General features: G+C 42.2%; 1 protein-coding gene across 1 annotated transcript; it reads left to right on the plus strand.

Moving 5' to 3' along the window:
• Positions 1-31,080: 31,080 nt before the first annotated feature.
• On the plus strand, positions 31,081-35,340 carry FZD7 (frizzled class receptor 7). The gene has a single exon (XM_053948161.1). The coding sequence runs from the start codon at positions 31,706-31,708 to the stop codon at positions 33,425-33,427; it is 1,722 nt and encodes a 573-aa protein (XP_053804136.1). The 5' UTR covers positions 31,081-31,705; the 3' UTR covers positions 33,428-35,340.
• The last annotated feature ends 36,749 nt before the right edge of the window (positions 35,341-72,089 follow it).

Below are 72,089 nucleotides of genomic sequence, written 5' to 3' on the forward strand. Positions count from 1 at the left end.
TAGCCCAGCCTCAGCTATTAGACGCAATTATGACACCAACATAAACCCCAAAAGGGCCTGCATTTAATGGAAGACATTATAGATTTTACCTTTGCAAATCTCTATGAAGAAAAGCATGGGATAAATGTAAGTATAAATTGAAATATAACTTTATATTTATGCCTTATGCAGCACTATATTACTTGCCTAATAGGTATGTTTACATAATACATATTGAATATCATACAATCATAAATATTAGAGATAGAGCCAACTAACGTATAGAAATTGCTTTTCTCTTGCAAGGAAGTGAATTATTATCAGGTGAAATGCAAGGGTTCTTTTTACTAGTTTATATCCTTCTGGAATGTGGATTTTAGTCTAAAAAGTGATGGCAGGATCTGTTCTGAGGGTGTAAGGCTACTTTGCTCCTCATACTTTATTCTGTGTAAGCATCCAAAAGGAAACCATCTGGTCTGAAAGATGGCTATGCTATCAATTATCTGTGAGGATGTATTTTCAAGGGAAATTATATCCTTTCAAGGTTTGGCTAGTTTGTTTAGACAACTTTACCAGTGGAGAATGTGCTTTTAGGTGCCTTAAGTGTGTAAAATTTCAAGTCTGAATATTTGTGAAATAACAAAGTTTAAAAGGTCAAACAGGAAACTGAAAGGCAAGCTGGCTGTAGTCTGTACTATCAATGGTGTACATTGTTCTGCCAGAAATCACTAACTGGGAGGTATTCAAACCCCTAGATAAGTATAGAAAGAATGCCACAGAGAAAGACGTGTCCCCTGTTAAGTTCCTGAAGTGCAGAAGCCCAGAGGGTAGATGGGGAGACTAACAAAGGAAAAGTAGAAATAAGGATTCTGCTCCTACATGCACTGCTGGGAACTGCTCAAGGAGTTCAAGTGCCAGTTCAACCTCTGGGTGCAGTAGCCCAGAGACAGTCCTCCCGAAAACATGGCCAACCTTGGTTCCTTGGCTCCAGCATCCACAGTCACAGTTCAATGATGTCAGGAAAAAGAGTATTGCATCCTCAATATTGACTGCTGATGTCTCATCTCTCCTATCTTCTTTTGAAAGACTGAGAAGCTGAGGGCCTCAGCACAAGCACAGCTGGCTCAGCTGGGCCAGGTAACAGAAAAACTGAAAGTTTGATATCAAGAGTCAACTTTGCATGTTCTCCAGGGCACTATATCTGCCTGTTGGAAATTCCCCATTAATCTCAGTATACCACAGGTGAATATAGTGGTGACTATCTGCATTTCTTAGTATAATAAATAAGGCCTCTTGGCCTGAAGGTAGAAGGACAAGTGTTCAGCTGAAATGAAATAACCAGTTCTTGAGATGTGCTTCTGATCTCTCACAGCTTCTGCCAGGTAAAGTCCATTTCTCAGTTTGCATTTGAATCTCCCATTTAATATTTAACTACTTGATTTTATATTGCTATAAAACAATGATGTTGAAGTAGTTGACTGAATAGACAGTTGTGGCATTCTTTTCAAATATGTAGAATAATTTTTTTCAAACTTTTAGTAATTCTGATCTCTTTTTTGGTTGTTTGGTTTGTGGGGGTTTTTGTCATCATGCAGTACAGTCTTCAAAACACTGCTAGCCAAATATTTCTACTGAAATAAACAACCTGGTTTTTAGCAAATACCTGCATTTTCACACTCTACACATCTATGGCACTCCATGAAAACTAACTGACACTACGGCCATCTTGTTCAATACCAACTGGGATTAGTCAGCTGTAGCTCTGCTCCTCCAAAGAAGAGTGAAAATGAAGAGTAAATACCAGTTTTGAGCACTTAATAGAGACAGGAAATTATTAACTACCTCTAATTAGTGATACATGTTTATACCTGGAGCTACTAGCTACAGCTGCTTCTCATTCTTTTGTCCTGGAAGAATTGTACTGCTGCCATCACCTCGGAACACTCCTGAGCAGGAGAACTGCAGCTTGATAAACCCTTTTAAACTGCCTGATATCTACTGGGAGTTTTGGTTGAGACCTTGCTGCAGCAAATACACATCTCTGGGTACTAACGTCAACCATTCACTCCACCAGGATTTGCAAGCACAAGGTTCAGGTTCTACCTGAAGATCTCTTCCTCTGAACACAGTCACTTACTTATCTCAGAATTATTCCCAGAATATGGAAGTACATGTGGTTTTAGGGGTCTGGACCAAAACCACTGCAGCCATCTAACTTAAGATGCTGATCTAACATGAATTTACTCTTCAAGCCTAAATTGTTCAAAGACTTGCAGAGGTTTATCTTTGTGTGAGCAACTTTATGCTGGATCAGGTACCTTTGGTTCATGCCACTCTTCCTTTACATGAATAAGACATCATATTTCCAGAATAAATCAGGGAAACATATATCACCAGTTCATTTGGGTGGCATGGCTTATTTGGATCAAACATGTACTCTAACCTATGGAGTGACCAAACCACCAGCAGTAAAACCCACCATACTCCCACCTTCCAACCTAGTAATGTCCTAAGACATTGTTTCCAAAGACTGAGGTGATTATTTTCCATGCTCACACAGAGCCTGTCCTGTGAGTTTTACTGCCATTCCACCATGGATTTTATGCCATAAGCTATTGCTACCAGCAGCCATCAAACACAGGTCTGTCTGGGTGATCAGCTTGAATGTGTTCCATCCCTTGCCTCAATTCTCCATTTGTTAACTGTGTGCAACATCTCTCAAGTCTTCAACTCTCAAGTCTTCAACTTTCAACTCTCAAGTTTTCATCTCTCAACTCTTCAACCAGTATATCAGATCTGGAGTGTACAGGCCCCAGCACTGACCTTCACAACTTGATGAGATGCAGCATGCACAGTAGGCAGGAGCTACAGTACTTTACTCCTGGTCTGACACCAGCTCATAAGATCACCTTGGGAAAGCCATGCCACCCCTCTCGCCTGAGTTTTCCCAGCTGTTAGATATGGATAATAATGTTCTTTGAAGTCTGTCCAAATCCTTTGATAAAGGACAAAGATTTTAAAACATTATTCTTGACTGTACAGTCTTCAGGATATGAATTGCATCTTTGGCATGGGAAATCCTCTAACATACCACAAGTGCTAACACTGCCCCAAAGAGAAAACAACAAACTCTGCACTGGCTTATCACTACAGGCACTGGAAAAATACACATTGGTTGCTGATACACTTTTGGATTTTGGCAAGTCTATGTGTTATTTCTGAACACAATCGCAAATTGCTTTGAGTTCAAAGAACTGTTCAGTGCTGCTCAGGGTTATCTAGGAGGCAAGTCAACCTCCGGCTGTATCACCCTGTGTCTTTGGGAATATTCCTCTGGCTTGAACTGAAGCTGAGTGGATTGTGAAGACATACAGCTGGGTTTCTGGGCATCCTCTTGTACTATATATGCTCCAGTCAATGTATTTTACTTACCAAGAGAGTTTTAATTTTCTTATTTAGAAGAATGAATTGTGGTAATGGGTGTCTACATTGGCAATGTGCAATCTTTTTGTTTGTCTGTTTTCTTCCCTTTGCTGAAAGGTCATATAATATTTGTACTAAGCAGTAATGACCAAAGGAGCATACACAGCTCTAATTCAGAACAGAGAGGGTCCTTCTTATGTCACTGCTGTCAACTTAGGACAAAAACTGCGATGAATAGGAAAAAATAAATAAATCTTTTGTTTTCAAAGCTAAATAGCCAAAAATGCAGCTAGAAAAGTTCCATAAAGGTTTAGCTTTCAGCAACACATAGCGGAAACAAAGCTCATTCCTTCTCTTGCTGTGCCCCCTGACCTCAGAGTTTTATATGTCACTGCCTAGAAGAACTCTAGTCACGGCAGCCTCTGTGCATGGCTTTCCCAGGACTTTAAGGGTTTTCCTTGGGGGATGCTTGAGTGGGGGAAAAAAGGGTTTTAGCACCAGCCTTCGATTTAAAATAGCAGGGGGAGTTTACTGATTAATATTCATGAGAAGGGAACAGTCTGCTTTTTGTTACTGCAGTCGTTTCCCATGCAAGGTGGGTTGAGAGGGAGGAATACATTAAGGAACCATATCCTACTGTCACAAGTACCACCACCTTTAGAGATACAGAAAATCAGGAGTCTGAGCAGAGCTCAGATGGTAAACATTTAACAGGGAAAGGACTTGCCTCCTCTTTCTGCCTGTATATATTAAACTCATTCTTTCATTTTAACAAGGGAACTGTGTTTTCCTGCTCTCTCAACCCCCACCCCTGCCCCTCACTTAAATTCTGGGACTAAGTGGATAGTTCACAACATGCTATAAATCCCCTCCACCAGTAACCCAACTGAATGTATTTCCTTGTTTGGTTGTTTTCTAAAGTCATCGCTAGTCCTTCTCCAGTGGGAGATGTTCATTCTATTCACCAAGGTACAAGGAAGAGCAGGACTTATACCCTTGCACTTATACCAGAAAATTTCTGGAATAAGCCAGCTGAAACCCATGATTCTCACACTCATCTAAAACTGGCATATGAAAAAAGGACAAATGAAGCAAAGTTTTTCAAACACAGGTGCTAATTTGTGGTGCCTCTGAATTGTGGGCATTCAGCTCAAAATGCTGCTTTTCGTGTGCCAAAGCACAGAGCATGGTCTTCGCCTTGACATCCTCAGTTCTTCTGCTGTCAACTCCATCAGCATCTGGGTTCAGGCATCCCAGAACCAAGAATGATTTCTGGAAAGTACAGTGAAGGGTTCAAAGACTCTTCTGTGAGGATAAGCAAAGACTTCTTCTTTTATGTGCAATCACAGGAAAAATACACCAGCTCATTTGGCAAAGTCTGCTATTATTTAATAACTCCTTATAGATAGGAGATTGTGCTACACCTCCAGTTCTAACATCAAAAGTGGATTTGCACAGGAGTTGACAGACCTCTTTGACAATAAATTTGTATCTGTGCTCGTGACCCTATAATAGCAAGGAAGTAGCAAAGTAGCTGAGCATTACCATTTGACATTTTCTCTTGCACTGAGTGAAACAAACTATCCTGGCACAGCCACACTTCAGCTGATGCAAGCAGCACCAGACTGAGCACCAGAGCAGCAAACATGGGAATTCCTGGGACCTTGCAGACAAGAATGAGCCCTGTGAGCTCATACACTTGAAAATGAGCTGATCATGAACAGACTATGGCAGTGCACAACTTAAATAACGTCTGGTTAACAAGACAGCATCATCACCCTGACTGTAACCTTCTCTTCTTACCTCCACAGAACAAAAGAGCATTAGTGGATCAAAATGGCAATGCATGTGGCCTCTCTCACGGAGGGCAGCAAGGGCCGCACTCTGAGAGCCAGGTTAGCTCTGCCACCAGCTGCTGGCAGGGTCTGGTGTTAAGGCTGGATTCAGATGAACTGTGATCCCAGATCAACCTCACTGTTTTGACAGATGTCCTTAGACTAAGTGCAGTTAAATGGATCAGTACAGTCAATTTCACCTGGGGGAAGGATGGGGTAATGAAGAAGAGAAGAGTAGAGAGAAACTACCAGTTTCACCACAACAGCTGTCCTTGTCCCAAAGGCCCTGTCCCAGTACAATATCCCTCTATTTCTTCAGCATCCAGCTAGAAAATTTTGCCAGTGGAAACATGTCAGCTTTGCAATTTTGTTAAGATAAAACCATGGGATAGCTGTACAAATAGAAGTAGTTTTGCCTGTACAGTATCTCTTCCCTGGGAACTAAAACATTTCACATTGGCAAAGGATATCTACTGTCTTGAGTAGCAAAACTTCAGTAACACAGATAAAGCAGATAATGAGGCCCAGAGTTTCTCACTGAAGCCAGAGAAGTGAGGTTAAGATTTGGTTTAAGAGTGGCATGACGCATGAGAAGACATTGCATGGAGATGGAAATTTGATAACAGCCAAGAGGAGTTATTATCACCATGACAGTCAAGGCTAAGAAGAAAGGAACTTTCTGAACATGGCTGGGGAAAGGAGGGTCTCCCTGACCTTGGCTGCAGCGCACTCGCAGCCCAAGCAGTGCACGCCTCACTGGAGCTCTTGCTTTGAAGAACTGTGCCTGACTTCAAGGTGATTGTGAATGCAGAGCATGACCCATTTTAAACAGGTAGGCCAAGAAAACCTCCATCTCTCTGCCTTTAGGGACCTGTTTCAGAATACAGAGGACTTACCTTGAAAATGTTTTCCATACTGTTTGATGTTGTGGAACAGTCAGTGGGAATACTGACAGCATTAGATGCCTGGGTGGCTTATTGATTTGTTCTAGTTTTATTAAATCAGCTAAAGTTCATTCAGAAGTCTCCATTCCCCACATACAAATAGTTATTTTGAATGCTGTCTTGAGAGGAGTAAATGGGGGAAAAAAATAAGGGAACTTTAAAGTTGAAAAATTTATCTAAAGAAATCTGTGATGTGAAAATGGACTTCATAAAAAGTATATATTATTTATATCAACAGCATAGTCTTCTGGGTTCAATACCTCTAGCTACTTAAATTCTGCAAACAGCTGAGTTGGTGTGTGCATGATATTTCTAATAACAAGCGCATATAAATGTGTGTGTCTGTGTTCAGAGGGAGAGACTCCTGAAGAGATTAAGAATGATTCCACCACAGAAATTTTCCTTTTGTCAACCAAGTAACTAAAGAAGAGCTTAGATCACTGCCCTATTTTTGTAAGAAAATTGAGAATTGCGTTTTCTTGGTAACCTATACCCATGAAGTAATGACAGACAAATTAAATGGCTGAGGTCACGCAAGACCAGTCCAGACCTTTCCCCTTCCCCCAACACTAAGATGAGAGCCCCAGGCAATTTCCAAGAAATTTTACAAATTGAAGTTGGAGCTGTGAAAATGGCCAATGCTCAGCAACTGAGAGAAGGACCCCAGGATTTCACAGGGACAGGATGTGAATAGCTCAGGTCTGGCTGAAGGAGCACAGGGGAAAAAGAGGCACAGTGCTGGTGTTGTCAGAGCCCGAGTGCTCCTCCAGTGCAGGTGAGACAAAAGTATCCTAAGTATCTCCTTGGATCGAATTCCAGATTTATCCATTCTGATGTAATCCACAGAAAACTTTCAAACGAGTGACATCTGCCAGAACAGGTAAAAGACCTGAATTTGATCCGTCTCTTTGCTACTGTGCTGAAACAGAAATTAATTTCTAATGTTACTAACCCAAATAAGACTGTACTGTTGTTATGGTCTGATTGAGACATCAGGAGAGCTTTGGAGACTCTTTTTTCTCAAAAAACCCCTTCTACACTACCTCTGGTTTCTAAGAAAAACACCACAGATTTAATCTGTTAGAACTATTCTTCTGTCAGAAAGTAGTGATATTAAAACAGCTTATTTCCCTTCAGCAGATAATTTAAAGGCACAAATATGTTAAAATTTATAATTCTTCCTGTCTAATTCTGGATATATTTTAAGATGCATTTGTGTTTGAACGAGATCTTTGAAAAAGATCATTAATTGAAGCTGTCTGGCCCTGTCATCCTGCCCTCCCATTCTCCACCCAATGAATCAGTAAATTGTAACAAGAGAATCTGGCTAAACAAGTTCCTAATTCAAACGCCATCTTATGGACAAAGAAGTCTTTGAAAATAGTATCCATCATCTGGCTCCTTGCGATGGAGTGGAAAGTTGTTTTTATACTGTTCACAGAATTCATCTCTCCTTCAGCACCATCAAATGCTGAGTGTGGTGCAGTATGAGAGAGTGGAGTCCAGGGAGAGGAGAGGGAAGGGGGAGGCCTCTGTCAGAGGAGCCCAGGGCAAGCAATTTCCTGCCAATTAACACACAGCTAGTGATAATATTTCTTCCAAGAATAGAGTTTCAGATAAGGAGAAATTTTATACTGGTTGATTCCAGGTTACTGATAGAGCTTCCTTTCCTAAGGTCCAGTTGTCTTCTCTATGGAATGACTGGCTCCAGTGCGAGCAGCCCGGGGTCTCGGAGCACGCACAGGCCAGGCTGGCTTTGATCACAGGAATGAGGTGATTGGCAGAAGAGTCCCTTTCCCAACAGGAGAGATCTCAACAGCAGCCTCTGAAGATGAGCACACAACTTGTCATGGCTGTTTTTGTGCGGGTGTCACTAAGCTGTAGCTCTCCCTGTGAGCCCTGACTGCATGCATAAGCAGAGTTGCAAAGTTCACTGTGCAGCACTACAAAACTAAATTAATTAATCTGTGTAAAATGATTCAGAGTCAAGCACTGTACTGTCCATGATGATAAACTAACCAAACAAAATACTCCTGACTAGTAATCTATAAAACTGATTTCAAATGTGATCATTAATGTTCTTATAAAGAAACCTACTCTTGGCAAGGTGGCAATTTTATATTTTCTTCTTTTCCTTTTCAGCTGTTGGAGTACCTGAGAGCAAAAAGAAATCAGAATTAAAGACATTTGTTCTAAGTATAAATGAGCAGGGCATTTTGTGTGAGGAGACCAGACCCTTTTCCTTTACTCTCCTGCATCTTGTAGCTTCTTTGAGGAGGCTGGTGGGAAGAGGTTAAAGGTTACCTAGAGCTGCCAGTGAGAGTGAAAAATGGTGGATAGTGCCCCTGTTCTTGACTGTGAGTTCCTTTATTTTCTTTTGTCATGGCAATACCTTCCCAGGAAGGCCTGAATGTTGCAAATTAGTGTACCAACTTATCTTTATAATTACCTCTTCAGGTGCAATACTGAGCCAGCTGCTTGCATGAACAAAAGAAACTGCTCAGTAGTGTCTGTGTATTGGTATCTGCCACAAACTTTTTTTTTGGCTTATCAAGTATCTGGCTCATTATTAAACAAAAACACTTACAGAATTTTACCCCTTTTTCTGGGGAAGTAAAGCTCTTTCTCTGAATACTTCAGCCTGATACAAATTATTCTAGGAAGAAATCTCAACTTATACCAGTATATCTGAAAGTGACACAATTAGGAGAATATCTGATAAAATCGAATATGTGAGCTGAGTTTGAAGAAGCAAAAATTGGGTGCCGCTACAAAGAGAGAGACGGGGCTTGGGGAGGGTGAATTCTGCCAGAGCTGTGTGAACAAGAGCTGTAGGCTTTATTTCCCACCACATGCTTCTTGGGCACAAAGGAAAACTCCCTCTGATGGGAAAATATTATGATTTTGGTGACCATGCATGAGAGAAGTCTCAGGAAAAACATTCAATTCTTGTGCCTGTTCAGAAAAGAAACCTTGGAAACTTGAAACAAATTCCCAGGAATGCTGTTGTCTGTTGTGCTCAGGCTGCCTCTAAGTACACAAGTCTTCCTGGGAAAGAGGGTGCTGCCATGGAAGACTCCTTCCAGGTGAAAAAAGCTGTGGTGTTCTGCAAGAACTGTCACCAACAAAGAATTGCAGAAACTCAAAGGACAAGACAAAGAGATAATAGACCATTGTTCAGCACTCTGTATGTAATCATAGACACCACAACTTAAAGAGGATACTGAACCCATCCTGACAGATGGTGGTCCAGCCTCTAGCCAGGACAGGGAGATTAGGTTAACCCAAATAAGCTGGCCTAAACAAGCTGGTAAATCAGGAGGGCACATGAACCAAGGCATGAGATGTGATTCAAATCATATGGTGGTGGAAAAATCTCTTACTGACTATCATCAAAGCCAACTGAACTCTTATTAACAATATAAATACACACAGACAAATATATATATATATTTACATGGAACTTGTGGCCAGACAAGATCTTTATCAAGCTATACTGAAGTATGCCGTGTGAGTTGCAGTGAGGTGAAAGAGCTCAGTGCAATGGACCAAAGGGGCTGTCTTGGGTGCATGACTAAGTAAAATCTGAATGGCTGGATATCTGGATCTAGCTAGAAATGTTGACTCCTTAAAAACTAGCCCTCAAGGGTTTGTTTGGGTTTTTTTGGTTTTTTTTGGTTTTTTTTTGTGAATCTGGCCAGTGTACAAATTGTCATTTTCAAGACCGACTGGAAAATCCTGTCACTAAGGAACTATTCTCAGGAAAAAAAAAAAAAAAACCAAACAAAAAACTTGCAATGTTATGTCAAAACACACCAACCAACCAACCAACCAACCAACCAACCAACCAACCAACCAAAACAGCTTTTAGGTAACAGAAAAATGGAAAAATCTTTTCCTGTATTTTATTTATACTCCAGTGTCTATGTTAGTATGGTGGTCTAGAGCAGCAAATGCAAATCCCCTGTGCATCCCCAGTTAGTAGGAACTGTTTTACTTTGCAGAGTAGTTTTGATGTGCACCAGCCCAACTGCTCATGGAGAATGCTAAGCCAGAGCTGGTTTAGATGCACAACTGGATAAGCTCCAGTCCATAATGGAAACCTGGGAGTCTGAGTCAATGCAGGGTTCTTTGGAAAGCTCAAAACACATCCTTGGTGGGAACATTTGGTTCAAGCAACCAGACTACCTCGTCCAAAGAAAAACTCCCAAACTGCCAACAGGTCAGATGTAGGGCTTTTGGGACCAAGTAGCTTCAGTGTACTGATCCACCTGTGTTGCAGTAAATAACTTTAGACACAGCCTGACTGACTCAAAAGATGCCAAGTGTTTACTATTCCCTAATGAACAGTTCCAGAGCTGTGATTCCAGCTCACAGCAAATTACTATAGCCAAAGTATAATAAATAAATCAGTATTTATATGAAGTCATGAGGAAAAGTGCAGCAGATTAGATACGCATTAGAGATTAATTTCCAAACTATAGATTGAACAAAGAACTGATGTGATACAAAAGTTTTCAGTTAAACAAACCCATGAGGTTCTGGTCATACTATGAAAACAGATAATGCATTCTTATTGGCTTTTCATGTTTAGCCAATCCTGAATAAATTTACTAAAGTTAGAGTTTTGCTGTGTATTTTCTATTTGATTGATAGTGGAACACTATCATTTTGCCATGAAATGAGAAGGAAAAGGTGAAATTCAAAGTGATTTTAACAGCTGATTTCAAAATCAGTTTGGAGAGGTCTTTGATGGGTTCTGGTGCTGTGGCACCTGAGGTAATTCAGAGAGCTGATCAGTTCATTCAAGTCAACAAAATGGTTGTTTTTCCTCCCTCTCATAACTTAGAAAAATGTCACTTGTCAATGTCAGGCTTTACATGTAAAAAGTAAAACACTGCACCAGAGACAGAACTATTCTTCTAGAAGGCAGAGAATTTTCTTCCAACTATTGCTATATAAATGGGATAATAAAGACATCCCAGAAAATTCAGTTAGCTTCAGTTATTATTTAATACAAAATACTGCAAATATTTCTTCAGCTATTATGTAGCTCTTCATCATACCCTACTATTTTGTGTGTTTACACAGTTCAAGTGTATGTGTTCACACCACATGAACGGATCTGATGCCCACACCGGGAATTTTCTTTCCTTTTTTGCATATCGGATTGTTCCAGTTGCTAAAAGCTACAGTCTGCTGAAGATGACCTATATTTACTGCATTATTATACTGTATATTGCTTTTAGAAGACTGGGACATTGCATACTATAGCAGAGGTATGTACATGTTTATATTACAGATTTCAGCAGCTTATTTTCAGTAACAGAAGGCAATAGAATGGCAGCCAGGTTAGAGACCTGTTATAAACATGTTACCTGAAGAGTAACAAACTAATACTCTTTCAGTCCCAGGGAGCTAGGGATGATCCTATTAAGCTACGTACACATTTACATGAGACTGTTTGTCTTGATACTAAAGAGCCTCTTTCTCTTTGGTGCAGAAAAGCTGTATGTCCAGATGATTTCAACAAGAACAACAAGGGCTTTGCATGTCATGGACTCAGCCAGTGACCAGCAGTGTGAAGATGTAAAAATGGACTCTGGAGAACATAATGCAATTTTTACATAGCTGTCCCTACAAAATGTAAGGATGTCATTAAGGCAGGTAAATTCTTGATACCAATTTTACATAAAGAATTTGAATTTTGCTTTGTTCCAATTCCACATGCTTCTGTAAGAGGCTGGGCTCTAGCTAAGTACTTTGATTTTCTGATTGGAAGGTGATTTCCAATGAACTGATGGTCCTCCATCTTTTCCTTCCCACAGATATCTCTGCCCTTCTTACAAAGGGGAAAAGCTGAGAAACAAAAGGCCCTATTTCCATTGTCTTAAAGCAGCATGTTCGTGATCTGAGAGTAGCCATCTGCAGGGATGAAAGGGAGGTTGAGTGAATGAATCACATACAGAACAAAGCCAGCCAAAACTCCACTAGAAAGTAATGTTTACACCTGAACAGAGCTGCACAGAGAGAGGAAGGAACACACTGAAGGCAGAATCTCTCTCCAGCTTGATCACTAATTAATCTAATACTTGGAATATGATTTTCTCTGTCCCAGGGAGACCTAAGGTGGTACATTCCTCAGAGCCATTGGAAGGGCCTGGGTCAGGGACCTATTTGGCAGCACTCTGGCAAGAAGGACAAGCTAGGGCATGCCAGCTCTCCCCACCCCAGCTCTGGGCAGCAGCCACAAAGCCAGGCCCTCCCCTTCTGAATGACCCACAGATATTCATTCAAGTTGCGTTTTCTGAAAGCCCCAGCTATGATCTGAATGTCAAATGTAGAAGAGTAGTGACTTCCAGATGCATTTGAACAAGGAAATTCTTCTTTGACATATTTCCAGGCTGGTTTTTTAATTTGGGTGGGTGATATGCCACCACTTATCTGAGGGGACATGAAATAAGAGCAGGGCATTCCAGCCCTGAGAAGGTATTCACCCGTCCTAGTTAGCAGCTAGGACTTTGGGGAGCCTGTAGGAATGCCCTGCCTCCAGGCAGCCGAGTTGCAGTGCAGGGCTGCAGGCTGATTGCAGAACATCAGGCTGGAAATGTTGATATTTTTTGTCATTGTTGTTTGATTTGCAATTTCAGCAGCCACACCACAGCCCAATGAGATTCCTTTAGTGCCTTCTGACCGAGTAGCCAAAAGCCCAACCCTGGAGCCCAAGACAGGTGACAGGTTTTTTTGGTGGTTTTTTGGTTTTGTGGTTTTTTGTTTTGTTTTTTTTTTTTTTTGGTTTTTTTTTTTTTTTTTTGGTGGGGTTTTTGGGTGTTTTTTGTTGTTGTTGTTGTTGTTTGTTTTGATTTGATTCAATTTTTTTTATCACATCCTTCTCATTTAGGGAAGTTTCAATGCTGGGATGCTGGGTGGTTGGCCTGATCCAATCTCCCAGCTACTTGGAACTGATCAGATTCAGTAAGAGAATTCAGAGTCACAGATACTGTAAAGCCAGAATGAATGCAAATAAATGAAACTTCTACATACGAATTTGCCACTAAGCAAACACAATGACTTAAAATGAGACTATAAACTGGGAAAAAAGAGAATATGGGGTGGGAAAAGTATATCAGAGGTTGATCCTGTGAAGACCTTTACACTAATTACTTTTGACAAACACTGAGAATGAAAGGCTGCATCAATATGCTAACATTACTCACAGCAAAGTGTGGTTTTAGACTGCCACACCATTCATCTTCTGCCTGATCTCTCTGCATCTTGCAGACATCCAGCAAACACATTAGAGCACGGCTAACACGTCTGGGTTTAATTGGACATGCTCTCTTCTGCCCACAGATTTTGTCTGGAAGGAAGAGAGACTCTGAGGACCTTCTTTACACTTATGTGGGACTTCTGCAGGTCCAGTGCCCAGCTGGAACCGCTACATGGTAGCAACCCTAGGTTACTCAGTGTCCAAAAACCACAGACATTTCCACAGCGTCTGCACAGATCAGCTGTGGAGACCCCGCAAGCGACTCCAACACTTCCTGTAAGTGTCAGAGGGGCTTGTGATGCAAGTTGGAATCAGCTGTGAAGACAGGGCAGAGTAAATTCAATGTTTCCCAAACCAGTGGGCTTGTGGTGCACGTGCAGACCATCTGTGCAATGCACAGATGATCTTCTGGCACTATCTTATTATGTTTTTCCTTGACAATGTCTTTGCCAGCATTCTGCAGGAAGACATACAGCAGTTCTGGACTAGAAAAAGAGCCCAAAGAAAAAGATCTGATATGAACCCTGGCCACAATTTCTGCTGTAATTAGGAATACATTTCTAAGCTTGGGTCCTAACAGCTACAATGCTAATATATATGGACCCAGAAGTGCCAGAAGCTTCAGGCTAGAGATCCCATGCTGGTACCATGAAAGCTAGCTTGGTATGAAGGCTGCAAAAAATATCCTTCTGGGAATCCGTTTGGGAGGGGTAGGGGATGTTCAGCTGCTGGGTATGAACAGAAAGAAAAGGTTACCAAGTTTTACTTTTGTTAGAAAGTAAAATGCGGCAGAATCTGATTTTTGGTGGACATCAGGGTGAAAAGGAAGATGCAACTAAACCTTTCTAGCCTCTTTCTTCCATCTGAAATAACTCAAAAAACTACTTAGAGAGAGAAAAAACTACAGGACTTTTAATCATCACCAGCAGGTCTTTAACCTCACAGGAAACAGAAAAGGAAGGACACATTGTAAAATATCCAGACAGACTAAAGGTCATTCTTCTTTCCCTTGGGATGAAACATTGCATCTCGCCTTAAGGACAAATATGCATCTACTATATACACAGTGTCACACAGAACATCCACATCTCTTCACTGGCACTTGATAGTGGCACAGAAAGTTTACATTTGAAAATAGAGATAGGCACAGCAGCAGTGAGCAAGCAAGCAAGCAACAAAATAGGAAAAAAACCAAGACAGCTCTTCACAGTGACAGAAAGATTGACCCAACCCAGAAATATTTAGTGGCTGTGCAGTTAAAATCATGCATATTACATCAAAATATTATTCTTGTGGAGTCTAAGTTGGGAGGTAGGAAATTAGACTAATGAAGCAGACCAGAGCAGAATACATTTTCTAGAGCTCACCAACATTTTCACAAATTTTGGGCAGGACACACAACAGCAGCACAGAGTACCCGGGCTGGCTGGGATGGTTACACGAGGCTGAGGGGCAACCAAACATGTTGCCCTTGCCACACCTTTCTCTGAGGGAAAACATCTTGGCTGAAGGACAGCTGGACACTTTCCTGTCTGAACACATTCCTTCACCCACAGACAATTTCTTTAGGTTCTTGCAGTCAGTTGCTTCATTTTTCAGCACCTAGTCTAAGACCTAGGAGAGGCCACCAGCTGACAATTTGGCTGCAGATAATTCACACATTTTCCTCTTTTTCTCTCGAAAGCCTGAGGGCCAGCAAGGGGTGGTGGTGCTCAGAGCCCAGTGCTTGTTCCCTCAGGCCTCTGGTGCAGGAGGGACTGCTTCACTCACCACTATACACAGGGCTGCTGGGATCTGCTTGCCTCTCTGAGGCCACCATGTCTTTCAGGGAACCAAAAAGGCTTCCACTTTCCATAGCAAGGAGCACAGAAGAGACAGATTTTCATCTCCAGCACTTTGTGCCTGCAGAAGGAGGGTGGAGATGGGCCTTCCAGCAACACACCACTGCTGCTAATGAGAAGGCAGAGGGCAAACTGTGGGCAGAAAGGAGGATGTTGAACATGAAGATGTTTCTTGCTGCAGCACTTCAGGACTTGTTGCTTATTCTTACATGCTGGTGATATCCTTAAGCAGCAGGAAAAAATAATACCCTGTAAAACTTCTCTCAAATTAGATATTATCAGCAAACTTACTCTTTGACTAATTACATTAGTTGCACCAGAGGGTTTAGGTTGGATATCAGGAAAAATTTCTTTGCTGATAGGGTTATCAAGCATTGGAACAGGCTGCCCAGGGAAGAGGTGGAGTCACTATCCCTGGAGGTATTTAAGGGACATGTAGATGTAGCACTTCAAGACATGGTTTAGCAGTGGACTTGGTAGTGCTAGGGTAATGGTTGAACTCAAGGATCTTTGTTGGGGAAGATGAAATAGCAAGGCCCTATAAATATGACGGCCTGGCAAAAGAATCAGAGAATACGAGAATCTCTGAATCAGAATCAGAGAATCAGAGATATCGAGATGAAAACGAGGTTTGAAATACCAAACCTTAATCACTGAGCATCTCGAAAACAATAATGCAGCCAAGCTGGAAACAATCCCCCCTTCTGATAGATCCTAAGGTCAAATGGAATGTTCTGTATCACCCCTCAATGTATGGTTCATCCCATACCTGTAACCCTCCCCTGAAGTATCAGATGTCTGTAACCCCATTGGCCCAAGTCCTGTCCCAGCCCACCTTGAAGCCCCCTGATAAGGTGTGGCCGGGGGACTGGACGCTCTCTCTTGGACCCTCCTGCTGGGACGCCCACCTGGCACTCTCTCTCTCTCTCTCTCTCTCTCTCTCCCCCCCCCCGCTCTCCCCGGGCCTGCCACGAGTTGCGGCTAGCAACTCCAAGCAGGGCCCTTCATCCTTTACAATAAACCATATGCTCTAAAGACCGGGCCTCAGAGATCCTTCACCATCACCCATCCAAACCGTCCTGGAGTCCAGCAGTCCCCGCAGATCTTAAAAGTCTTTTCCAATCTAAAGGATTCTATGATTCTATTTACTGACAAATAATAAGAAATTACAATTCAGAACCACTAAATTAAATTATCAAAACAAGTAAAGGGTGCTGTCCTATCACCTGTGGGGCCAAGTCTCACACCTCCCATGCCAAGTCTTGCATAGGGGTATGAGGGTAAGTGGGCAGAAGCAGGTCACAACACCCTTATTACACAGAGAAATTACAAAACACTGGGTTCCCAATCATACCTAAAAAGTAATTGGAATCCTGGAGCTTTGCCTTAGATTAACCACCCAATACATGAACATTTCAAAATATATATTTTCAGTGATGCCCTTATTCTACTCTGAGGCTGGAATCTGTATGGTCTGTATAACTGCCTTGGACAAAGGTGACCAGGACTCAGCTGCACACTCCAAGGGAAGGAAACAATCTAGCAGAGTTGCTGACAAAGGCTATCTCGAGCAGATGAGCTCAGGGACAGATGCCTTGTCAGGGTGTGAATAGCCCATAGGGAGATGCTGCTCTCTCCACCAGTGCAGCCCCACTGTGTAGCTGCTGTCCTTCCACAAAAGGCATGCACCATCCAGGTAGCTGTGCCAGGGTTCAGGTGAGCCCTAACATCTGGGGAGAATGGTAAAACCCATTCAACACCTCTGTCACAGAGAGGAGAGGCAGCTCCCTCCTCCTTTATGTTCCTTTCCTGCAGGGTTTACAGCTGAGGTGGTTCCTCTTCTACTGGCTGGGAGAGCTGAACCACCCACTGAGGGCTTTCAAAGAGCCAGGGCCACGGCCTGGAGTGGTGGGACAAGGCCAGGACAGCGGAGGGAGGGCGCGGGACCTGCTGCTCTAGCAGGATTGAGGGGATGGGCTTGCTCAGCGCTCCCTGCCCCGTTGTATTTTCCCTGGGAGCCACAGGTTTAGGGACTATGGAGACAGTAGTGCCACCAGCAGCCGGTGTCTGCCGCCTTTGAGGCCTGGTGCCATTGTCCCAGGGACGGCACCGAAGCTGTTAACTCTCCCTGAGGGGAAGGGGAGCTGGGGATTTCACATCTTGAGGAGGCTGGGCTTTCAGCAGCCACACTGCAGAGGGTGGGGGACACAAATCCCTTTAGAGAGAGCCTGAATTGCAGCACTGCTGAACAGCTTGAGCTGCAGAGGGGCCAGAGGAATCTCTCACTATTCCACACCCTGTAAATCCTTTGCTAATTGCTTTATTGCCATTATTTGTGAAGATAAAGTAAAGGGATTAATTAACTAAGAAAGAGCACACATCTCACTAGATTGGCTCCATTAATTGATATGGGAGGGAGAAAAATCAATTAACAAATTCTTTTACCTTCCTGATCAGTCTGGAAACAGAGCCGTGGTGCTTTTTCCGAGGGCAGCATTGTGAACGGTAAAAAACCAGTTCGCTCCCCCAGTCAGCTACAGTTCATTCATCCGGCAGTTTGCAGTTTACACCACTTATTCTGGTGGTGTAAAGGCTGTGTTTTGCAGATATTTTGCAGTTCTATGACAAGAGGCAGAAACATAACAATGTCAGAGACATGTAGCTTAGGGGTACCAAGTCCCTAATTTTGCTGCCTCACTCTTAGCAGAGGGGTACTTGATTGGACCACAGAAAGAAAAAAAAGCTCTAAAAATAATTTTAACATGGACTTTGGTATTCCCTGGCATTGTAAGTTAGATCATGATTTTCTGTAATGTAAGAGGATCAAAAAAGTAGAAGACAAGAGTACCACATTTTGCTTGTCTTCTTGAACCTTTGCACAAATTCAGAGCTAGACTGAGATGCAGGAATCTACCCAAGATTCCTTTTGTATGGCATATTAGTTGAAGGAAATGAATGTTCCCCCAGGACAAGGCCTCAGAGGAAAGGAAGCATTTGATGAATGAGGTTAAAAAGGTCTCCATGTAGCTGTGTCATGCCTCAGTAAGGGCTTCTCCAGACAAGAATGATAGTGGTTTCCACTGCCTACACAAACAAGGGAGGCTATTCAGCATCTGTGTTGGAATGTATAAAAAACAAACAAATAACAACAACCATCAGAAACCCAACTCATCCTATTTCTACCGTTTCATCTAAAGCAATTGGAGTAAACGAGATGTAATGTATTCAATTGTTTAAGCACCATAAAGCACTACTTTGTGTTAAAAAACAAAGATGGGGGAGAGTTGTAGTTATCAACTGGGAATTACACAATTTGAATCTGATGTCTTGGGCAGCGATTCTTAAGTTTCGCTGTCACTGTCTCCCAGGGACGAAATTAGTGAATAAAGGAGAAAAAGACAGCACAGGCACTGAAACAGAGAGAAAAAACTGCAAGAGAGGGACAGAGCAAGCTAATAAATAAAACAAGAGCCTGAAGGGAAGAGCTGCTTTGTCAGAATATAAATATTTCCCTTCCCCTTTTATCTTTAATGTGGTGCGAGGAGCTTATTAAGGGGAAGTGCAGCTCCGTCCCTGGAGTCCATCCACATAACCATGTAGGGAGCTCAGTCCAACACAACCGATGCAGCCACACACACATAAACTCTTCTCTGCTGGAAACAAATGTAATGTACCAAGTAATAAAAAAGAAAGCAAGAACCCACGGTGGTCATTACAACTCTTATCGTGCTGGCCCTGGTGCTGCATTACATTAATGGGCACCAGTGCTGCCAGGGCCCTGGTCAGGAAGCTCCCTGCTCTCTGCTCTCCTTGAGTCTCTGCTGCAGCCTGGGAAGAACAAACCTTATCCTCCTGGTACTGCGACATAGGGAGAAACAATGTGGCAGCTTATAACAAAGCCAAATTTGGGTAAATAAAAGGAGGGAGGATGTAAACGAGTGTGCAAAGAGGGAAATGCTGCAGTGTGAGGAGCCCATGCTATACACTAAGCACTGAGGAAGAAGCTTTTCCTTCTAACCATGGCTCAGCACAGCTGTGCCAGGCAAGGCCTTGCCTTCCTGCAGTGCCATGTTGAGTCCCGTGCACAGAGAGAAAAGTAAAGCATGAAGCAAAATTCTGTATGAATGGCTCCTCTCTCTGAGATCCGGTTTTCAGTAATGACTTGGTTCCCCCTTCCCAGTGCTGGCACCAGCATCTCTTTGCCAGCCCTTCAAGATGTTCGACCATATGGCTGCACAAAGCTGCACCATCAGTCAAAGCCTCCCAATCAGGAAAGGGACAGTTTGAAATTGCTGCCAGCAGATCCTTTCCCACTATTTTCCTTGCCTGAGCTGTCATAGATACAGGTGTCAACCTGGCTTCTTTACTGTTTCATTCTTTTCATCTACTCTTAAAAAGAAGGTGGGGGGAAAGAGCAAAAAAAAAAAAAAAAAAAGAGCTTTGCATTTCCTCTACTCAGGCCTTAAAATAGAAAAATGAAGGGAATTCATTATTGGTGCTTGCTGATCCCTCCACCCCTACTGTTGTACCATTGCGGCCCTTTGAGCATGACAAAATGAGGTCCCCAGGCTTGATTATGCAAGCCACTAATTCCTCCTCTAGGCAAGGGGGTGTTTGTGTTCCTTGGCTATACAATTTGGGTTTACCCAGCTTTTGGTTTTGTTTCTGTTTATAGAGGCAAACACTTGGGCATTTTTACATTAAAAATGGACCTGATTTTTCTTTTAGCGGTATGCTAGTGAGCAGGAAGAGACTGTCACATACAGACTGTTTTCAACTATTTTTCAGAAACATTTTGGGTTTTCTTCCATGATGCTTCCACATGAGCTCCTATCCCAATTGTAATTTTTTCATCATGTTTGAAAAACAAATAACTTCAAATACTACCAGTAAACTGAATTTTGTTGAAAAGGCTCTCAACAAGCAATTATTTTCAAAAGTGATTTTGATAAAAATGTAGTGAAAAACATGTATTTTTTAAATCAATACTTTTAAATATGGACAAAAGCAATAATGAATTTTTATACAACCCCCATGCCAGCTCTTGGATTTTTTTAGCTAGCCCTGTTAGGAAACAAGCCCACAAACCCTAGGGAATTATTTAGCAAAATACCATTTGTGGTGGCTCTCAGCTGCCTGGCTTCAGCTGCAGCTTCCCTGGAGTGAGTAAGCGCCTCTGAAAAACCTTGGAAGTGGCCTGGGTTTCCTTGCCACCCACAGCCCTGGTGGTGAGCACCCAGAATCCGAGAGCATCTTAAAGGGAGAGTTGGTCTAGCTAAAAAAACCAAACAACAACAAAAACTGACCAGTTTTAAGAGATGCTTTTGAAGCAAATCTAATTTTTATATATTTGATGTCTTAAGCACAACCACCCTAGACATTCTTGGAAAACAGAGTACTTCTCTGGAATACTGTTGAGCAAATTTGGGGTCTGGTGAGTAGCTATTATTCAGCTGCTCAGGTTGCTTTGGAGAGCCCAAACTCACCATATCTGCGTAATATCTAGGGACCAATGCCTATAGACTTTACTCACAAAGAGCTGATCCTTGTGGTCAGGGAGAGTATTGAGTCACAGAAACAGATGAAAATCAGATGGCTGCTGCAGCTCCCACTGCCTTGCCCTGCCCTGCTGCTCTCCTGCAAGTGGTTGCCCCTCTCACAGGGATCTCTGGGCCAAAAGTAATGTGGTTCCAGGAATCACCTCAGTTTGCAGCTCAAAGAAGGGGAGTAACCTGGTACCAAATCTGAACTGCTCCAATACAGTGAGGCACGCAGCAGCAGTCCTACAATGGCTCCGAGTTGAGCGTAGATGTCCTTGCCCTGGAGGAAGTGATCTCTGGCATAGGGCAGGGGATGTCTGGGGACAGTCACCATTTCATCTTTCCACAGGCTGTTTCATGAATCATCATCCTTCTCTACTATAATTTGCATTAATAAATCTCACTGGGCAGAAAATGCCTTTACTGTTGTGCGTAGGAAAGTGCCAAGGATTACACTGCACTTGGATAATAACAATGATAACAGTGGTGCATTTTAAAAGTCTACTGTCTCCTGAACCAGGAGCCACTGGTGTGATGCTGCCTCATTCAAATTCAGGTAAAAACAATTTACAGCACCTCACAAATTCCCACAGATCAGCAACCTTAAAAAATACTATCAGTGTCCATATGGAGTTTCCAGGATTACTCCTTCACCATCACCCAACATACCATGTGGGGCAGCTACTAGGATGCTACGGGAGGACTTGTTTGCTTTGCCCAGAAAGTAATTATTTTCATATTAGACCTCGTTTCCCTACATTAGCCCCTCCCCTCCCTCCCTCCCCCCCCCACCCCACCCCCCCCCCCCCGCCTGCAACAGCCTTTATGAAAATAAACCAGTAGGAGTTTGGCAAAGACACCAGCATTAACATTTCTGCTTCAGCAGTTGCACTTTAATAGCTATCAGCAGATGGAATTCCAGTTTTCACACCCCAGGCAAAATCCTGCACCTACAGCAACACGGACCTGGGAGGCAGGGTCAAACAGAGGGATGCTACCTATTGCTGTTCCCAGCACCACTTTCTACAGTACAGGTCCGGCCGCGACGCGAGGTCCTCGCCCTACGGGCGGGACCAGCCCCTGCCCGATGTGCCCAACACCCCCGAGGGAAGTCCTGGGAGCAGCACTGCGGGACAGAACGCGGGAGCAGCACTGCAGGACAGGCTCCTGGGAGCAGCACTGCGGGACAGAACGCGGGAGCAGCACTGCAGGACAGGCTCCTGGGAGCAGCACTGCGGGACAGAACGCGGGAGCAGCTCTGCGGGACAGAACGCGGGAGCGGCTCTGCGGTACAGGCTCCTGGGAGCAGCACTGCGGGACAGGCTCTTGCCCCGGCCTCGCCATGACTAGCACACGCCTGTTCACTCACATCAGAAAGGAAACAGCAACCTGTCAACCTTTATAGTTTCCTTCAAAATCCTTTTAATTTTTTTTTTTCTAGGAGTAACTTCTGCTCCAGGTGAAACCCTCAAGCCTGTTTGTAAACACTCGAGTAGCACAAACTTAGAACACTTTGGAATGCTACGATATGAATGTTTTCAGAGATAGTGAATGCATATCTTTGCAATTTTAAAACTGTTGCTTTCTAAAATGGCTCATGAAGACTCCCTTACCTTATAGTATGGATCCCTGCCTATAGAAAATTTCAACATAATTATGAACAAGTCCACCATTAAAACCATGGCTTTACTGGACACATGTAGTAGCTGACCAAAATATTGCTTTATGACTTTCTATCAGGTCAATAAGTTATAATCACTGAAAGAAAATCAGCTCACCCCAACAACATGGTTCAACAAAAGCCCCTCAGCAAACCACATTCAGCTGCACTCATCTAAGGAAAGCAAACAAGAAACAGAGTTAAAATTTGAGCTTGAGAGCTGTACAGCTGTCTTTGAGATGCTGTGAGTTTTCTCTAAACTTAAGGGCATGATCTGTGGGAGCAATGAGAGCAGGATGTGTTATTTTTAGAAGTCAGGAGTGAAACAATCCACTACATCAAGCACATAAGAATTTGGCAGCAAATTAGGATTTGAGAGCTCTGAGTACCTTCCTCAGACTAAGTCTGTGGATTACTAAGTACTGTATTGTGTTTTAAGTCACAAACATTTTCCTACAATTTAAAATCATTTAAAATAAACAAACAAAACAAAACAAAACCCCCCAAACAACAAAACAACCACCAAAATCCACCAAAGATTGAGAAAAAAAATCCAGTACAAATATACACACATTCACAAAAAGTAACTGAATGCCCATTGTTCCAAGAAAGAAAAGAAATTGTAACTGTGGTACAGGCAAATGTAGGGGTTGCAAACGGCATGCAGATTGAGACTGAATTCAGAGCAGAATTGCAGATGTTACTTTGAATTTCCCAGCTTTGGTAGGTGCAAACCAGACATATGATGTTTCTTTTTAGCCCATATGAAAAAATGTTACATGCAGCGGAAATCTATTTCAGACAGCAGTGTTTCTTTAGCAGAATGGGATTTCTGTGATGCTTTGCTTTGCTCCATCTGCTTCTAATTATTGCTCAATTCAAACGGCTATTTCTGCATTGACTTGCAGGAATCTCAGAAGGCACCTTCTACGTAGGCAAGAAGCATAGCCCATAAATAATTTCAAAAAGTATTAAAGAGGGGAAGCTTCATAGCTTTTCATTCCAACCTGACTATGTGGTATTTAAATAAACCTCTATGGCTTTCCAGTAACATAGTAGGAACTCCCAGGTGGCAGGGCTGGGGGAAGAGAGGGAGGAGAGCACTAAACATACTAATGAACATGTAATTAAGAAAATGGGCCCTCATTCCCTGCAGAGACTCCATGAGGAGGGGACTTATTTGAAGTGCTGCTTTCTGGTTCCCCTTCCTCCATGGAAGGAAATCAGCTGAATATCTCCACCACCAGTCACAGTACCAGTGGTCCCAGCTCCAAGAGAGTGAAGTCAATGCAGGCTGATATCAAGGCAGAAATCATCGTTTGAAAGCAAGTGATTTAAAAAAAAAGGTAAAGGAGAGCATTTGATGCTGGACCATAAACCCCAGGATCCCAGTTTCTCAGGAGAGATGTCTGTAAACATTGGTGTTAGCCCTCTGCCCCTTGCCCTCAAACAGCATCGCTACACTAAAATGCAGTTTGGTCACTGCAGCCTGGGGGCCTCTGTGGAAAGGGAAATTCTCCACACAGCAGCATCATCCATGGTTTGCAGGGATGCAGCAGGCAGTAGCCCTACACAGCAAACCTTCAAGTGCCCTGGAAGCAGAGAACCACCACAGCAAGTCAGTCCCCAAGCATGACTGGGACCAAAGGAAAAAATAATTCTTTAAAACAGTTTAAATGTAATTGTGGAGACCAGGGGTTTATTTGTGCAAGCCCATTAAGAAGAGGGAAAAGCAATTAAAATGTTTGTTTCTCTTTCCAATCCAATTTTGAAAGTGGAGTCATTAAGGAAATTTCACCCTTAATATAGGATGGGAGCAGTGATAGGTAATTTAAGCATTCATGGGAGGAGACAGGATTTTGTAAACAGAGGCTTAGGAATTCCTTAGCCTCTTTAGACATCTGGCAGATTCTGTATTGAATAACAGCTCTTCTTCCCTTGCTTTCTAAGCTGTGGAAACAACATGTTTCTGGAGGCTGCACTCATCTTTAGTGAGTCTTAACCAAGCAAAGATAAACCATTTGTTTGAACATCAGGCAGTGGCTTCCTGCCTGTATGATTGTTAGATGGTAGAACCACATCCCAAGAGAGATGACAAGAGTCCCATTATTCCAGTCATTTAAAATTAGACTAATTATACCACTATCATATGTAATAGCAGGACCTAAAAGATATAATGGGTCTTTCCCATCTCTTATTTTGGGCTAAATCCAGGTCTTCTTCCTACATAAACAGAGACTGGGGCTTTGATGAGTATCCTGCTGTTTCCACTGAAATCAGTGAAAACTCAAACAGGACATGTGCAAGCCTTCAGTCTGTGCATTAAAGAAGATTTAAAATATGACCTCAAATAGATGAATAAATAGAAAGACAAAATTAAACCCAGGTTGGGCATGAATGACAAAAGACGTATCACAATGCATCTGACCATTGCAGCAGCCCTCACAACCAAAGAGTATCAACAGCACAGTGATCAGAGCAAACAGTCACTATGTCCACACCAGCCATGGGGCTAGAAGCAAGACACAATTCAGTGTTCAAAAATATTGTGGCACCATCTGCAGTGAGCTGGGAAAATTCATGCACACACTTGAGAAACTTTGCTGTTTTTCATTAAAGTTTTCATTACGTACCTCAGTTGTAACAGCCTTACATTGCTAGAACTGCATGCAGAAATGCTCCCTGGTAAGAGACTGCTTGCCTTAATAGCAGCTGACAAATGAGACAGCTCTATGGAATTGGCTGCCCAGGGAAGGAGAACCAGCATTTTTTAGTTTTTCTGCAGACTTTTCTGCAGGGTTTTGTAATGGTGCAGCTCCTTCAGGGAGGACATAGAGATCAGGTGTTAGCATTTGTCTTTGACCTCAGAAACTGAAGGGGAGTTTATAGAAGGTGGAATCACACAAAAGGAACAAAATTGCTGGGTTTTGGAGGAAAAAGGGATATCTGATAGGTAGTCCAGACTAGGTCAAGGATCCATGGTGTGGACAAGAGGTCTGAGGGCATATAGTTCTGGGAGGGGGAGTTTCAACCACAAAGACATTAATTAGCTTCCTAAAAAACATTGCATGACAGCAAGTAGGCAAGGCTATATTTATTTTTGCTTGGATCTCTAATAGTTTTAGAATTATAAAGCAAGGAGTGACTCTGCTAGAGACCTTTGCATATCTGTGAATCATTTTCACAGACACTGGGAAAAGCTCAAGATAAGCTGAAGCATCCATGAGACTCCATGAGACTGTGACTCCTGCAAAAACCAAGAGAAGGTGGCCAGCCCAGGGAGCCTGGGTCAGATCCATCCCAAGCAGTTCTTCTCCTGGTGTTGCTCAGGCTGATATATCCCAGTGTATACAGTATTGGCCAAAATCAGCTACAGCAGTCTAGAAAGTGTCTAGCCAACATTCTAGGTCAGAAACACCTTTTAAGATTTAAAGGATAAGCAAAGTAAGTTTGCATGTGCCTATGCTACATCCAGATTTTGTAAAGCAGGATCTTCCTCGCTGATGGAAAGAGGACAGCAGACACAAATGTCATATTTTCCAACTGTTTCTGGAATCTTCCTTTCTTCATATTGCAGTATACTGCACACAGACATAATGGTGGTAAGGGCCTGGCTGGTAATACTGCTGCCAGTAGAGAATTAGTCCTGTTAAAAAGGCACCTAACCTAAGAAACTGACATAGGGAGGGATTCCCTGGGTTCTATAGGAACCAACGGCCTTCTGGCCTAAAACTCTGAGAAAGCAGATTAAATTCAGTTTAAAGAAACAAGGTATTTCAAAGTATCATGAAGGGTTAAAATGTAACTTATGTCCTCAATGAACTGCTGAGTGGGGGATGAGCAGATCAGGTTTTGTTTTCTTATTCATGGATCTTAGAGATAAAGGCAATCATCAGCCTGATAGCTCATCCTGGTAAATGCTTTCTAAAGTTTTCCCCGCCGTGTGACCATAAATGTGGAAGACAGTGCTCTTCCTTGTATCCTTTGGGATACTACTTCATAAACGAATAATTATTTTATAAATCCGTGATGCAAAGGGCTTTTACCTTTCTCGCTGTGGGAAGCCACATCCCCTCCAGCAGCATCCCCTTCCTTTTGTCACCTGTGCCCTCCTCATATGCTCTTTTCAATCAGTTTCTTATGTCTTCCATCTAATTTCAAATTAAGGGTTCCGTGGTGGGGGGCAGGGTTTTGCTTTTCCCACTCCCTGCCCATGAAATACGAGGCTCTCCCGTTTCACTACGGAAAGACTGGATTTCTTTGATGAGCTCCGACAAGATGTAATTTAGACTAATCTATCAGACTGATAGAAATGCAAGCAGATATAATACTGTGAACTTATTTTATTTCTAATTATGCAAATAACGATGTAAAATAGGCAAATGCATAATTTTCCCCCAGGCTCCAGGCATTTCTCCACTAAGCTTTAGGGAGTGCAAATTTTGATGTTCTTAGCTCAATAGCCTGTCTGATCATGTAAGACTGTATGCAAGCATGCTTCAAAATGTCGAGGTTAAAAGTGTCATAAAAGTTATTTACTAAAAGTAACTGGGAAAATCTCACAGCTCAGGCGGTGGCACCGGGACTTTGGCAGTGCTGGTTAGCAGGAGGTCAGGTGAGGTGCGGCCAGCAAGTTTCTGTGGGTGGAAAGGACGGGGGAAGAAATGGCGTTTGTTCTTCTGAGGGCAGGGAGGACTCAAAGCCTTGCAACAGGTAGCCTGAAAATGTTCTCCCTTAGGCACACAAAATAAGTGGTGGGGCAGGGAGGAGGTGTTTTGTTTTGATTTCCCTCCCCCCATGGGAAGAGTTTTCTATCAGATGGGATAGGAAACAAGGAAAAATATATTGGCACCACCTAAGGAGGCTTTAAAAGAGCAGGAAAATACATAATGTAGGGATGCCACTCCTCACTTTGACTTAGCTTGGAAGTTGAACTGAATTTATTTTTAAATTAGTAAAAAGACAGATAATTGTTTGTTCCTAACAATTCCTCCCTATGTACAGTCTAGTCAGACAGTTCCAGAGCTGGTATCAACACTGGAGATTGTAAATTTATCCTGGAATCTAGGACTAGCCAGGATTTTGCTTGTGAAGGTTTACTGCTGGCAGACCATGCAGTGTACTTAGACCATTAGCATTTAGGATATTTTTAGAGAAAACTTTTTGAACCCTCTGTGATTGCAATAGACAACTTGTCAGATGCTGCAAAGTCTTGTGCAGTGTGTTTGTTCTGGGTGACTGATAACCTGGCTGCTGTGCTTACTGTGCTGATGAGGATTCCTCCTGTTATGAGGAAATTTAAGTAATTTTGCAGGCTGCCATTTGAACTGTAGCTGATGGTACTTACAGAGGTTCTGGATTCTTTGGATTAATCTGTGTTCCAGAATAATGAATTTTGCTCCTCTCCTCTCCTCTCCTCTCCTCTCCTTTCCTTTCCTTTCCTTTCCTTTCCTTTCCTTTCCTTTCCTTTCCTTTCCTTTCCTTTCCTTTCCTTTCCTTTCCTTTCCTTTCCTTTCCTTTCCTTTCCTTTCCTTTCCTTTCCTTTCCTTTCCTTTCCTTTCCTTTCCTTTCCTTTCCTTTCCTTTCCTTTCCTTTCCTTTCCTTTCCTTTCCTTTCCTTTCCTTTCCTTTCCTTTCTTCTTTCACTTCTCTTTATTGTCCTCTGAAAGCTGTCTGGATGTTTTAGACCAATATAGGAGTCTGGGGTTTTCTTATACCACTATGTGCCATTTTGAGGCAACTGCCATTGCCTCTCTCTGTGATTGTTTCCCATCTCCCTGTGGATCTAAACAGAAAAAAGATCTTGGAATTCGGTAACATACCCAAGAGACTTTCTTCATACATCTTAGTAAAACCTGTTGCACATTCCTGCCATCTGGGATGGCCTAGCAGCATCATTGTATGTGATAAATTTACTCTCTTCTCTCCCTAAGAAATAATCTAGGACATAATCCTTCTTCCTTTCTGCCCACTTTTAACTTTTTTCCCCTTTTGCTTCACTTTGATTCTACATTATATTCGTAAGTGTAAAGGATGTTTTCACAGCATGTATCAGAGATTCCAGTTATCTTTTAGTTCATTCCATGGTTTGGATGAATGACTCTAACAAATGGGATGAGTAGAAAACTGGCGAAGCCACTGATGCCATTTGCCCTGTCTTGTAAATAAAAGTCCAGTTAAAGCCTTGCCACTTGATTTGACTGACCTTACTCTGAAGAGTTCCTGTCACTGTCTCCCCATTGCTGAGAGGGAGTTTCTTGCAATAGAATTTTACTAGCTCTGAACTTGTTTCTTTACATACAGAAATCAGAATGAGGAATCCATGGGGCAGAAAGTTTGAGGTTGCTTTATCTTCTCTGCATTGTCATTTCCTGCCAGTGAAACATCTCATATCATCCAATGTTTTTCATAGAGAATATCACAAAGTGCTTTGCAGATGAAGGCAGTCATATAGGCCAAAGCGAAAAAGAGAGGCTTCAAGGTGATTATTACAGACTGGGGGGTAGAAGGGGTATGGAGGAAACCACCCCCCCCCCGCCAAATCAAATCAAATCAAATCAAACCAAACCAAACCAACCAAAAAAAAAAAAAAAAAAAAAAAAAAAAAAAAAAAAAAAAAAAAAAAAAACAAAAAAAAAACCCACAAAAAAACCACAAAAAACCCCAAAACCCAAAAAACCCACAAAACCCAAAAACCAAACCACACAAAAAAACCCCAAAAAAACCAAAAAAAACCCACCCAAAAAAACCCCCTAAAAAACCAAAATAAAACAAAAACAAACCCCCCCCACCAAACCAACCCATAAAAACCTAAAAAAAAAACAAAACAAAACAACAACAACAAAAAAAAAAAAAAAAAAAAAAAAAAACAAAACAAAAAAAAAACTGTGGAAAGAATAATTTTATTGAAAGCTACTAGTGGCCAAAAACCAAACAACAGAGTAGAGAAATTAATGTAAATATATCCCATATGTAGTTATTTAGGTGAAGAGTATCACAAAAATCTTCTCAGTCAATTGGTGTAGAAAAGCGAGGAATTTTGACAAAAAGCCTTAAAATTTTGAAAAAGTGAAGTTCCTCTAAGGCACTCTTCAACAGCTATATCTTAGAAAAGAAAGACATTTCTTTTCAGAAGAAACTGTTGCAGCCATGACTAGCTAGTCCTTCCCATATGTATTTTTTATATGCACAGTATTATTTTTAAAAATATCTCTATTAAGAGGAGTAAACTTATTTTAGCAAGCCTGTTTATAACTGTCAACTTCTCTTAAGAAATGTAACAAAAGCTGCAGCACCATGGTCTTATTGGCATGAGGACACATTGTTCCTGAGCAGTAGAGGATATGGAAAACATTTCTCCAACAATTGCAGTTGGAGCTCCCTGAGCCAAACCCTGCTCTCTTCAACTGCCCTGGAGGATGGTACAGATTGGTGTCTTTGCTTAGCTGGTAACAGAAGCACAATCCTGAGCAAAGGAGGAAAAGTAAGAATTTGAGTACTGCAGTTCAGGGGGACATTTGTCCTCAAAGGAAATGATGGGGTAAGTTGAATAATACTTGGCTCGAGCCTATCTGAGAGCACAAACTCTCATGGGTCAGTGAAGCAGAAGCAGGCCTTGCTGCAGAGCTTTTATCAAGCACACCCCTTCTGTGCTGCTGAAGACATCCAGCCTGCAGAGAGGCTGGATGGTCCCAGCTCTCTGTGCTTTGGCAGTGCACCTCAAAACACAGCTATGCTGCAAACCCCACATTCCTGTCCTTAGCAAATGTATGCTGGTGTTTAGTTCTAGATCTGCTTGGCCTAGCAGGCCAGTAACAGGGGTCTCCCCACCTATGCCATTTTCTCTCCTGCAGGCAGGGTGCTTTCACAGAGGAACTCCTGGTTTTTCACTGTTTAATTGAGTCTCTTAAGGAATCGCAGCAGTTCAAATGGCGATTTAACATTTCTCCTCTTTGCTTAGGTAACACTGGACGTTTCAAAAAAAAAGCCGCCTTCCCCCAGCTAGGGCTTAGATCTGCATGAATAAAGCGTTTATTCTGCCAGCAAAAAGCAACGGTCATGCTGCGATAACAAATCGAACCCCCCACGCTGGGGAGGCGATGGCGCACAGACACGAACATCCCAACTACGCAATAGGATCATTCTGCAAATGTACCCGGGCGCTGCGTTTGGAGGTTTTTTCCCTTTTTTTTTTTTTTTTTCCCTTCCTTTTTAGTAACTCCGAGCACAAGCAGCTGTTCGCATTTTCAAAGCCTGCTCAGAAAGCAGCCAGTTAATTTTAGTTTGCTCGGGCCACCCTGAGCGAGCTGCCCCCCCCCCCTCCCCCGGCTGTGCCGGGCAGCGCGGGGGGTGGGGGCCGCGGGCGGCTCCTCCCGGCCTGGCCCGGCGGGGATGGGAAAAAGTTGTTCCCAACTTTTTTTCCCCCTGGCGAGAGCTCCTCCCCTCCCCTCCCCCAGCACGGCCCCGCCCCCACGTGCGGATTGGCGGGCGGGCGCCGCGGGCCCCGCCCCCGGCGCGGTTTGTGAATGGGGCCGGCGGCGGGGGCGGGGCCCGCGCGGAGCTGCGCCTTTTTTGTGTGCCGGCGCGGCCGCGGGCCGGGAGCCGCGGAGCGGGCGGTGTCGGCGGGGCCGCAGGCGGAGCGGAGCGAAACGAGCCGAACCGGGAGACGCGCGGCTACCTCGGACGCACAGCCCGCAGCGGTGTCCATCGGGAGCGGAGCCCAACCAAGCCGCGGGGAGGATCGCGCAGTAATTGGATTTTGAAAGTTATTTAAGCCCTGAAGTAAAATACACGGCTCAGCCGGGCGCGGTAATAATCCATTTAGCCGTAACCTAAATCCTCGGGACCGTGCAGGGAGCAGCGCGTCCGCCTCGCCGCCGCCGCGGGACCCTGCGCGGAGCTGGCCAGAGCCGTCGCCGGGCTACGCGCGCGCCTCCTGTTTCGCTGCTGCCGCCGCCGCCGCCGCTGCCTTCTCCGGCAGCTCCGGAAACTTTCGCCTAGAGTAGCGCCGCCACCGCTCTGTGAGCGCCGCCGCGTCGGAGCCGAGGAAAAAAGTCGTGGAGGTCCGCGGAGCCGCGTTCCTCCCGTCGCCGCGCTCCTGCCCCACCGAAGGGGCCGCGCCTCCGCCCCACTGGTCGCTGATGCCCCTGGGCCGTCGCGCCGGCCGGCTCTGAAAGACTCCCCGAGGCTCCTCAGGCCCCTGGCCGCCTCAGCAATGCAGGCTGGAGGAGAATGCGGCGGAGCGGCCGCCACCGGCTGCCCCTTGCTGGGGCTGGCCGCGCTGCTGGCCGCCCTGCTGGGCACCCCCGCGGGTGCCACGGCACAGCAGTACCACGGCGAGAAGGGTATCTCAGTGCCGGACCACGGTTTCTGCCAGCCCATCTCCATCCCGCTCTGCACGGATATCGCCTACAACCAGACCATCCTGCCCAACCTGCTGGGCCACACCAACCAGGAGGACGCAGGGCTGGAGGTGCACCAGTTCTACCCGCTGGTCAAGGTGCAGTGCTCGCCCGAGCTGAAGTTCTTCCTCTGCTCCATGTACGCGCCGGTGTGCACCGTGCTGGAGCAGGCCATCCCACCCTGCCGCTCCCTCTGCGAGCGGGCCCGTCAGGGCTGCGAGGCCCTCATGAACAAGTTCGGCTTCCAGTGGCCAGAGCGGCTCCGCTGCGAGAACTTCCCTGTTCACGGTGCGGGTGAAATCTGCGTGGGGCAGAACACGTCGGATGCCCCACCAGGACCTGGTGGTGCGGCGGGTCGAGGGGTCACTGCCCACCCCACAGCTGGCTACCTCCCTGACTTTCTTACCCCACCACAGCCACCCTCTGGCTTCTCCTTCTCTTGTCCGCGGCAGCTCAAAGTGCCCTCTTACTTGGGCTACCGGTTCCTGGGGGAACGGGACTGTGGAGCCCCCTGTGAGCCAGCCCGGCCCAATGGGCTCATGTACTTCAAGGAGGCAGAGGTGCGATTTGCCCGGCTGTGGGTGGGCGTGTGGTCTGTGCTTTGCTGTGCCTCCACCCTCTTCACCGTGCTCACCTACCTGGTAGACATGCGTCGTTTCAGCTACCCGGAGAGGCCCATCATCTTCCTCTCGGGCTGCTACTTCATGGTCGCCGTGGCCTATGCAGCAGGCTTTTTGCTGGAGGAGCGGGTGGTGTGTCTAGAGCGCTTCTCTGAGGATGGCTACCGCACTGTGGCCCAAGGCACCAAGAAAGAAGGCTGCACCATCCTCTTCATGATCCTTTACTTCTTTGGCATGGCCAGCTCCATCTGGTGGGTCATCCTGTCCCTCACCTGGTTCCTGGCTGCTGGCATGAAGTGGGGTCATGAGGCCATTGAGGCCAACTCCCAGTATTTTCATCTGGCTGCCTGGGCTGTGCCCGCTGTCAAAACCATCACCATCTTGGCCATGGGGCAGGTGGATGGGGATGTACTCAGTGGGGTGTGTTATGTAGGTATCTACAGTGTGGACTCGCTGAGGGGCTTTGTGCTGGCACCCTTGTTTGTGTATCTCTTCATTGGCACTTCCTTCTTGCTGGCTGGCTTTGTGTCCTTGTTTCGCATCCGCACCATCATGAAACATGATGGCACCAAGACAGAGAAACTGGAGAAGCTGATGGTGCGCATTGGTGTCTTCAGCGTCCTCTACACGGTGCCTGCCACCATTGTCTTGGCGTGTTACTTCTACGAGCAGGCCTTCCGTGGTACCTGGGAGAAGACATGGCTCCTTCAGACCTGCAAAACGTATGCTGTGCCCTGTCCCAGCCACTTTGCCCCTATGAGCCCAGACTTCACTGTCTTCATGATCAAGTACCTCATGACCATGATTGTTGGGATCACGACTGGTTTCTGGATTTGGTCTGGCAAAACCCTTCAGTCCTGGCGACGCTTCTACCACAGACTCAGTACCGGCAGCAAAGGCGAAACGGCAGTATGAGACCCCCCTGTCCCCTCTGGCACACACATCTCACACAGGCATACACGCAGAGGAGGCGGATACTCAGCATAGGGGTAGGGCAATGGTTCCCTGAAGAGGGAGGAAGGGAGGCTTTTCCAAATTTTTCTTCCTCACAGAAAGTTTGAAAAAAAATTTCTTTGCATAAAGGATCAAACTATGTCCAGTGGTGCTTATGACCAGCTAAGTGGAAGAGGACAGAAAAAGAGACCACTGCTGGGACAGGAGTCCTTCACGCAGAAGTCTCCTTACTTCTCTCCTGCTACTCCTCGAGGAAGAGAAATTCCAACCCAACTAAAATCATCCTGCCTTGCTTTGGACAAGAGGGAGGGGAAGCCAGATCTGTTGAGCCACCCCTGCCAAGTAGCTAAAAGCTCTCTGAATTGCCGGGGCCAAACTGCAGCATGGGCAGGGTAACTCCCGAGCCTGAGCCCGCTGCCTGCTCCTTCCAGCTCGGCAGAGCCATCACGTGAGTACTGCACAGCCGGCTACAGCCCGATCGTGTGCTGGGGAGATGCCTCTGTTCTATCAGCTCACAAGTTCCTTTTTACCTCAGCGATACCTGTTGTAACTGTTTTTAAGTAAAAATTTGGCCCTCAGTCTGTTGTTCTTGCTGCTGTGGGGAAGGAGGGGGTTGCTATTCCACACCCTGAAAAGAAATGACTTGTTGCTTTTCAGCAGAAGGCTTTTCCCCCTTGCCTTTGTTCTAGGAGACAAAGGGGGAAACAAAAGTGTTTTCTATGTAGAAAGGCATAAGCATGGGATCGGTTTTTATGGGCAAAGTAACAAAAAGAAGTCGTTGAGGTTCACCCTTGGATGTGAGGAGCTCACAGAAATAAACATTCCTTTTATGAGAAAAGGAGGAGGCAGGATGTTTTCCTACCATTCAATATGGGTTACTTTTCTAAGCCGAAGGAAATGCAAGATTTAGAGGGCAAGAAGAGCTTACCTGAGAGCACCTGCCAAAACAAGAGCCACTAAAATATGTAATGTAAAGACAGGATTTTTTTCTTCCCATAAACCTGCTTTCTCTCCTGCTTTGCAGTGAGCTCACTGCAGAAAATAATAAATACACAGCCGGGTTCTGGGGACAGGAGGAATCGTTTTGGCTCACGATGGACCCCTTTGCCTGCTCCTCAGGTTCCCTGAGCTGCATGGCAATGATTCTTGGTGCAGGTGGGGGGCTGGGGTTGGGGTTTAAAATCAAGTAGTTACTGCAAGTGAGGAGCCTTCTCATTTCGGCTAAAACACAGCTGTTTGAGTTTCCAGTGATCAGTCTTTGAAGGAAAAGCATTCAAAAATTTATCATCAAATGCATTGTTTTCTTTTTGAAATGTGACAGATTTTTCTATTCTGAAAATTTTTATGTTGACTTGTTCATATTTTATTTTTTGCATACTACTTTACCTTTATATTCACTGAAGGGTTGTTTTTATAAGTATATGTGTGTGTGTATATTCTTGCCTAAGGACAAAATAGGACAGTCTGGATTTTTGGCAAGTCTCCACCCTATAGCTGCTCTTCATGTTTTTTTGGGGGGGAAGTGTCTAAAATGAAACTTTAAAAAGAAAAAAACCTGTCCAGGGTGAGGGGGGCAGACTGCTGCTGTCTGAGGGTGTACCAGTAGTCTGAGCATGAGGAATGGGCCCATCAGCTAAATCCTTCAGTAGCTCTGATGTCAGACTTGCAGGGCTTGGTTTGTCTTTTATAATGTGCACGTGGAAATAATAAAAAAAAAACAAGCGTGTCAGACAAGTGCAGTATGTATATTTTGTAAATCTCATTTTTGTAAGAAAATATGTATTTATGTTTTTACTTGATTTTTTTTTTTTTTGAAAGTCTGTATGAGGCCCTGCTTCACCCCATGTACAGATCACTAAATAAATAATTTTTAATACAAGGGCTCTAATGATGTTTTTTTCCATCTTTGAATACTTGGCAGGTTTTAGAATGGGGGGAAGCTCTGAAAAGTAGTGTCTTCTCCCCCACTTCGTTATGGATAATGCAAGAGACTTTTGGGTGAATGCAGGCTGGAAACTCAGCTGTGGCTTGAAACTGTTCGTTGTGATTGCCAGCCCCTCACAATAGGAGAGCACATTTTGAGACAGCCGGTTTCAAATGTCTGCCCTCACTTGAGGTACTTGCATCCTAGCCAAGTTTTCTTCCACTCTCTGCTTCTTGCTGAGGGCAAGCTGATAAACCAGTTCCTTTATCTAGAAAATAAGGATAATGCTGTCTTCCCATTTCAAACAGACTTTAAGATTGAGAACTGGAGGGTGCTATGAGTGCTGTAAATTAGGTCCTCACTTTGATGGGTGGAACATAATAGGGAAACAGTAAGGACTAGGTCCTTTTTAATGGCTTTCAGCGGGCAGTATCATGAACTAGTGCTTTTTTTCCCATAGCACCTTTATTCTCTGCAGTTTTGTTCAAGTGAATTTTATTTTAATTTTAATAGCTAGCCTGAAGCCTACATTGTTTCTTATCACAGTCATCTGAAAGCTTCAGTGGAATGGTCTATTTTATTTAATTTTTTAAACTGAAATGAATGTTTAGATCTCAAGCTGTGTTGCTACAGTCATGGCAAGTGCCCCAACAAACAGAATTGTACACCTGTGAAATGATATTTTACAGCATTTCTTTCACAAGGATTTCAGCTTACTGTCTGCATTCATCATGCTTCCTGTACCTTCAGTTAGGCCAATACGAAAATTTAAGTTACAGAACAGAGATAGATCTAAGATGCCTTAGCTAGATGCCATCATAGTAGCTGTGGTTGTACTGCAACATTGCTTCATTTATTAAGCATAGTGTGTAATAGTTTTGCTTTGAGGGCACTATTTTATTTGGACACTGTGCTCTTGAACTTAACCTTTTACAGTGTATGAACTACTGATTCAAAAGTTCTTTTAAGAGCTAGCCCCATTCATGCTGTCTTTCTGGAAGAGCCATATCTTTTACTTGAAAACACCTCTTGCTGCTCCCCAGAACTGCTCACTTGTCAAATTTCCTCTTTGAAAAGAATTTTGCATTCCTGCCAGTCCGGCTGCTTCAAACTGCTCCATGACATGAGCTTGCTGATCATTTCTGAGGGGGGTTTCATTCCACTCACTTAGGAAACCTGAACCTTTCTATAAACATTTCCTCCCATTAACCCAGAGCGGTGGAAGGGCTGGAGCAGCCTGTGCTGTGAAGGACTGGCAGCCGCCAGCCGGGAGCAGTGGTGTGACTGACACCCCTGTGCTGTGCAGCCACAGCTGCGTTGCTAAACTTGCAGTCAATCCTTCCTGCATCACGGACAGCTGATCCATGGCCCCCATCCATACACGGGGCCTGTCCCACAGCTCTCCACTTGCCACCCAGCCCTGCTCGCTGCATGAGAAACCATTCACTAAACCTTCACTTTTACATTAATTTATAAATAGTAACTAATATTTTGTAAAAATAACTAAAAAAGTAAAAAAAAATTAATTAGCATTAAAAAAATCTAATTTAAACTACTCATAAATAAAAAACCATTACTACTAAAGTAAAAGAACTACTTACAAAATAAGTGATTGTTCACATGTGATTGCTAATTTTTTCTCCATACGTGGAAGAACTCTGTATATAGACTTCTTTCATGTTCATGAGACATTTATATCTGAAAAAACCAAAAATCTCTATTTCCACCGAAACCACTAAAGTGGAATGCTTTTATTTCAGTATTTCCTATTAGGTTACTTCTGGATTTAAAGCCGCTTATGAAAAAGTATCCAAATCCTGTGATTTAAGATAATTTTTAAAATTTGAAATTGTAGGTGAAATTTGATGATGATGTAAAGTAGAAGCTACTAGTATTTACTTTTAAGCAGTTGTGAGTCACATCAAGTTTGAATTTGCTCACAGTGGAAACAATTCGGAGAATTTCAAGTAGTGATAGTGTCTGGCCTGGAATAAAAATGTCTATCACCATTTTGATAACAAAGTAGCAGTTACTTTCATAATGAATTACAATTCAGAAAATCTCTTTGTGAAGCTCTCTGGAAAAAAGGATAAAAAGTAAGCCTTTACTAACCTTTGATAATCACTGCAAAACATTTTTCTCTGACTAATGTTTAAGCCCGCTTTATTTTTTTTAAGTTTTAAGAAAAGTTGCCTCACCTTTACCTTTGGCTCTTGTCTATGTAGCATTTTTTGGTTCACAAGAACTTAGCAAATAATCCATATATTTTCATGAAAACAATAGAAACACTGGTTCTTCAGTTTCAAAGACATTTGTGTAACTTTCTAACATGAAGGATTATTGTTTCAGGCAAGTTAAAGAGGAGGTTTCAACACTTCTAGAATTCATGAATAGCAGCAGCAACTGAATGTTTGTCTCCACAGAAAAAAGTGCTTTTATAATACATCTGTGTTTGTTTGGGTTTATTTTTGGTGGAATACCCACACTGACGATTGACTGTTTTTGTCTAAGTACTTCACCCGCAACCAATAGCTTTGCATGCAAGTAAAAACCACACATCTCTGTATTCACCAACTGGCAACAATAAACATTACTTATAATTTCACATGGGTTTAGAAGCCAAATTACTAGCCTGCATTTCAAATAGCCTCTTTTTTTCTTCATCTCACTCTCATTTCCTTCCAGACTTTACAGATACTTCATATACACTTCATACATGCCTTCTACTCCTTTTAATTTTAAAACCATGAATCCAACGGAAAGAAATTTAGCCACTTGCTTGGAGAGGAAAAGATGACACTGAATCTTCAGTACTCTAACTGTTCATTGAGGAACTATTGTATAAATCAGTATAATTGTTTCATGCCAACGTGTGTGTGGTTTTGGCAGAAATAATGCATAAATAATATAGGATTGGGTGAACAAATACAGTCATGGCAAATTCCCAAATGCCCCAATTAGAATCAACTCATTTTGACTAAAGTGATGCCCAAACTGTAAAACTAAAATATATACATCAGAGTTTAACACTGCTCAGACAACCAGTTTGTGCTACAGTCAGAGAAGGGAGGTACAGGGGAGGGTTTTGACACTGTTTAAACCCAAGGTCCAAGGTTGCCCTGGTTCAGGTGGCTGGGCATTGCTTGTCTCAAAACCAGATCAGTGAAGTAAGGCACAGGCAGCACTTTCTCCTAATTCAGGTAAACACCAGGCTCAGGCACAATGTTACCACAGCTGCAGCCAGATGGGATTTGACTGAATGATGCCAGGACAGCCCAAACCAGGGTCATGAGCACATACTCCTCTGCATCACCTGCTCCTCTCTGTACAGCCAGCCTACCCACACCAGGAAACTATGGGACTGGGAGAAATGAGAATGTGGATAAAAAGCAGGAATAAGCAGGGCCTAGAGCACATTTTTAAATAACAACTGTAAATTGGAAGAGATCACTAGTCCATATTAGTCAAGAAATCCTGATTGCAACAACTTGTTTGGCTGCCCTAGCTGTATCACATAGGCTTGGTAATAGGCAACCCTTCACTTAAACATGTTACCCTTACAAACACACACAGAAAATCCAAGTCTGCTGCTTAGAGGAGTAGCCTATGTGAGTAGACTTTGGCCGCACAGATCTTGGAAATTAGTCTTGTCATGTGGCTACCAGGGTAGCCATAACCTTGCCATTAAAACTTCAATCCCAAAGGCCAGGGTGATATCTAGAAAGAAGAAAAAAAAGAGGCCCAGTTCTCCCCTACTTTGAGCTTCACTGAAGCTACTGCAATTCTAGCATTGTTCTAAAACCAATCTGCAGAAAGGCAAAGTCATTGTCAGGGCAGGTAAGAAGATAGATTATTCCCACTATGCTGTCCCTTTCTCACTATGCTTCCCTTTTTTAAGTTCTGAGGGACTTTAAAAAGCTTGTGGTGAATAGGGAATTCTGCCAGGAGCTGCAGTAGAACAGAAACAGGTTATCTGGCCCAGATGCACACAAAAAGGTGTTCTAGCAAGTAGGCGCTAATCTAAGATTTGAAAGACAAGTGCTTGATTACCTGCACAATCACAGATGGTGGCCAGATCACATACAGCCAGTCTTCCAGCAGTATTCAGGCAGCTAAAAATGGAGGCAGGTTACATGGAAAGCACTTTTCATAAACATTTAAATTTCCAGGTGCACATCTAGAAAAATCTTGTCTCTGTCTTTAATTCCTTGTCTATAAAATTGGAGCAGTGACACTTCTGTATATTATAGGGATGTTGTAAGAATGAATACTCTCAAAATCAGAAGAAACTGAATACAATTATAGTATAAATACCTATATACCTATAAATAAAGTATAAATGCCTCTGTCCCACAGTCTGATATTTTTCAAGTAGATTCTGTTGAAGAGAATGCCAAATTAAGGCCACCATCTAGAATACATTATTTGTATGTTTTCCAATATCTTATCTAAAATAGTCAGGCTGAGCACCTGCTTTCACAGGAGTATCATCTAGTCAGGCTCAAATATAAAGTGTGAGAGGGTATAAAGAGGCAAACTAGGTAAATAAAAAAGTACACTAAACTGGGCATGTATGTCAAACCAAATGGACTCGTGTTATAGTGGTGCTTAGACATAGCAGAGATAAAGTTTTGGGCCTGTGCTGCTACTGCAGGGTTCTTAACTCTTCCAGTACTCTCCAAGCTCTCATTTGCTGTATGTTATAAACACCGTTATCATCAACAGGCTCAATGACAACTCTGCTGATCCTCTTTAAATAAATACTGTTCACTTCAGCTTGCTTCAAGTGCAATCTAAATCTTAGTAGTAGGCCTAAAGCAGAATTGACCAAGGTTTCATCCAAGCCCATGGCAGTGAGAATTCACCTTCTCTGCCATGTTTTCACTTCATCTCTTAGTTCCTCGACAGTTTCTTTCCACTACCATGACCTCAAACAACATCTTTCTCATTACTAATGATGGCCAAGGAGAAGGATTAGTTGGATGCTTGGACATTTTCCTGCCCTAACAACAGGGAACAGCATGAGGCTATTACACTTCTTTCACCAATGAAATACAGAAGTGTCTAAGCTGACTGGGGTAAATGTTTGTGTCTTGCCCTGATGCCAGCCTTTTCCAGGGCAGACTTCTGCACCCATTCACCTTCACCACACATCAGGTTTTTGTTGCTAAATAAAGTAAACCAATAAATCAAAAAAGGATTCCTAAAAGCACCAAAGCATACACTAATTTATAGCTCACCCTCCCCAACAAACAAAAATGTAACTTATATATTTTTCATGGAAGACAGTCAAAGGGAACTACTTTCAAAAATATTTACCTAAAGCACATATCAGATCACTTGCCTGACATGGCTTCCTTCCACAGATTTTCCATGTGTGTATGTGTGTGCAAGCACATCTAGCATAGTGCATGCAAGTTTAACAACTAGAAGTTACAACTGTAGGTAAATCTCTCATCAAAAGCCCAGTGAAGAGAGAAAATCAAAAGGCCCTTACCCAATGCAGCTGTCTGCTAATTAAACACTGTCTTAATTGCAGTAGTGTGGATGGTCCTCATTCCCTGTTTGTTGTGGTGCCTCTGCGAGCTCCGGATTGCTCAGAACTTTCACATTCTCCCAGAAAATGAAACTGTCTATAAAAGGAATGAAAGGCTGTGATATGTATATGTATCTATAGGGCTATTTTTAAAGAAAAAAAAAAGATTTTTTTTCTGTGTATTAGTTCAAAGCCAGCTTTGATTATCTAAAGCAAGTCAGTCTTTAGAAAGGGTAAAAAACTAAAATGTAAAGATGGAATCTTTTTTTATCTAATCCATGATGAAAAGAGCATTTATTATTTGTCATGCTCTTGCCTTTCAAATTTTTAATTTTATTTTTTAATTAACGGCAAAATGTAGAAGTCTCGGGCAGCATTTCCTGTCCTTACTTTATGAGATGTGCAAAGAAGCATTCCATTAGGGCCAACAGCCAGTAAAAGGGATGTCATTTGACACCCTTCCACAGCTATGCATACCAGGCTGGAACCAAGCGGGATTATGTGAGTGGATAGAAAGCCCTTCCAGAGAGAGGATTTACTCATACTGTTTTTCTTTACACATTCTGCTCTCTGAAGATAATAAATCAGCTATTGGATTTGCAGAAACAACTCTCACGACGGTTAAAGAATTCCGGCACAAAGTAGATGAAGGCGAAGATCTGGCCTCTCTAAAGCAGCTCAGAGCGACCACGGGAAGCAGAGACCGAACCGCAGCCCTGTGCGAGGGGGCTGAATAGCGCCTGTGCCTGAGCCATATTGCTCTTCAAACAGGGGCAGGAGGTGGGCTGGGTTTCCAGAGCTCACACCAAACATCACGGCAGCTTTCTGCTTTTATGGTAGGCTAAACCTAAGTCCGGCGTTTGAGTGCTATAAGATTTAAAAGTCTGTACTTTACAGTTACTTTGAGCCACCAACTGTCTTTTCTGGTGAGAAATCCCTGATCTGCAAAGACAATCTGTGGATGGTTTTGCAGTTATGAAGGCACAGAACTTTGTATCATTGCCCACAGACAGGGATCTAGTTTTCTGTCTTGAGAGTTCTTAAGACTTTTGCCACTTCAACTAATAAAGTCAACATAAACAAAGTTAATGCTTTAATTCTATGGCTTTCATTTTCCTCAAGAAAAGATCTTCCTGCACTGAATCCTGAATCGAATCTTTATCAAAACCTCTCAACATGAGAACTGAAAACAAATGTTTCTCAGAAAACAATTTCAAGAAACTCAGCAAGTTCACTTAAATGACTCTTCCATTTTGTTATCAATTTTCATTAAAGCTTTGTAAACAAAGTGTCCTTTGGTCAGCATTTCACTACAGCACTGAGATGTAATACATTACTTGAAAACAGACATTAAAGATGTAATAACAAGTTATATACATAACAATAAGCCAATAGGAAATTGTGTCATGAGAACTGCTATATTCACAATGTCCACCTCTCAGCATCATCCCTGGCTGCATCTTATTTAACTGATAAAGTTCTTTGTAGCAATACAGCCTACTTTATTTATCCTTTAATGTAATTCTGCACATACAATGACACTTTTATTAGTAAATGAGAAGCAGTGTGTGCCAGCAGACAGGGCACCAGACAAGAAGTCAGGAGACAGTCATACTTTTCCCAAATTTGCCCATGGTCTGCAAATTCTTCCAGTCATCCTTACCTCCATTTATTTGTCTGCCCTTCTCTAAATAGGATCATGCTCTTCGGGACAAAAAAAATGTCTCTATTGTCCCCACATATGTGTTGGTACTGTTCCCATCTTGTTGGAGCCCTGAACTTGATGGGGACCTCTTAAGATTGGGCACAATGCAAGAGGTTCCAATTAAAAATAATTGATCATTAAGAGACAGAGAATAGCAAAGAGTGAGCTGACACTTTACTTTCTATGGGGAAATAGTCAAACACTAGTGGCAAAGTAGAGACATATGTGATGACACCAAATCTTCCCAAAGAAATGAAAGTGGGAAGTGTCACTCATCACCTTTTGGGCTTTTGTGTAACATGCATAAGGAATGTTCCCTTCTCTGAAGAGCCTCTGGGGACTCTTCAGATGATGGGATATACTGTCACATGCCCTGTCTTTTTTTGGTTGTTGTACAAAGTGTTGCCATGTGGGGTCTGTGTGATAGCACATACTGCAAAACATCTCCAGCTTAGCAGAATTGTGCTGGCCAGTAAGATTGTTAGTTGGCTGACAATTCCCTAAGAATGAAAACCAGACACTGAGGAAATTATCTTGTTCATAAAAGGAAAATATTTATCTGCAATGAACAAAAAAAAAAAACAAACCCAAAGCAAAATAACTACCGGGGTATTTTTTAAAAAAAACACTAATGAAGTGATTAAATAATTCAACAGCAGAGCAATGAGGAAGGGCACTACTTCCCCATGCACCCCAAAAATACGGATTTGAATTAAGCAAAACAATTTTTCAGTTAACTCTGAACTGCTTCAGTTGAAGAAGACAATAAAGGGGAAAATATCTGAATGCTTTGATGCTTTGGTGAAATGTTTTTACATGAAGCAACCCCAAATTTGAATTTGAAACACACCCATAAAGATTATGCAAGCTTATAAGGTTCAGCTGGAATGAAGAGGGAGACTAAGAGATGGACTAATGCTGACAGGTGAAGGCAGATAGCTTGGCTTTGGAACGACAGGGAGTTTAAAAGAGACCCAGGAGTCAGTTTTATCTATAGCTTGCCCCATATCACTGAAAAAGTCTAACCTACTTCACTTGCACCATGTAGACCTGGTCATAAGGGACACAAGGCAGAAAGCTGAACATTTTTCTCAATGAGATTAAGAATGGCATGTAGGGAAAAGTGTTTATGGAGAACAGAGAAAGAGCAATGAAAACCATCGGGACTGAAATGGCAGAAGCTTGTGGAGACAGCTACAGCTGCATGTACATTTACTTTTTTTGTGTTTCAGGCTGATCAAAAAGAAAACTGGTGTGAAGCCATGCTTCTGTGCCTGTCAGGCCCATGCTCATGCTGACTGGCCCTGCCTGCTGGCTAATGCAAGGGCCTGGCTTGTGGACTGGGCTAGCTCACAGACCCATCCCAGAGTCCATGGTGGGTGAAGGTGGGACTGCCTGCCTCAGTCCAGGCAGCTGTTGCTCTGGAATTCCTCACACTGCCTTTTTAACAGAATATTCATAGCAAAGTACTGCCCAGGCCGTGAAGGAGCACTTAGTTATACTTCGCTCCAGTAGCATATTCAGGGCAACGGAATTTCTAACTTGTGAATTGATGTCATCAATGTGAATGCTCATCAAGTTATATTCCTCCCATAAATTTTCAAAAGTATTAAGTTTGCTGACAAAGAAATTCATGAAAGTTGCCAGGAGCATGTAGTGCCTTTTTAGAATGTCAGTCCTAGCTATTCCCTTGGAAACCAGTAAATAAAGAGTTAAGGAATGAGCAAACACAACCTTAACTGTGCTGTTGGAGTGATGCCCCAATATGGCCATAGCATACAGAGCCTGTGCTATCTCAAAGGCAGAGTGCAAACATTTGGGGAATAGGGCACATGACCACAGGACAGAGTCTGAAGCCTTCTTTTTTGCAAGGCAAGACTGGTCAGTATGGAAGCCGCGGGGAATGAGGACAAGGGGAGTGTTAACAGCAACATTTCCCAGGAGACAGCTGGTCTCCTCCTCAGAACTTGCATCTACTCAATTCACAACCACTGTCCTCACAGACTGCCATGGGAATGCTCCTTCCACTCCCCAGCACTGAGCCCACAGACCATCCCAGGACACCTTTGTGCACTTCTGGTAATTTCCCAGGGGAGAAAGAGTTCTAGGCACTAGTATTACCACAATTTACAAAGTCAACACCAATAGGGGACAGAGTAGTGGACCATATACATGAACAGAGGAGGCAGGGAAAGAGGCAAGCCACCTCCTAGAGAGACAAGGCCTTTCTCATGTCAGAGCTCAGCAGTTTCCTTGTGTCACAGCCACACAGCAGCCAAGTGCTCCAGCTCTGCCAGCTGGATCAAGGTAGCTCTCACAGTTGACCTGCATGATCCCCAGCAGTACAGCCTACCCCAGCAAGGGCACAGGGAAGGTTTCTCAGGCCCTGCTTTTCAAAAGGTCTATGGCTGACCACACTTGCTAAGATGGAAAGGCATAAGAGCCCAGCAGACAGCTTTGCTTCTGTCTTAGTTAAGTGTTTTTTTGGCGGGGATAGGATGGCAGAGAGTGTCAGCTATGGTACAAACACTGCTCTGAAATGCAGGGCCATAGAGAACCCTGCTCAAACACTTCCTATCATGGAAGGGTATACTCAGAAGTGTTGCACTGCCCCTATTCTCTATTTATTTCTCATTCTCTGCTCCCTAGGAAACAGAATTATATTAGCATCTCCCTCTTTTTTGTCCTACTTTGAATGCTGAGCAGCTAGCACCCATTATTCTGTGACAATGTCCCATCTTACTGACATATCTTGAATATGTACATTTTTATACTGCTTTAATAGTGCTATTTTAAACTTTAAAGTCTGTCACTTGTCCTCATGAAAGTCAGATGGAAAATAACACTATTCTCATATTTTTTCTGGTCTTAACATCCAAAGCAGCAGTCCCTAGAGCAAGCCTCTGTCCTCCTGTTGGTAAGAATTTCTGTAGCCAGTTTGCACAGTATTGTCCTGCAACTACAACTGAAGGGCAAATCCTAGTACTACAATTACTGCACATCTGCAGCATGTGCGACCCCTTGATTGGAAGTTTTGTCTCAGCAATAAATGCATTATCAATTGAGGAATAAATACAGAAATTGAAAACTACAAAGATAAACACTAGGCTGTTCCCAGGCCTTGTGTGGACACAGGCATGTACTACTAGTAGCACAGTAGTGTGAGACCAAGAGGTGCATCACAGAACTGTCTTGAATCCAAACCTCTAATCTCAGAGACCCAGACACCAGTCTCTGAATACAGGAACATTCCTGTAGTTTTTTTCCAAGATACCTCACAAGGAAGAGCCTTTTCCATTAACATCTACCAAAAGCCAAAACACATAAGCTGTCCTACAGCAGACAAAAGCATGCTCGTGTTCCTCAGAAACACTCTCCTGATTCAGGGATGTCTTTGCAGGACTGCAGACTCTGTGCTTGGACCTGGATGCTCTCAAGTCTTGAGACCAAGCCCCAGGTGCAAACATTTGCTGCCTGATTCAGGAAATCAGGCTAAGGCCTGTTCTGCTTGACAAAGAAATGCCCTGTGGTCGAGCTTGCTAGAAATAACCAACATAACCTGCTCACATTTCATGTGCTAAGAGAAAAAAGCTACTGAAGATTGCACAGTGCTGATAGAACTGCCTTGTGCTCTTCCTAGTAATAACCACTGCATTCTCATCTGAGCATTTGTCACCAGCAATTTGAGAGTTAACCAGGAGAGTGGACAAAACAGCATGTATCTTATTTGTCTCCTTTTGTAGCTAAAAACCCCCTCTTAGATAGAAGTGTAAATGTCCCTTTTCCTGACATACAAGGTATTTGCCACACTGTCTGTCTCTAGGGTTAAAAAACTCCCTGACAGTAAGGCTTCTGTAAACACTCCCACTTTATCTGCAGGAAGGGAGAATCCCAGCAGTACTGGAAACAGATATAAATGGAAATTGTTAAAAAAATTAATTTAAAAAAAATCATTCAGCATGTGTTAAAAGTAGCAGCGATTTCTGGCAAGAATTAATTAAACCAGATGAAACACTTCTGATATGATTTGTGTGATCAGATCATTTAATTAGTTCTGGCTTTTAGTTCATCAGTAACAAGCTTCTGTGAGGGTGAAAAAGGAATAATTGTTTATTCAAATGGTAATAATTTGGGTTTCTTTAATTGATTCCTAGTGTGAAAGCATTGATTCCTGCTGTTTTCTAAAGTGCTGGATGGAAAAGTTCCAGCATGATGTCCAGTTCTAGAGGCCACCAGGTCCATTCCCCAGTGCAGCTCCCTCCCTATTTGTGATCTAGTCTGCTACAGCCCTATTACTTCTCCTGCCTTGTCTGTACACTGCTGAGCAGTGAGCAGGGCTAAGCCATTCTGAAGTGCTTGTGGGTTTATTAAGTATTCCTGTGCGAAGCTGATGGCGTGCTCATAAATAATGTTTCTGGGACTGAAACATGTTTTCTTTGCAGCAGGCTGGATATTCTGGAAAGGAAAAGTTTAAAAAATAAAAAAAAATTCAGACACACAGAGAGTGCCTAAAAGTAAGGAGGTTTTAGATAATGTAAAATCTTCCTTAAAAAAAAAGAAAATGTGGGATTTTTTTTTCTGTGCCTAAAGTTAATTCACCAATCTTTGCCCAAGGACCCAGGAGGAGATTGATTTTGTTTCACTACTAAGATACAGCATAGTGATGCTGTGGAGTTTACAAAGATACATACTAGAAGTTTTAAAAGTAAGACTGGTAATCCTGTTTCTGCTCATTGCTGGTTTGGTGGGTGCCAGTCAGTAAAAAGGCCATAGAATCCTTGCTGGGTGGAAGGTGGTACAGGATGAAGGTATGCAAAGCAACAACCACTGAAAAAAAAAGGCATTTCTGCAGTTTGAAACTCCATGGAAGCATATTGCAAATTTATGCCTAAACCAGTGCTGAATTATGGGTCACTGCTGTAAAACCAGAATTCCTTAGATTACTTAATCTAATGAGGTCTCTGAAAGAAGAAAAAGGCTCCAGTCTATAAGATTTAAGGGGTTGAGACGTTATCTGCACATTTTCCTGTAAAGCTCCAGGTGCACTGAAAGATCTATATCATCAGTTCCATGCTAAAAACGATGTTGTTTAAAACTAAACAATCAAAGGCTGAAAAGCAAAGCTCTCAAGTATCATGAAACAGCAAAGCAAAGGTTGCCTAATGTAACCTTCTTCTGCCTCAGGGTTGTGTGGTATAATATACTGTTTCAGTCTCTGACCAGGTACTGCCCCCACATTCATTTTTTTGGCAAGAGCTCTGCTTCACTCCAGGCACAGGCCTGACAATGCTCTGCATACAAAGCAGCTCTTCAATATTCTTTTTCATCTCAGCTCTTCAGCATGGAGCTCTGGCTTCATCTCCTACAAACTATAGCAACACCACAAGAACAATGATACTTTTCCATTCTATGCTGCTTCTTCTCTGCTGTTCAGGCCCAGAGCCTTGAATGCTTTGCACTAGTTAACACATTTATTCCCAAAATGTCCCTGTGAGGTGAGGAAATATTATCCCTAGCTTAAAGAGTAAGATTGAGTTACCTTCTAAAGAAAAGTAGAAAAGAAGCAGGAAAAGCAACCAGATCTCTAGAGTCCCAATCAACCACCTAAATCATCATTTTTACAGCAGGCCTCTGGCCTTTATTCACACCACACAACTTCTGCTAGGGGTTAGGCAGCAGTGCCAGAGACACAGCCCTATTCACTGGTATAATATAAATCTACTACTGTGACTCCAGGCCAATATATTATATGACCCTGTTCTAGGTTTACTTAGGGTGAAATTCACTCCTGTGCAGAAAGCCAGCATTTACATCCTTTCTCAGAGGTTTGCAGTTGTATGTGCACCTCATGTTTACCCTCTGATCTTTTTTTTTTTTTTTGAAAGAAAGAAAAAAAAAGAATAAGAAAGGAAAAAACAAGTCCTGCTGTTTATCCACAAGATACTGTGATAACATAATTAAGCACATGTGTATAGACTGTCATTAGAAAGAAAGGCTTCTTGAGAGAACTCTGATAATCTAAAAAGCAGGAAAAATAACACAAACTCTAAAGTAATTTTACCCAGTGAATTAGGGAACAAAAAAAATCTCCTTTCAATCATCATCTTTATAGCAAGAATCTGTTCTGTATACTCAAATACCTTCTATGTGCAAATTAAGAACCTTTTATCTTATTTAAATGCATGTCTCTCTGTGTGAAAGAAAAAGCCTTGGATTTCTTCACAGGAGTACCTGCTCAGCACTCAGTTTATGTGATGGGGAGGACTGAGACAACACACTGGTCTTGTTCCTTCTGCACTTTGCCAACTTTACATATTTTCAGCTATCCATCTGTGTGGCCAGTGGAAACTTGTGAAAACCCCTAAGCAATGGAAGTTCCCTGTCCCTTTATATCTGAGGGTGATTCCCAAAACTCCTTTGTTCCAGAGTGCATGGTAAACCAGTACAAATAAATAATGCTTTCTGAAATCATATCTAAACCAAAGCAAATCTGAGTTTCACCAGAGCAGTGAACTCTACCAATTACCCCTCTGAAGTCACATTTTCACTGCCTACCTTGAGGCCCATAAATTAGTCAAAAGGCCAAGATTGTCAGTGCAGCAGAAAAAGTATAGCTCCTCACACACAAGTTTACATGCACATACAAGACTTCCCTGGTCTTTGGAAACATTCTGAGAAGGAGGAAGCAACAACACCCCCCACACTTGGTCTCCAAAGCAAATTTACCAAATAATGAATGACATTTAATGTTCAAAACAGGTTGTTTTACTGTTCTAATACCTGCCATGGTCTCCTTTTTTTTACTGTACAGCTGTTAATAAGTTTAAATAAATTTAATTAATGGGTACAAATGACTGAAGAAAACAGGCTTACCATGTTCAGAATGACAATTCTTTGCTGCTGTAATTTCTAATTTCAGCTTTTGAATTTCTTCCTTTAATATATATTTGGTGTTTAAAAACATGCATAGGCCTTTCAGAGAATCTTTTCACCATGTAGCTATTAAGTATCTCTCATATATTAGGATTTATATTTTTAAGAATATGCTGAATGAAGCAAGAATTATTCCCACTTTGTAAATTGTGCAGCTATTGTACCCTGCTGGTCCCATAGCTGGGCCTGTGTGATGTTTTTGCATTGCAGTCCCCTACCTGTATTACTGTGGTATCTGGGGGAGTCAGGATACTTGGGGCTGTAGCAGTGTTGACACAGGAAGCGAAGGTACCCCAAGCAAAGACTCTGGAGCTGGACTGAGGGTAAATTGGACACGTGGAAGTCAAGACAGAACAAGCTCTGGGCTTCTCCTCTGTGTGAGTTTTGCTGTCCCAATACAAGGGGCTAGTGCCAGCCTAGTGCTGGGCTTACAAAATACCTAGACATAATCTCAGAAAATCTATTAATACAAAGACCCAGTGCTGGCTCAGAAACTAATAGTTTGAGTTGCAGAGTGAATTTTGGAGAACACTCATCTTAGCTTTGTTGTTATTACTCTTCTCTGCCACCTGTAGTTAACCAGAGTTGGAGATTGACTAGAGACTTACATGTCCCACCACTCTGATTCAAATCACAGTAGCTCTGCTCTCACAGTTGCACTGCCAGAACATTTTAGCCACAGGGAAAGGCTAGGGCAGAAATGTGAATGAGAGCTCAGGACTGAGCCTTGCTCAGTTGCACTTGCTGCTGCAGCTGCCTCTGAAAAATGAAAGTGCTATGGCAGCCACACATTACCCTGCTGGCTCTGCTTTGCCCTGGCAGCAGCAGCTACCAAGGCAGCTCCCCTGGGCTCTGCCACAGCCATAGGAGTCACCACAGCTTCGCTTCTGGTTTGCCTGCCCTTGGTTAATGTCTATTTTGCCTATGACAGACTTCCCCAAGGCCACACAGAGGTGGAGGCTACACCCAAATTTCAAGTCTCAATATAGTAGCTTAACCACAAGTCTGTCCTCCCTATCTCCTTTCTCAGGCACATACTGCCTCAGTCTCTCTATGCCAAATACAGTGTCCCACAAGACAAGGCTTCCTTCTCCCCTCTTCCAAGCTTCTAATGTTCACTTACTGTTTCCAAACAAGGGATGTTTTAAAATAGCAGAGTTCTATCAGGAGACTACAGTTTACCTTAAAACCTAACCAAAGCAGACACAAAATCAGCGTAATATTCTCTGGCATGGTATTTCATGACTAAAGGCATGCTGCTGAAGATGTCTGCTCTCCAGCCCACATTCTTAAATCCCTGTTCACTCTCCTGCCCAATAGCACAGAGATAAGCAAAGGAGGGGGTTGTCTGGCCTGTGTGCTTTGTCTGGTAAACAAGAAACCACTGTAGCACACGGATTACAATGCACACACTGTCTCTCCTTGTGCTTACCCTCACCTACATCTCTGCTCCAGCTGCATCATTCCTGTGGAGTGCAATGGCCTCTAATGGTTACAGAGCACTCTTCAACATAGTCTCCAAGACTAGGAAAATAAGGAAAGAATTTCTATCAGCTGCCAAATCAATCAGGACTTCATTTCTAACAGCCATTTCATCATGAAGGCAACATTTCTAACAGTGGAAGCATGATTTCTGAGCATGAGAATGCTCAAGTTTGTTGATCACTCTGTACCCCAAATTCTGTGAGACACAGGCAGAGACTGCTAGAGATTTTCTCAGCTTTTATGCAAAATCTGAATTGTCACAAACCCCAATATATGTAACCCTGGAGGAAGCTTAACATTAATTCTTTGCTGACATTGTCCTCCAGTTCACATGTTGGGAGACTTCTTCCTTCCTCCTTGCCAAGGAAGACAGCCTTGACAATATGGATTTTATTGTACACCCCCTACATCCCACTTCTTCCCCTTGTCAATAGCACAGAGGCCCAAACGCCATCTCAGCCGCAAAGAGGAAATGACTATTCACAAGACACAAAGGTTTATGGATTTCTGCCTAACAAAAGATTATTTCTAAGCAGACTTTTGGTGTACTGGTGCCTCATCGCTACTAGTGGGAAAGCAGATGCCTCAAGTACGCCCAACAGTAAGGAGTAAGAGCACTCTCCAGGGCAGGTGTACTATGCAAGGTAGCCTCTTAATCTTCTCACATGCACAAGCATTATTTTTCATACCAGCTGCATCTTAAACACTCAGTTAAGATGGTGATTAGTGGTGGTGGTAGGGTGTCACAGTGGGAGCTTTCTTAAGAAGAAAAGGCTTTGATTGAGCCAATGAAAGCTGTTGCCAGGGAACCAGATGCCATGAACACACCACTCCAGCAGAGCAAGAATACAAACCATGTGAGTGCTGGACTGAGCTTTAAACGCATTTGCTGGTTGAGGCCTGAACACACCATTAACTCTTTCAGTACCTGAAAGAGTTCACACAATGAACTGGGAAGATGGGAATCTGTTACAAAGGCAAAGGAGCAAAACATCTCCTGACATTTCTCTCTAACACCCTGTTGATTCAGAAGAAAAACAAACAGGGGAAACTTTTGACCTTTAGTTTTTGACTGGCAAAGGACGTTTGTTTGTTTTGTAAAATATGTAAGGAAACTTCTCTTCAAAGCAACACTTAGTTCTACACTAATGTGAAAAGGAATCAAATAAGTGCTCAGATAATCCTATAAAAGTATTCATTTTATTTTCGTAGGGGGTGTTACAATGAAGTTTGGTGTGTACACAGTGTGTTCACTGGTCAGTTCCTCTGCAAGAGGAAAAGAATAGCTCAGATTCCATTTTTCCCAGATCTGAGCTGGTTTCCAACACAAATGTTACCGATTTGAATTTTATCTGATCAGTTGCCAATTTGTTTCAAAGTTAACTTTCCACTCTGATTACTAAACAGCCTTGTACTCTACCGACAGAGCATTTTTTTCCTAGTGTAAATTCCACAGTGCTCTGCAACCCTACCAGTAAAACGCAGCTAAAGCTCTAATTAAAAATCATGCCTGCCATATGTCAATTCATAAGAACTAAAATTAAACTAACAAGGGGCTGTAACCAAAAGTTTTTTTGAACACAAGTGCCTGCCTGCTCTATTTTGAAGCAGAACATGTGGAAGCCTGGGTAGTTCTTGCAGGACAAGGCCTGGCCCCAAAGATTTTCATCTTCAGGCTTCCAGTTTGAATCCAGCACAGGTTCCTAAGCACGAAATGCCATTCTCCGCTCCACAGCCTGAGTGAAAGCCCCTCCATTCCTGTGCAGCCTGCACTGGCTGTGTAACTGTTTTGATCCCACAGAGCTGGTAACTGTGTTGAGTAAGTAACATGCTGCTGGCAGTATTATACTGAACTCCCCCTCAGTCTCCATTCCAGCCTATTTATATCCTGTGGTAATACCAGCCATCTAGTAAGCTCTGAGTTGGGATCCAGTGTACCACTACCTTTTTATGCCTCTCCCACAGTGCAGAAGGCCTGGGGGGAAAGGACATTGCAATACCATTATAATGCTTAAGTGGCCATAAAGTCCCAGTGTGAGTCCTAACAATCTGAACACGAGGGACAATAAACCTTGGGCCCTTCAAATTTATTCTAGGGAATTGGCAAGAGTGGGTAAAGTGCAAAGCTGATTTAATATCTTCACACAGCTCCCATGCCAATTCCAGCCCAGCTTGGTCATGCTGGAAAGTTGGGCTCCCCTATTCCCATTGGCCATCTAGATAAGCAGAGCATCACACTATTGAGATGACACCATTCACTCCTGGAGTCCCAACTAGCAGCTATTGCATGGCTATAGTGCACAGCTGAAGGGCTGGGAGAGCACACGCACTTACATCAAAATCAATGCTGAAAAATATGCCCCATGCTCATACAGGGCACTTTTGCCTCCCTGGATTCTGCAGTGATTGATTTGAGGGTTCATTCTGCTTGGGCTTGGCCCTGAGACCCCTCATTATTGTGAAGAGAGGCTGCCTGGCTGCTTACAAATTAACTTCTGGGTTTAATCTGCAGGTACAACACATGCCGGGCTTGCTGCAGTTGTTCCCACTGCAGAGCCCATCTCAAGCAGGACATAACTGCTTCTTTACAAAAGTTCTTGCGTTACACATAAAACAGGGACAAACAACACGGCAGTTCAGCTTACGTTAGCACTGAATAAGTGAAGAAGTGGAAGAGATTTCTAAGCAGAGCAGAGTTATCTAAACAACTTTGGCAACTTATGAGGGCTAACAGCCCAGTCCTCTAACTAGTTCCATACAAAATCTCTAGCAATCAAAACCAGTCAGCATCTGTGCTTTGTATTTTGATCCTAAACTTACATACACAGCTAAACACTGCATGGCGGCAAAGGAAGCCATTGTGGTCTGCTGGCTTAGTGGGGCATCAATATGAAAGCATTGCTTACTGAACAAACATGGTTCCACGGCAGGTCAGCGACCTCGGCAGAGCCCCTGCCAAAGACCCTATGCAGATGTGATCCTGCTCAGTTTGCAAGAGCAAACAGAGCTGCAGTGCAAGATGGTGCTGTTACAGAGGCCAATAATCCAATCTCTGCACCACAAAGAAGTGCAGATGTATCGAAGTTACCATGCTGAAGAGTGATATTTAACACTGCCTATTGCTGTCCCTCTCCTCACCAAAGATCACCAAAACATATGTATTCCTTACACTTAAGCTCACATGCACACACTCATGCTGCCATGTCAGAGGGACTTAACTGAAGACTTCAAAGACTTACAAACTGAAGATTTCAAGTTATGAAGTGCAACATGTAATTACAGCATTTTCAAAACATATTTTCTTCCTTCCCATATGCATCAAGACGTTATGTCTTAGCTGACATAACTGCCTGTTCTCCACACACGGAGGATCCAAGCCTCAGTGTGAAGATTACACTGGCTCCAGGACAAGAGTGACAGTGGCCTCTAGGACTCTGATACATCCTTTTTTTGCTATAAGTGGAACATCTACAGTTTGTTTCCCAACACAATGGGAAGAAATGAGCGTTTCATGGACTGTGGGAACCGAATGCTGCTCTGAACAATTGTACTCAGACCCCAAACATGGCACAGAATCCCTGTGCTCAACACTCAGACTCTGTAGCCAGTCCAGAGCCACCAGCTCTCTGACCGGCCTCTGGAACAAGTCCATCCTCACTCCACCCTACTGCCCACTCAGTCCTCAGTCCTTTTCCTTTTTCTCCACGCCCAACATCCCCAGAGCTCCCAATGCCCTTGTCTTCTCCTTGGCACTGGCAATATTTTCCATTTCCTTCCTCAGACCCTACCTCTGCCTGTTCAGACCCTACCTCCCTTGTTCAAATTTTTCCCTCCTTTGCTCTTAAAGCCCACCTTCACTCAGATAAGCTTTGGGTCCTACTTGAGTAAAGTCATCATTCTTTCCCCAAACAAACCTCTCATTACAATCACTGTCTCAATGAGACATACTCTGATACTCACTGAAAATGCATGTTTTTCATAGCTACAAGACTGGACAGTTTATTTCAATAATACATTGTTCTGAATTTACACACATTTCTTTTAATGGCATTTAAAACAGATTAGATGTAGCACTCAAAAGTGCTGAAATTTTAATTGTAAAATATACCTCATTTAATGACATAAGCTAACAATACTCACAAATACAACTGACAATCATAAAAAGCAATTACCAATACAGTCCCTTCCCACATTAACAAAATGTAATTAAGCACTGCTTAAAAATTATGTCATAGGGTGCTGGAGAAAAATTGCTACAGGAATGTAAAGCAGAGAATCAACAACAGGCTTTGAGAGTAAATTTAGATTGATACTCCCACCTAAATCTCTATTTTCTTAATTTATGTTTGGTTCAACTCATTATAAAGTCATGAAGAACAATCATGCTTGGAATTAAGTTGTCTTAAGCTGGAGAGAATTCAGAATGCCTCTGCCAGTACAGGCTCATTTCTATTGCTTTTCTGTTGTGGAAAAGTGTCATTTTTGCCATCTGAAGGAAGCAGCTCCTCTGTTTGAAGACATATTTGTTTTGTACATTTTCTATTGCTGTTTGTATATTGTAAAGCACTTTGAGCACATGTAGAATGAAAGACACTGTACGAAATACAGTTAAAAGTTGCCGTGTTGTAATCTGCTGTACGTCTTTGTACATGGCAGCAGGGGGCACTTCCACAAGACGATGCTGAAGCGCAGTTGACAGACTTCCCTGATTTCAAGGCCAGGCAGAAGTGCTGCTCACTGTGCTCACATCCCACTTCTGAAAGCAGAACATGATTGCACTGAGCAACAGCACCCACCCCTCTTGTTCCTACTGAAAATTCTCAAAGCAAGTTGAGTAGCTTAGTGAGAAAATCAAAGAAAGAGAAACATGATCCTTTGAATGAAGTATGAAAAGGGCAAAGAATCACACACTCAAGCACCAAAGAAGTAAATGTCTGAACAGGTTCTGCCATCCCAGTGCTGGTGTGGGGGACAAAGAACTGGAAGTCCATCACAAGGGTCAGGAATATAACAGGGATACCGAGACTCTTTGCAATTACCTAGGAATTTTTTAATGCTCCTAAGCTAAATTTCTGCAAGAAAACAGTTAACAATCACAGAGAAAGTAATTTGGTAATGAAAGACCTACACAAACCCCAAGAGGAGAGGTCCGCTACTAAACAATCCCCAAAGTCGGTCTCTTCCAGCTCTGTTTTTCTCAATTTTCAGCTGCTAATGAAATTTGGAGGGTGTTGCAAAGAAAATACAATAAAGCAGCTTGGGAAGGATGATATTTCGTCACATTGGGGAATTTACTGCAGGGCATTCCCTGACTCTGGTCTTTGGAGTATTTCTGTTCTTGCTTGTATTCTCCCTAGCTGATATTAGGATCCCAATTTTTGTTTAACATTATAGCAATGGAGAAACAACCCCTGACTACAGCGAGGTGGGTGATGATGGTGGCTCAGAGATCCTAAGATTTTAAAACAACCAGAACAGAGAGAATAAGAAGTACACAGGACAGGCAGGAGGGGAAAAAGTAACCAACAGCATCACACTTTTCAAAAACCCAGGATGCTAGTCTGGCTTTTCTGCTGTCTGGAGCTGTATGCTAGCAAGACACAGAATTATGAATTAGTGTATTTGTGAACAAAGAATCTGTCTGAGCACTCAGGCTCAATGCCTAATCTCTCCCTGCTAAAACATGGCACTGGGGAGGTGTTGAAAAAAAGACCAGGAGAAACTGAAAGTGCCTTCGGAACCAGAGGTGAGTTAGAAAATTCTCCATAGTAGCTCTCAGAGATTAAGTATTTTCAATTTCAGAATGTTAACTTGTGTTGAGATAATAGAATGACAAATTATTTTACAGTATCTTCTTTACCATGAAAATCAAAATGTGGTAACCAATGGCACAATATAATGAGAGAGATTTATGTCTGCTGTAGCTAAAATTGGAACATCTTAACAAAATCATTGTTTGGGAAGGCAAAATACATATAAAAATAGATTTTAAAGGGAAAATCATTGACTCTGTGTTGTTAGATGCAAAATGAATGAATAAACCTCATAGTTCTAGCATTTGTGTACTTTTTTGAATCTACATCTGTTATAGTGATTTAAAATAATACTTTCTTTGAATAGGGCATTCCATCAGTTTCACAGTGGCTAAAAAAAGAGACTTATTTATATGATGCACTTCAGTGTTGCCATAAAAACGGAATACATTAGAGCCACAGAAAGAGCTTCTTCCTGTGAGTTCACACTGAAAGCACACTGCAGCAACCCTAACCTGACTCATTCTGTCTTCAGAATTATTTCTGAAATAATAATATTTTGATCCATGTACACAGAAAAACTGAAAAAGTCTGTAGAATGCAGATCAAAATTTATCCCAAACTTCCCTCCCAGCTTCAGCACTGCAGTTCTGCTAGAGCCAGAGGGACTAGGAAGAAAGCATCAGCTTTGTGTATTTTTCATCCTGCCTTGAGGCAGACTGTGAATCTCTGCTCTACCTCTCACAATAATTTGGAATCCCCTGCCTTCATTGCATTCAAGGCACCAGAAGATTTCCCTGGAGAAATGTTGTATGCTTGTTATCACAGTTTTCTCTGTGGGCTGGGACAACCGATCTACCAGAGCCCTTCTTGGGCCATGTCATTCAAGGCAATACCAATGCACAACAGTCTCAAAGCCTCTATTTTATCTATACCTTCCCTAGGGCAGCCATCCCTCCAACCTCTGAGTGCATTGGGATGCTTTCAGGCTGGGACGGATGCTTACAGCTAAGATAGCGCAATCTGTAGGAGATGTCTGTTGCTGCCTTTTCTACGACAAAGCATGCTAGAGTTTCTGAGGGAACCCCCTGGTTTTTTAGTAGTCTTCATATTAAGACCATTTTACAGCAACTCCCCTTCATCATGTAATTAATCTTTCTGCTGCTGACAGCTAAAGGCTCATGTAAAGAAGAGAAAAAATTCTTGAGCTAGGATGGGCCAGGTTTATGTATTCACAGAGCATACAGCATGAAAGAATCATGGACTCATTCAAATGATAGCTACATTGGAGTCATGTTTCTGTTCATGGTACACCCCCTTTTCTAGAGAGCAATTATACAAAGAGAAAAGGGAAAGGGGAAAACATTTTAAACTGAGAGAAATTGCAAGCTACAATTGTTTTTTATTCCTAAGACATTTAACTACTATACTATTACATATCAAATTCATTAAGTTGTCCATCATGAAAAAAGAACATGTTTCACAGTAATAGTGGTCATGGATGAGATGCAACAAACCAACACCAGACTTTGACCTACAGTGTTGAGGAACCAGTGTGATACACACCATATTGAATACAGGTATGAAGATGGCTGTAGCATGCATGCTTATAAACAGACATCTTTGTCACATTTATTAGCAGTATACTACACACACTGTTTGTATGTAGAACACTTCCAAGTGTGTTATGTACTGCTCTTGCAATTCTCCCCATAGGGCACTTCTCAGATCCAGTCAGCAGTATTGTAAAATCTTTTTTTTCAATTTGTGTATTCCATAGCCAATAAAACATACTGGACTACAGGTAAAAACTATGAAATACACCTGAAACACTTCAAATTAGTTATCCTTTGTATAACTGTAAATTCAGAATACTGGGCACAGAGTTGTTCCACCCGCTCCTCAGCACTGCAGGCAGAACAGATTGTTCCCAGTGTTGAAGGGCTGCTGTGGCTGCAGGAAGAGGAGATGCATTGGGAAGAGCTGGGAAGAGCAGGAAGAGAAGGCTCTGCAGATACAGTCTTGCTGCTCCTGTTGTCACTAGGATAAAAGGAGGAAAAGAGCCACAACTGCCACTGTCAAATGCGACTCCATTCGGTGCGGCAGCACAGGTGGCAACAGCAGCCTGGCTTTACCTAGGTCTGGTTTTAGGCGAAGTATGATGCATGCTTACAGTCACTGCTCACAGTCACTGCCCACAGTCACTGCCCAATGCATCTGCTGCCCTGGGCAAATGCTTATCACATCTTTGCCTAGGGCTTGTCTGGACCAAAGCAATAAAACCCTCTTGCAGTTGAGAAGAAGCTGATGAAAGTCCCCACTGAGGTAATGTATCATGCTGCCAGATTAAAAGCGGGCAAGATCTTGATGACTAATTCACAGCCTGAACTCTCACTTTTCAGTACTTCCTGCTGTAGCTGGTCTGTTGTAGAACACTTTATCTCAGGTCCTAGTTGTGCTGCACAGCAATTCTTAGGCACAGACAAGTTTCATTTGATAGATTTACTGATGATAGCAGGTAAAGCCACAATGAGAAAGCACATAAGGAAAGAATAATTTCCCGTCTAGTTAATAAGCCACAAATTGATAAACTCCAAGCTGATTAAAGGTTTTGTTTTGCTTTTCCCTCTCCAATGTCTATATTACTTCATCCCTTCTCTGTTTTGGGATTATTTTAACTGGAAATCTCACAGAAGTTACTCCCATTTTTGCAAGACTTCAAATGCAAAGCACATCATGAAGGGCTGCTTGGGTCTGTCCCTTCCAGAAAAGGACAGTAGGAAAATGGGAACACTTATGTACTCTGAGCCTTCATGGAAAAAGGGAGGTAGTCAAATGGGCCTGCAGGGCTACTGGCATAGAAGAAAACTACAGCTGGAACTACACACCCTCCAAGACATGACAAGAACCACCTCGGTGTAGAGAAGAGAGCAGATCAGAAGAAACAGATAACACAAAGCTTCTGGCTCCTGTTCCTTTAGATGTTAACTACTCAGTGACTCCATGAAACCTCAAAATGACTACTGCTGTTCACATTAGGAGCCTGTTAGCAGGCTCTTAATAAAATTAACCTGATATTCAAACATGTTCTTTAGTATCATCTTCCCCTCCTTCCTTTGAAAGATACCAGCTATAGTCAATTTGTCATGATTAAACCTGTACCTGTACTGAGGCTTTAAATGGTGCCAGTCTGGTCTTTGTGCCTTCACAAAGGCTGACTTATTTCTCAATCACTTTGACGTATGGAGAGTTGTTTTCTCTGAAGTCCACATAGAGCTGGATTTTGGTTCTTTATAAAGTGCACTGGAATTTTGCCATCAGCACCGATGGAGCCAGTTCATATGTGGACTTCATGTCTACAAACCCTGACAAGGAAAAAAGCTTCTCTACTTCTATTTAAGTGGAAGAAATTTTAATGCTAACTAGCAAAGGGTTTGAGTGTTTTTTCCTTGGATTGGAAAGTGTCAGCCATCCTACATAATATTCATCATTGCACTGGCTCTCATATATATCAAGTCATGGTATAATAACCAAAGTAATTACATTTTGTATTATGCATAACTCATTGCTATTAAAACTACTAAGCCACACCCTTGCCAATGACATGATTTTTTTCCTGCAATGCAGCAACTCTGCTTAAAAAAAAAAAGTAAAAAGGCACAATGAGGCTTTTTAAGAGCAGGAGAATTATCCATTAATCTCTGATGGTATGAGATATTGTAGAGCTGCTACTGACATTTGTCTGGGAAGATTTTGCTTAACTCATTCTTGGCTCCACCAGTAGTGATATAATGAGTTCATCCCAAACTTGAGGCAAGATTTTTTTTCCCAACATCCTACATCTTTATCTGTGCTATATGTATACACCCACTGATACATTCACAGATGTCTATGACAGTAAATTCTGAAACTAAGCAAGTCATTGCTGTGTGACACTCCTGATGACACAGGATATTAATAAATTAAGATGCGCATCAAGTAACAAGTATCTACATCCAGCATCATGTATTTTCATACTCCTACAAATGCTTAAATACTACTTGTTGTACACTGACATACAAGTCAGAGCTGACCAAACAGTTTAAAAGCCAAACACAGGATGGTTTTCCTTCCAGTCATTTCCTAGTAGTTGTTAATTTTGGTTTCCTATGACTCTGTCGCCACATTAAAACACAAAGATTTTACATCAGTCTGTACCAACAGTCTCTAAAGGAGATAACAAAGACAAAATATTTTCTATCCATCTGTATTCTACTTCATGAACTGGGTATCCAGCAGTGTGAGGGCACTGACATGGGCTGATAAGAGATTATAAGTGTATAAGTACTATAGCAGGCTTGATGGTGAGCTGTGTCCAGTTTCTCATGTCACAGGAAGGATCATGCACAAATATGACTTAATGCTACCTTTGTAGCTCCTTAATCCTGGAATTAAGTGGTTTAACGATTCTCAGCATAACTCACTTTGCTGCTGCCTAGCAGTCTAACTCTAGTGAACTGGGGCAGCTGAGGATTTTGGCAATGTCTTAATGTCCTGACTAAATCCTTTATTATCTGGGGAGGAGACTAGGGAAATTTTATCTTGACAATATAGCACTTCACTCAGGTATTTTCAAACTGTGAAGGTATTATCCATTATCCCTTAGAAATCAACCAACCTTGGAGATCAGGTAAAGGGGCGAATTTAACTAGACCTGTGATTTCTTATTCCTGCATTAAGGTAAAGCAGCACAGTAGAGCTAAGGATGTTTCACAGTGATTTGAAAAGGTCAACATTTTCTTGTTTGTTAGAGCCTCTCTGCAGTTACTTTTTGGAGATAATATTGCAGTAGGTTGGTCTTAAGATTTAAATGAGGCATAGGCTGACATTTTGGAAGTGCACCCTGAGGGTCTGGAAGGGCATGGAGGAAAAAGCAAAGATACTGCTTTGCAGAGATTACCACTAGCAAAAGCTCTGCAGAACCCAGCCAACACATCTAGCACCAGGCTGGCACTGCCAGACCTGATGTTCAGAAACATTCTCAAGACCAGCTAGTCATCAACAGCTGTAGATGTTCTGAAAAAAACTCTGGCTGCCCAGAGTAGATATTTCCTAAAAAACAGCACTGGAAGGAGGATTTCAACTTTTAATTGGGAAAGAAATTACAACACAATTACTTCCCCTCAAGTCTGTGGTCGCAGCCGCTAGGGTTTTCTTTCCTTGGTCATCTATGTATCCATGCGATTATTTATTCTGTTTCATTCAAGAAGAGTAACCACAGTCTCAAAATTTTGGGAGAGGAAAATGGCACATAGCATTTGCACACTGTATGCCTGCTTCCATATGCATATGTGGTATATCTGTATAGGACTGTATGGGTGGAGAACAGAGCAATTTTCTTCCTCTATTGTAAGTTTGCTGAAGTTACTTGATTTGTTGAAAGTCACACAGAGCAGGACATAAAAAATCCTGGGCTGGGATTCAGAAAACTTGGGTTTAACTAAATTGACACCATCACTGAAATACAGAGAAAAGAGAGTGTTTGGCAAACTGCATCATTTGTGCAAACAATCTGGGAACAAGCAGCAGATCTGTGATAAATCTGGCAAAGCCAATTAGAAGTTAGTCAGCAGGCAACTCTGTAATAGAAAGATCTGGCTTTGTCTTAATCCTATGCTGTTACTGTAATGCCTCACTAGAAGAAGCCCTGCTTTGTCAGTCCTTGTAACCCTACATCAAAAAGTATCAGCGCAAGAAGTTTTCCAGAATCCATCAAATCCATGAGCCCAAAGAGCAACTTCAGTTACTTCTTCAAGGGGCACTCATAAAAAAACAAAATCAAGACTTCTAGCCCATCAGCTATAAAACAAGGTAATACCTATGCAGTATTTGCAAAGGAACAGCTAGATATTATTGTTGTTGTTGCTGCTGTCGAGTATTAAGATTGATTTTGGCACATAAAGGATCAACATTCCCCCGAGGTCCACAAGCTAACTTCAGAAGCAGGATACTAATGCTTCAGAGCATGGCCTCCCTGCTAAAGATTGTCAATAATTTTACAAACTATCTGTTTGGTGGTGCCTGGACCAATATGATCACTTACTATCGTGTCCTCTTTCACATGCTAACATGCACACTCAAGTCATCAACCAGCAGCAGCGTCGCTGAGTTAGTATTAATCTGATCAGAATGGAAACAACAATTAAATCCCTTATACAAGAACTCTGACTTCCATACAATTTCTTAAAGGCCTTTATTTTTTGTTTATTTCTCATTAGCCCACAAGGTGTTTGTCAAATGATTCATGCACAAGGCAGCAAACTACAAAATTCTGAAGAATAAGAGTTAAAAGCCCCATTTTTTTTAGGAACTTCGTCTTGGAAAATAATTTGGAAGCTTAGTCATTTGCCTTCTGGATATTTTTATTTCTTGATAATACCAGCTTTTTATCTAGGCTACAGAAATATACATCACCCATGTTGTGGTAAGCACCACACAAACACATAATGAATCAACAATCCTTTCTTCTAAGAGCTTATACACAAACATGAACACTGTGAGAAATTTAAAGGCATTGCCAAAGCTTAATACTATTTGTAGGTAAAACATTAGGAAGAGCCTAGGATATTTCAGCAGTATTGCCATCATGTAGTTTAGACTGAACAGCAAGAGCAATGTTTCAATCACAGGAAGCAGTTTGGCTGGTCATAATGATCTCAGATATCAAGTATTCTGAACAAAATACTTCGTATCCGAGCAACCCCCGAATTGCTGCTAAAGTCCTAATCCTACTGTTTTACATATGATATGAAAACTTGATCTTTTATATTAGTAACACCAGATGAATAGGCTAAAAGGTGCAACAAAATTCAACACTATCCACATTTATAAATTAACATTTTTCATGTTATTAATTAAGCACATTTAAAATAACATGCATGTGCATTTATATGGCCCTGAATCTGAATAACTATGCACACATACACAAATATTTTTCAGCTCTATCATTTGTGTGAGCCTTTAGCTAGCTTTATCCTGTCTTATATAGTAATGATATCTGCAGAGATAAAGAGTGAATCTTTACAAAGAGAATGCCTTTAATCAGTCTTCTAATCAGAGTTTGAACTAAGGAGGAAAGTCTCAGTGCAATTGAGTTAGCTCTTGTTTAACTGCATCTGACATTTTGGAATAGATTAGGTTCTAATGGTATATGGCAGAGCTTTCTCTTTAGAAACCTTGGGATGTCATTAATAAATATGGGCCATCATATAGGGACTCCACACCTCTGTAGTTGAGACAAAACATCTTATAGGAAATCACTGCCTACTGTTTCGTGAACCACATCAGTGAAGCCAGGCGCAACATCCATCAAAGATTAAAAGAGCAGAAAACGAACACTGCTGTGACCAAACACTTGAAATCATGTGCCGACTGCCACAAACAATTAGAATTCAGCAGGGGTTTTCTCAGGCATTCACAAATCATGACTGCAGGAGACCTCAGGAAATGGGGCCACGATTAACCCATCCTGCTGTCCCCAGCCAAAACAACAGGCTGTTTCGGGGAATAAGCTGCTATCTTTCTTGTCATGAAAAAACCTAATTTTACTAAAATCTCACATTCTAATCAAGATGTGAAGCCTAGTCTTTTATACACAGCAATTTACAGAGAGGAAGAAATCGGAGTGCAATTCTGGTTTTGAGCAAGGAAGGAGATCTACTTTAGGGTTCTCATTTGGCAGCAAGAGCCTCAAAGGCTGCAGGCTTGGGGTCTCCAAGGAAGGCAGCTGCTCTTGTCCTCCAGTGTCTAGTGACAATCCCAACACATCTTTGGGAGCACCAATAGGCTCCATCTGTTAGGACCCATCTTGTCCTTATGGCCAAATCTGTTTACTACAGGAAGACAGGTTGGAGGTGACATTTGCTGATTGTGGGTAGGTAAAAAAGAACAGAAAGCCCTTTGAGCACAAAAGCATGTAAAAATTGTACATACTGAAGAATATAATTCCCAGGTTTCAATAACATCAGGTTCACAAAAACAAACAACCCAAAAAAACCTCAAAACCAGGGCCAGACTATTTGGAATACTATGTCCATAGACACACAAAATTTGTGCAAAAGCTCCTCCCTTTTTTCTACTTTTTCTTTTAAAATGGGTCAGTTAAATTTAGCCCTTTATTCTCAAAACTGCTGCAAGATGCCTTGAGACAACCTGAGAACTGAAACAGGAACTTTCTTACCTGACTACTTTCTTACCTGACATTTGAAAAGAACATAGAATTGGATTTTCAACAAAACAATAACTCAAAAGGGCTGGCCTTGCTGGCTAGCACAGACCCAGAGCCTATCAAGTACTTGTCACTTGCCTTACCCCATCCAGCCATCTTTCCTATAGCCTCTTTACAATCTGGTTCATTGTGGGCTCCTCCTGCAATGCCTCAATAGCTGTAGCTGGCTGCAGACCTGTTCAAGACAGGAGCTTGCAGAGGAAATAGCTTTGTTCCTTCTTGAGAAGTTTTATTGTTTTTTATCTACATTTAAAGCTTCCCAATACCCTCACATGCAGGCATATTTGTTGGGAAAGGCCTGACATGCTGCCTTAATTCAGCTAGAGCTGAGAATACCCAGTACCTTAAAGTCAAGTCCTGCATGCTAAGAGGGCTCTCAGGGCTGGGCAGGCTCAAAAGCAATGAACGCCACCGATGTCAGTGCAAGTTTTCCACTGCATGGTCTCAACCTGTTGTTTACAAAGGCACTCACTAGAAAAAAAATGATCAAATGGTGAGGAGAAATATATACAGAGATGTAGGCAAAGAATAATTAAATGCCGTAATTGGTTGTACTGAAAAGGAACATGGACAGGCTTCAACATGCCTCCTATATTGTGAAACACTTGGGCAAGTATAGGGTGGTTTGTTTTTAGAATTGCCAATAACTACATTCCACAGATCCACACAAACTAGATGACTAACTGGCAGACAGCATTAGAGTTTTATAGAACTTGAGGTTTATGGAAATGGGTCCTGTTTAGAGCTCTTATTCCTACAGTTCATTTATTTATCTTCTAGGAGAACATTTGATTTTCCACCTATGTCCTTTCTGTTCCTTATACACCTGTTCACTGGGATGTAGGGAAACCAGATCTTTCCAGACCACGAAGATTAACAGGTTTTTCCAGGTTAGTTCTTCATGAACCACAGGAATGATAGGTCACAGAGTCACCCTATTTAGGGAGCAAGTATACAGAATACTTGAGATAAGACACCAAGATCTCATTAACTCATTATCAGTTCTTACATTGCACAGCACTATGAATTGTTCAGATCATTGGCTACACACTGCACAGAGGCAGAGCCTGGGATGAGGGCCAAAACCAAAGAGCTGGCTAAAATCAGAATACACTGAAAATGTAACTGGGCTCATCATTCTCCAACTCTTACTGCCTGGGCTGCTTACCTAGATGCATCTTCATGAGCACTTTCTGAGCTTTTGATTAGAGCCTGTTAACTCAGCAGCAGCAACATAGTAAAGTCCTCCCACATGAATTATTGCTGCAGAAGGATCACAAAGGAATGCCATGTCACCGACTTCCATTTCACAAACCTCACAGTCAGACAGACCAACAGATTTACCCAGGCTATTTCTCCAAGAGGATCTACCTCTTCAGGCTCCCTTGAACCTGGGATCCTGACATAATAGGCAGGCAGGCTCTACTGAACAGGCCAGTGGCATTTAAAGTTAAATTACAAGGTAATTACACTAACCTTCCTTAAGTCAATATTTTTATGCTTAAGAATCATGCAGATGTTTCTGAAGTTATTAGTGGGGGGAGAGCGGCTGTTGAAAAAAACAATTGCATTACATAGAGGGAATTAGAAGAAGAAAATGAATATTCATGCATGCATTCCTTCCTGCTTGAGTAAAAGGAAAACAGAGTAAACATTCTTCACAGATAGCAGGATTCACAGGTTTTGTAGTCCAAACCAACTTTTATTCAAATAAATGAATAGATACCAGCAGGAGTGTAATCAGACCTCAGATTATTCTTACTATTTATATACAAAATAATAGTACTGCATAATTGAGCCTGGTAAAATAATAATTTTAGTACATGTGACACAGGAAAGGGACACAAATTTGTGATTTTCTAATTCATAGGCTCTTACTTCCATATTAACACAGAACAGTTCGTATTCTAAATACGAATTCTAAATAAATGTGTGTTCCCAAGATTTGACATATTAATTTCATCTCTGAAAGCAGTAGCTGCAAAGGTAAGTAACAAAGTGATAGACTTCCAGACCATTCAAACAGTATTTTATTTGGAGACAGTGTTATGTGAGGTTCCAACTGGGGGCTATCTTCCCCAGTTCAGTGTCCAGACCAGTTTTTGTTAAATTTGTCAACCTGTACAGATTAATGTAATTTCTACCCAATGACATAGCTGAGCATGAGCAATTTTGCAACAGATACTCACATTTCTGCCATTACTGGAAGTGACCAGAATAGTTTTAACAAGAAGTTTTGAATGAAAACAAGTCTATTAAAGATAAGCTGTTTGAAATATTTTCACTTTCTCATGCTGTTTAAGAAAATCCTAATTTTCAGCCTCTTGATTTTTTTTTTTTTTTATGACAACAAAAGGAAAGTGAGGGGATCACAGTTTATTTCCTATCCATGTCTGAGGCATTGGAATGCATGGAGCCCTTTAAAGTTCCATTAATTCCCAAACAATCTGTAAACAAATACACGTATACATTAACAACCTGGTTTTCTCTCCCACACAACCATTTCTCATCAATTATTGTCAACATGATTAACATTTTCCACTTTCCTGCCCTAAGCCATGTAGCTCTCCATTTGCAATCAATCCATTCCAGAAATGCATCAGGAATCCACTGCTGCCTCAGGAATATTCCAGAATTTGTGAGAAGACACTAGAGGACATGTCTGCTTTTTCTGAAAAATAACACTTTTTTCTTGTACTGCCATATTTCTGCAATGTGCTAAGCCAACAATTCCGCTTCCATATACTCAATAATCTTTAAGCAGAAAAAACAGTCTAAGTCATAATCTATAATTTAAGATCATATCATAAAAAGCATATGAAAGGAAATTAATAGGCAGTTTATTTTGCATTTTGCTAAAACATGGAAATGGTGGGGCTTTATGCTTAATAGATAGGAGAGGTTTCTTAACACTGTGCAGGTTAGCTGTAGAACTCATTGCTACGAGATATGAATTCTTGAAATGCACAGTTAAAAAAAAAAAAAGAATAAGACAATCTATGGGAGAGAAAAAATATAAAATTAAGGACTATTAAACCTACAAACCCAGTCACCTGCTCCTTGCTAAGCACTGCAATAGTATAGGAGGAAAGTAGTCAATATACTTCTCTTCTTCTCCTAAGCATCCATTACTGACCACAGAGAGACAAAGTGCTGGGCTGAAAGGACCTCTGGTGCGCCCAAGCAAAGCTGTTGCCATACAGGCAGATGCCCCAGTCCTAGCCAAGGCTGGCTTTAATGTCTCATAACAGGGCAGCCAGCTCATAGTAATAGAGCAAAAATGCTGAAATTCAGTGACTGTCTTCCAAGTCAAAGATTTCTTACATGCTGCAGCTGAAGTAATGGAAAGGCCATAAAAGCTAGAGAGCATGAGGAAAATTCCTGTACAATGTGCCTCTCCCTACATCTGCCTCAGGCTTTTAAAACTCATTTCCATAGTAATTTCCTTCTCAACTTGACATTGCTTTGCTCCTAGTTCAATGAATACTTCCCCTGTTTGGTGAAATTCCTGCTAGGATACAGGATGTGAGCACTTAATACAGTTTGCATTCAAATTATGTTTCTATGCTTTCTTCAGGATACACAGTTTTAAATTCCACAATACTGGTCAATAGAATTGCTGAAGCAAATAGTCACTTCCTAGAGTACAATATGAATTCTCAATTAAGTTATAACTTAACATGTGCCCATGCATATTAAAAGCTGAACAAGAAGCTTGCCGTGCACTGCACAAGACTCAAATCTCAATTGCTGTCCTTGAGTTTAGGCTGCTAAAGCCCAGCCATATAAATTTCTCCTGAGTTCATAAACCAGCATCATTCAGCTGTCACTAGATGTATCAGGATGAATAGAGATTCTTGCAGCCAAACCCACAACCTGTGATCTCACACAGTAGCATAGTTCTCACTGTTGGACAGGCATGTAAATCCATAACATTTCAGCCTGAAAAACTAGACTTGCTTTGATCTTCCATAGATGCTGCACTTCTGCCTCAGATGTCCCAAACCTCTTTCTTGTAGGACAATGTTATTTGTTTCTAAGGGAACTTGAAGACAAGGAAAAGCTTATAAAAATCTGTGGAAGCCAAGAAACATCTGGCAGGAATGCCCAATTGCCTGTTTGGGCATTATCAAGAGAATGGAAGCTGGAGGCTGCAGAGGACACTATCTGAACCCAAATTTCTCCTGCTTAGTAGTCCCACAGATACTCAGTGTTGGCTGTTTTGCTGCCTCTCAGCCAGTTCCTGACCAAAAGCTCTGAATCCCCTCAGACACCCCATCTATTACACTGAAGTCAGTGAAAGTCCTGTCAAAGCCCTCTTGAGACTAAGCACAAATCCTTTGCTGAATCGTATATAAAATGGAAAGAAAAACTGTCAGGGAAAAAAAAAATAAAAGGAAAATAAAAGGTTATCTATTTAAGCACTGCAGCTAGAAACAAAGATAGAAAAACTTACAACTTATTCCCTCTCTTTCCTGCTCCAGCCATACACTCCCATACACTCTTACTCCCTTTGTGTTGGCTGTGGTATTCATTTCATTTGTGGAAGAGCTGATTCAGCTCACTAAACCAGCTAAAATATATCCCAGCCAAGGAACAAATATGTGAATAGAACTCAGACATTAAAAAAAAAAAAAAAAGAAAATAAAAGAAAAAGAAATTCCTTCTGTAAGAGATCACTTTGAAAGCAACTGGATTTTGGACTATGCACAACTTCTTGAGTGTGTCTGCTTTCTGCAGAACAGTTCAGGTTTGTCAAAAATGAAGACTGTCTTCAAGTCAAATAACAGAAATTCAAATAAAACATGGAAATCAGCCCCAGAAGGGATGGAATAGCATGCTGTTTTGATCAGTACTTCCATGAAAGATTCCTTCTCTTGCTTCCTAGAGCACACAGCTGAAAGTTCTCCAGGTTGCTGGAGAACAGTACAAAGGCTGCTATGGCAGAGCACAGGCACAGGAACGAGCAGAACTTTAGAGAAAATCCAAGGCACTTGAAACTCTTGAAACTCTAAACAAACCCACTGTTTGTTAAGAACTGATGTTAAGAACATTGCTATTAACATCTCTCATCTTCAGAGTGAGAAATCCCATTCCACTTTCTATGGAAGCTATTTCCCTGAAAGAGAGAAGCTCTACAATTATAAGAAATACGTATATTTTTTGCATGCCACATAGCAGGCATTGTTCTGAACTTCACAGATTCCTGAAGAATGACAAGGCTGACAGACATGGAAAATTCAAGGAAGCATTGATTTGACTGTCAGTGCTGTCACTGCTAGCTGCGACTACAGGGCACAGAGAATCTCTCAAGTATACAGGATCCAATGTTTGTGGCTGTGTGTGGCAAAGCTCTGTAGAAAGGAAGCACAGTTGCAATGCAACGCATTTAAAAGCATTATGAGGAAACATTCCTCCCCCACAGGGGCATCTGGAGTGCAGGGACTTTTTTCCATGATAAGTCTCCCAGTAGGAGGCACTGACCTGTTTTTATCTGCCATTCATCTTTGGGCCATCTCCCATTCTTTCAGAGCTAAACAAGGATATGCAAAGAGCCAAGATGTTAAAGTAAAAGGACTTAATGCAAATAGCTTTTTTTTCCTCCCATCCCATCTGCTACAGACTCGGAACAAGATGTGGTAATAGAAGAACATAGAAAGGTCAGAGGATTTTGCGGGGGGGGTGGGGGTTTAATGCTTCTGTAGCTGGAATAGCTTGTGAAATGGTCTCAGGGGTCATAACTTAAGCATGACACATAAAAGGTGTACAACTGAGACAAACCAGTGATCCATCTGGTCCAGGATCCCATCTCTGACAGTGGATAGTATTGGACACTTCCCAGGAAGGGGCAAAAGTGGACAAATTAAGAAGTTTTGAGTGTTCAGCTAGTGGACCGCCTGGTTTTAAGGAAAAAGTTATTTTTGAAAACCACTAGTTAGAGATCGGTCTCAAGCTCAGGACCCCAGAATTAAAATATGTAACAAATACCTATGCGCACTTTTTTAGGAATCAAGTTTTTAACTCAGTGAGTACTTAGTGATTTGAAAATTAGAGGAAATTTCAAAGTGCACTATTACTTCTTTAGAATTGCAGACAGCAGCAAAGTGCTGAAAAAGCTATGTAGGGGCATTTGTAAGTTCATTCCTGGGGCTGATCTAGGCACCTGGGATAATGACATTTGAAATGCAATGATAGCAAGTGGTGTGACTAGAAATATGCCAAGGAAAAGCTCATAAAGCCCCACCCCGTGCTGCAAGATGAGCCGGGTTGTTCTGTGACATCGTTACCAGGCTGTAACTGGGCTGTATGTCTAAGGCTATATTCTTGTTAGAACATGATCAAGGTCTCAGCCACACTGCATATTTTAATCATGCTGTAATTGCACCAAGGGACAACTGTAGGAAAACCAGGTCTTAGGATACAGACATTTTTGAGGTGGAGTCAGACAGAGCAAGAGGATATCCAGGAGTAGAAAAGACAGCACAGTTGAAGTGCCTTAGGGGAACAGACTCATGTCTGCCAGAAAGTCAGAATAAAATGGGGCTTGGATAAAAATCCCATTATAGATTTGTCAGTGCAGCAGTTCCATACGTTTACATACATGTATAAATTAATTAAAACTTGCTGTGGTTAAATATCAATCAAGCAGTATGCTTTTTTGTGGAAGGAAAAGAAGGCATACATATATGCCCTATGTATAGGCATATATATATATACACCCTATAATAACAGCAGAGAATTGGCAAGGCTTCTCCATGTCAGAATCAGAGACTTTTTGAATTTCCTTACTACAGTATTCCTCTGTAAAAACACAGGTTTCAATAGCTGGCTATTCCCTTAAAAGCACTGGATCAATCTTTATCACCTTACCATTACCCAATAGGCTGTTCCTAGTATACCATGGTGCCACTCTTCTCCACTAAGCTGTTTTTACAAAAAAATGTGCTGCAGAACGGAGTCAGATCAAATAACCTAACTGTGCTTATAAAAGAAATACAGGGAGAAAAAAAAAAAGTGGGGG

The sequence above is a fragment of the Vidua chalybeata genome, chromosome 7 (genome assembly GCF_026979565.1).
Source record: "Vidua chalybeata isolate OUT-0048 chromosome 7, bVidCha1 merged haplotype, whole genome shotgun sequence".
In the NCBI taxonomy this organism is placed as follows: domain Eukaryota; kingdom Metazoa; phylum Chordata; class Aves; order Passeriformes; family Viduidae; genus Vidua; species Vidua chalybeata.

Excerpts from the sequence above, each read along its gene's own strand:
- FZD7 (XM_053948161.1), top strand. The coding sequence starts at position 31,706 with ATGCAGGCTGGAGGAGAATGCGGCGGAGCGGCCGCCACCGGCTGCCCC.